Source organism: Notolabrus celidotus, chromosome 9 (genome assembly GCF_009762535.1).
Source record: "Notolabrus celidotus isolate fNotCel1 chromosome 9, fNotCel1.pri, whole genome shotgun sequence".
NCBI classification, from domain to species: Eukaryota; Metazoa; Chordata; class Actinopteri; order Labriformes; family Labridae; genus Notolabrus; species Notolabrus celidotus.
In genome coordinates this window covers 35,486,887-35,540,361 of record NC_048280.1, presented here as the reverse complement: position 1 = coordinate 35,540,361, position 53,475 = coordinate 35,486,887, and the positions used below count along the sequence as shown (strand labels likewise).

Here is a 53,475-nt window from a genome sequence, read left to right as displayed (position 1 = left end):
ATTCCGGCCTTCAGTAAGCTTTGCAAAGCGGTCAGATGGCAGAGTGATCTAACAACCGAGACAAGGTCTGCTCAACTGACCCAGAGTGAAGATACAACACGTTACTTATCCTCTTCAGAGAATAATATTAACACATCATTAAGCATCCTCAAAGAACTGTGAGACAAACAAGAGAGTTTCTTATCACCTCTTGCTTCCTGGTCACCTTCCTGACTTCTCACCTTATGGTCTGCTCCTCAGCCATGGGAACAGATAACAATATGCAAATCACAGGAGGTTTGGTATGTGTGAATGTTTCTAGCTTCTGATCAAAGCAAGAACAACATACTATCATGTCTGTATTTTTCCCACCACAATTGATAGCTAGCTAGATAGATAGATAGATAGATAGATAGATAGATAGATAGATAGATAGATAGATAGATAGATAGATAGATAGATAGATAGATAGATAGATAGATAGATAACACCATGACCCCCTCCCCCAAGGCTGTAAACTGAGTGGAAACACTGATATATGTATAGTTTTTTTCCCCCCAGAGCAGGATGATGTGTGTTTAACCAAAACTGTCTTTAGTACACATCTAAGATCTAAGATTACTCTGTAATTCATCAGTTCTCCATGAACATATAATGCAGCTTGGTAGGCAGTCAACACATCATATAACACCATGTTATTGATCCATACTTCCATCTATCTTCCTCCCAGGTCCAGGTCCGGGTCTCAGCAGGGAAGCCCAGGCACTCCTCTCCCCGGCCACTTCCACCAGCTCCTCTGGGAGGACACTGAGGCGGGAGCAAATACTGCCATCAGTTTTAGTTTGATTTGAGGTAACTACAAAGAAGCTGAATTTTTAAAGTTAGTGATAAAACATCATCATACAGCCTGTGAAATAAAATGTTGAGACAGAAACAGCAATTAGAGAATGAGACTGTGTTGTCTGTTTGAAAGTATAGATCCTAACCTCAGACTAAAGAGTAAACGGATCATCATCTGGAACACTTTGATGTCCATGAGAGAGAAACTGCATTCCATTGAGGTTATACAGGAACACATCATACAGGAGCAAGGACCGACATGTTGCTACAAGAAGACATAAACCTGCTGGCCCTGAGCCAAACCTATAGGCTATGAAAACAGCCGCACACTGTGAGTGAAGTATACCTGCATGAACTTCATCAGTATGAAAATAGGTATCATCGCAGGAAGCTGCTGTGAACTGATCCAATGATGAAGTTTGTGGCTTTCTTCACCCTCCTCACCTCTGCAGTCCACGCTGGTCTGCTGAGGAAGAGACAGACCTGCCCGCAGGTGTGTGATGCCGCACAGTGCCCTGTCGCTCCCCAGGTCTGTTTCTATGGGCAGGTGAAAGACGCGTGCGGCTGCTGCGTGGTGTGCGCAGCCGGGGAGGGAGAAGTATGCGGGTCGTGGAGCAGCGGAGGCCTCTCCTGTGGGGACGGACTGAGGTGTAACTCTGTCCCGGGGAAGCAAGGTGGGCTCCCCGGCTCTTGCGTGTGTGCCTCCTCTGGCCCGGTGTGCGGCAGCGACGGCCGGACTTACCCCAGCATCTGCCGCCTGAGAGCCGAGAACAGGAGAGCCGAGCTCGGTGAGACCGCCTCGGTCATTCTGATTCAGAGGGGTGCGTGTGATGCAGGTGAGTGCACTGACTCTTCTTTTCTACCCTTCCTTAGTTTATCATGAAAACATTAAAATAATAATAATATGAGTGTTGTGTTTAAAATAGTTCCAAACCTCAGCACCAGAGTGCTCTTAGGAATAAAAACATGGAATTAAGACTTCAAACTGTGAACATGACCCTGAAGAAAACATAATAAGACACATTAAAACTTGATGCATTATTGATTTGCTAAGTAGTCTCTCTAGGATTTTGGGTTGGTTTTTTTGTGATTGTTGCGGCCCAAAAAGACAGATTTTGCGACAGTTTTGGAAAAAATTGCATTGGAAATTGCAATTTTTTTTTAAAGCTTTTTTCCCCAATAATATCTCAGGGTCAAGTAAATATGCTAAAAATATGAAATACTGCACTGGAATATAGTGAAACAAGGTATCTGTTCAAGTCAATGTGTTAACTTCCACTGGATCCACTCCGTTGCGTTCCGGCTGTGTATCTGATCCGGCAGGTCGGAGTCCTCCGGATCAGATACACAAGACTTCTATTTCTGCCGGGTGCCGGAGCACGACGCATCAATCTCAACAGAGCAGATGGAGCGGGACAGGAAGTCAGGTTTCACCAAAACAAAATGAAAACATCCGGTTAATTTTCAGAATAAAACACTCTGTTTTCACCAGATCGTATTTCACTTAAAGGCCCTGTGAGGAGTTTTGAACTGGCTGAGAAACAGACTGAAAATGATACTGATGCCTCTTTATAACCTTCAATAGCAAGCAAGACCATCTACAACAACACTGACACCTTCTCTGTTGTAATTTTTAATGCCTGAAACCGCCTTGGGGGGTTAGGTCCCAGACCAGATAATGGACATCTTGCTTCAGAAACAGCCTTTCTTTGACTGTTTTCATGGAAAATAATCACATTGCCTGATAAAGTTGACTGTTGAACACAACAGGATGAGGCTTTTGTTGAAAACACTACTTTTGCATGTATAGGACAAGAGATAAGAGGTATCACTTTGTCCACAAGGGGGCGCCAGAATTGACACAAAACAAAAGTTCCTCACAGCAGCCTTAACTACAACAACAAACCGTCATGATGAGCGGAGCCAGGCCTGGAGTCAACAGGTCAGAGGTTTTCAGAGGACCAGAAAGACAACATGGATGAGGAGAGGAGGAGGAGAATCCTTGATTCAGTGATTGCAGAGGGAAAACCTCGGTCACATGACTCCAGCTGTCCGGAGGTCCTGCTCTGTGCTGCGTTCTGAAAACACAACCAGTGGGTGTTGACGGATGAGAGAGCATGGAGCCGGACAGATTGGAGACGGACCGGACATGTATCTGGTGGAAGTCCCGTGTCAGAGTCCTCTGTATGGTAGATGGTGTCGGGGTGCAGGTGATGCAGCCTTCTCTGCTTCCTCTTTTTGTCTTTGTCCAGCTTCAGGGTAAGCCTCGAGATGCACTGTTTTTAAGTGTTTAAAAAAGTTGCTCGTGTTGCTGCAGTGTTGTACATTTTTACATCACAAACTACACATTGCCAGAGTTTTATTTACACTGAAACATATGCCAACACGACACTCCTCTTTCCTCTTGCTCTCAGCCATGTATGAGGCTATTTCTATTTCAATTTTAATCTTCAACAATGCTAATTCTTTCACACCATTTAAATGAAAATTACATTTTCTTTTCAATTTTCAAAAAATGCCCCTCCTAAGTTATTATCATAATTCAAATTAAAAGAAAAATTTGAAAATTAAAATGTATTCACAGAAATTCTTTTTAATTTTCAGAATGAATGTGCATTTTTTTTTAAACTCAAAAATAAAATGAAAACGCAATCCCTCCTTTTTCATTTTAACTTTCATGTTCAAGCGAGCACATTTTGTAACACAATTGTAATGAAAACGGAAAAGCAGGGCAGATTTGAAAATGAAAAAGCAATGTCCTTTCAGTTTTCATTTCAATTGTGCATGCACACATACGATTGACCTTAATAATCACATTTAGCAAGATCTATAGAGATGAACATCCACATATCCCCTTTAAACACAGGTAGTGTCAGCCGTAGCTGGGCAGTCTTATGTTCCATCATGTATACATGTTTGACTTTTTGTAACCACTGGTCAACTGAGGGGGATTAGGCTTCATCCAGTTAATAGTGATTGTTTTTTTTAGCAGTCATCAACAAAATGTGCAGAATCAATCAATCTTTATTTGTATAGCGCCAAATCAAGACTCTTTAACAAACAGAGCAGGTCTAGACCACTCTATGTCAAATTATGAACAGAGACCCAACACCAAGACAGGATAAGACTCAGTCTGACCCCACCTTAATCCACCATGAGCATTGCACCTCGCAGTATTTAGCTAGTTACAGCGGAGAGAACAAACTTCCTTTAACAGGCAGAAACCTCGAGCAGAACCAGACTCATGTTAGACAGCCATCTGACTCGACTGAGTTGGGTCTGGAAAGAGGGATAGAGGAGAATAAGAGAGAGAGGGAGCGGTGATAGTGATGAGACGAGTAGTTGTAGCTGTTGCTGCCTGATCCAGCTCTAACTATAAGCTTTATCATAAAGGAAAGTTTGAAGCCTACTCTTAAAAGTAGAGAGGGTGTCTGCCTCCCGGACCCTGACTGTTAGAGGATTCCAAAGGAGAGGGGCCTGATAACTGAAGGTTCTACCACCCATACTACTTTTAAAGACTTTAGGTAGGACGAGCAGGCCTGCATGTTGGGAGCGTAGTGTTCTATAGGGGTAATAGGGCACTATGAGCTCTTTAAGATATGAAGGTGTCTGATCATTAAGAGCTTTGTAGGTCAAAAGAAGGATTTGAAATTCTAGTCTAGATTTTATGGGGAGTCAGTGTAGAGAAGCTAACACTGGAGAGATGTGCTCTCTCTTCCTGGTTCTACTCAAGCTGAAGCATTTTGGACCAGCTGAAGAGTCTTTAGAGACTTATTGGGGCAGCCTGATAGAAGGGAGTTACAGTAATCTAACCTGGAGGTAACAAATGCATGGACTAGTTTTTCTGCGTCGCTCTGAGACAGGATGGGTCTCATTTTGGAAATATTGCGCAAGTGAAAAAAGGCTGACCTTGACATTTCACAGTTTCTGCAGCATGTATTAGTAGAATGATTCTTGAACTCATTGTTGTGTTGACCTAAATGTATAAGCACATCTCTAATGAGATCTGACTCGGTCGTGATCACTGCACAGTCTAAACCAAAGCATTTAATGAGCTCATTGTCGCTTAGTGTTTGGAGAACTTTTCTGTTATTTCTCTGTCTCTCCTCCATTTTCTCCTACGCTCAAGAAAATCTTCAGCCTCTTACAAGTCCTCCTCACATCTCAGCAGTGTTTCACCTGAGGAGCTCTCTCAGGGGCTGAGGTGCTTCATGAATACCTCTTCGTTAGTCCTAACTAAATTAGCAAAATTCTTAGAAGACGTCATGATTCTCCAATGTTTTTAAGAATTTTGTCATTAAGAGCGACCCTTTGATCAGTGAAGCTTTAGGCGTTTTCGACCGGAGGGACTTTACCCCTGAACTACATGTGTTTCAACCGGTAGACCCAGGGTCTAAATTTAGTTCAGGGGTAGATAATCTCCCCCCTAAAAAGCCCCTGCTAGGGGGGTAGAACTTTTCAAAGGACCCAGGACTTTCAGGGGGCGGGGCCTGCAATGCTGAACGTGTCTGATTGGTAGATTAACCTCAGTGTTTTTATTCCTCCCTCCGTCCACAATAACATCACACACATCTGTGATTCACTTGATTTCTCTTTCTTTCATTAGTTTTGATTTGTTCTATCTTTTTTGTATGTGTGTGTACTTTTCAAAAGAAGAAGCTGTGATTCTCTTGATTTAGCAGCTTGTAACAGTAGTCTTCTCTCAGCCCACCGTGAATGCGTCTCTCCCGGTGTTCCGGTTTTAAAAGTGACCCTGTAAACTGGAGACCTTCAGCTGAACGTGTCAGTGTTTGTGGAGTTTACACAGCTGTTGAAACACAGAGGGAGTTCCTGGGAATGCAAACTAGTTTAGTTTTTATTAAGATTTCAAAATATCCTCATCAGATATTTAATGATGGTCTAAAGACGTTTATGAGGGATGCATCCGGCTGAGAGTCTCCAGTTAACAGGGTCGCTGTTTAAACCAAAACACCGGCCGATCTCTGCCACGGCTTTTTGAGTTAAAAGGATTTTAAAGCCGTGTTCAAACGTCTTTGCTACTCGCGCTTATCTCCTCTCACGTGTTGATTCAGTGAATCCATCTGTGATGAAATATAGCACCATCTAAAACAGCACCAGCTGAGTCTCTTCATGCTAACAGGCTAACTGCTGTGTTGCTCATAATGATACCTGCCTGTCCGTCTGCTTCTATGGTGTCATCTATGATGAATGGCATTCCTCTTTGTTTTACTGCCCTCTACTGGTCTGGTGGTGTAGTGCATTTACTTTTTTCTTTCTCCATACGTCACTGGCATGATTTGTACAATCTACTGATCGAAACGCAGACAACAATGGGGGCACAGGAACCTTTTAGTTCAGGGTGAACTCTTGGTCGAAATGCACCTAAGTTGGCAATTTGAAGTCCCTTCAACCAGGATCCACCCTCTGGTGGAGGCCAGTCCGAGCAGACAAGAAAAACAAGTAACACAAGGGGAAAAAAACATCATTCAAGGTTTGGTGGGACACTGTGGGAGAGTTGCTCAAAGTAAACTGTTGCTTGCATCTGCATGTTTACACCACTACCTGTGTTTGCATGCTGATGTCAGCTTCATGCTCACTGTGCCCTGTCACAGTGAGAATGGCAACACAATAAATGAAGATAATAACACTGTGAACATCGATTAACCTTTCTTCTGTGGTTCTGTGCCCTAAAAGAAATGCAACATCCAGGAAGTATGCGCTACAAGTTTAACTTCATCGCAGATGTGGTGGATAAGATCGCCCCTGCTGTGGTGCATCTGGAGCTGTTCCAGAGGTAATCAAAGACCAAACATCTGGACTCTCACCTTTACCACTTATTGTGCTCATTGTTGCACTTCTCCTCTTTGCAGGGCGGCTTTCTCCAGTGAGGAGGTGTCCGTGTCCAGTGGCTCTGGGTTCATAGTGTCGGAGGATGGCTGGATTGTCACAAATGCTCACGTTCTCACCAACAAGCAGCGCGTAAAAGTAGAGCTGAAGAGTGGTTTGCAGTATGACGCTTCTGTCAAAGACGTGGACCAGAAGACAGACATTGCTCTCATCAAAATTGAAACCGAAGTGAGGCTTTTTTCCTCTGCCTTAATCCTGTCTGGTGTTTTCTTTTGGTCGGGCAGCTTGTCAGTCCTGCACACGCTATGACTCTACCATGGTCCATTTATCATCAGACTTCCTCTTGGGTGCTTCTTGGTTATGCCATGTACATTCAAAGCCTCAGCTTTTATGTGTGCATTTGCAAGTCTTGTTTTTGTTTTTTTAAGTTATATTTTGGGGCATTTTTCGCCTCTAATGGACAGGACAGCTGAAGAGAGACAGGAAATGTGGGGAGTGGAGAGAGGGGGAGGACATGCAGTAAATGGTCAAGGCTGGAATCAAACCTGAGACCTCTGCAATGAGGGCTATAGCCTCTGTATATGGGGTGCGCACTTAGAACGCTAGACTAACGGCGCCCCGCAAGTCTTGTTTTGGATAAAACATATCACAGCTCAGACATGCTCTTTAATCAGAGGCTCTGTGTGGTAGAGGGTTCTCAGTCAGATCCCACAGTTTAAGTCCTGATCTGAATACAAGAATACTTCAGTTTCACAAGGAGTAAACCTGAGGAATCATTGCAGTTAATTACTCTATAGGTGAAGAAACCAGTCTCATAACAACCAGGGAGTGGTGACAGCTTAACCGTGCTGTACCTCTCTGTGAAACATTCCTCTAAAGGATGCCTGAAAGGCAAATTACTCATGTGGCTCCCTGCCCTGGGAAATGGAGCCATAAATAAAGGTGAGCATGTACACCCACCCCAGAGTTAAAGTCTGCATCCTTGATTTAGAGGAGACAGGACAGATCTTAAGGCTTGTAGTAGCTCATATTGAATCATATGAGAATAATAAAACACAGCATTGTTTTTATTACAATTAAAGTTCTAACAGCTGTCAGAATAAATGGTTTCCTAACTAAATAAAGTTCACTTTATTTAAAAGCCCTGGTAAAAAAAATCAACTTAAACATTCTACCTCTGATATTTCAGACCATATTTAAATACTAAAAACTATGTAAAAATATTAGAACTCAACTTTCATCCATTTCTCAAATATGTTCAATTACGTTTTTTTGACACGTTTTCGCTTTTTAAGGGGGCTGGTTTAACCTGATATTTATTACATAATAAATACCCAACCAATCAGAAATGAAACACTGAGTCACGTGCACACATGTTTAACAAAACTACTCCACTCCTGCTCAGACCGTCTCCTGACGTCTCAGCCAGCTCCCCTCAGTGTTGTCTTAGCTGTTAGCTTGTTTGCTAATCAAGTACTGCCTGTAATCTGTCTGTATAGCTGTCGCTCTACTCTTTGCACTGCTGTGCTCATGTGTCCCTGTCTGTACATCCACCGCTGAAGATTACAGATTGTTGTCATTCTTCTATTTTCATGACTGCGGTGGATTTGGGGAGACTTTGGGACGCGGTTGAGTAGAGCCGCGACCGAGTGGCTAAAGCAGTCCTGCACATACTCTGCTCATTTCCCTCAGGACCAGTTCACTAACTATCCCCAGGACCAGTTCACTAACTATCCCCAGGACCGGTTCATTAACTTTCCCCAGGACAAGTTCACTAACTATCCCCAGGACCAGTTCACTAACTATCCCCAGGACCAGTTCACTAACTATCCCCAGGACCAGTTCACTAACTAACCCCAGGACCAGTTCACTAACTTTTCCCAGGACCGGTTCACTAATTATCCCCAGGACCAGTCCACTAACTTTCCCCAGGACCGGTTCATTAACTTTCCTCAGGACCGGCCCACTAACTTTCCCCAGGACCGGTCCACTAACTTTTCCCAGGACAGGTCCACTAACTTTCCCCAGGACCGGTACACTAACTTTCCCCAGGACCAGTTCACTAACTTTCCCCCAGGACCATTTAACTAATTTTCCCCAGAACCGGGTCACTAACTTTCCCCAGGACCGGTCAACTAACTTTCCCCAGGACCGGTCCACTAACTTTCCTCAGGACCGGTCCACTAACTTTCCTCAGGACCGGCTCACTAACTTTCCTCAGGACCGGTTCACTAACTTTCCTCAGGACCGGTTCACTAACTTTCCTCAGGACCGGCTCACTAACTTTCCTCAGGACCGGTTCACTAACTTTCCTCAGGACCGGCTCACTAACTTTCCTCAGGACCGGTTCACTAACTTTCCTCAGGACCGGTTCACTAACTTTCCTCAGGACCGGCTCACTAACTTTCCTCAGGACCGGTTCACTAACTTTCCTCAGGACCGGTTCACTAACTTTCCTCAGGACTGGTTCACTAACTTTCCTCAGGACCGGTCCACTAACTTTCCTCAGGACCGGTTCACTAACTTTCCTCAGGACCGGTCCACTAACTTTCCTCAGGACCGGTTCACTAACTTTCCTCAGGACCGGTCCACTAACTTTCCTCAGGACCGGTCCACTAACTTTCCTCAGGACCGGTTCACTAACTTTCCTCAGGACCGGTTCACTAACTTTCCTCAGGACCGGTTCACTAACTTTCCTCAGGACCGGTTCACTAACTTTCCTCAGGACCGGTTCACTAACTTTCCTCAGGACCGGTTCAATAATTTTCCCCAGGACTGGTTCACTAACTTTCCACAGGACCGGTCCACTAACTTTCCCGAGGACCGGTTCACTAATTTTCCCCAGGACCAGTCCACTAACTTTCCTCAGGACCGGTTCAATAACTTTCCCAGGACCGGTTCACTAACTTTCCACAGGACCGGTCCACTAACTTTCCCGAGGACCGGTTCACTAATTTTCCCCAGGACCAGTCTTCTAACTTTCCTCAGGACCGGTTCAATAACTTTCCCCAGGACCGGTTCACTAACTTTCCCCAGGACCGGTCTACTAACTTTCCACAGGACCGGTCCACTAACTTTCCCGAGGACCGGTTCACTAACTTTCCACAGGACCGGTCCACTAACTTTCCTCAGGACCGGTTCACTAACTTTCCACAGGACCGGTCCACTAACTTTCCCCAGGACCGGTTCACTAACTTTCCACAGGACCGGTCCACTAACTTTCCCGAGGACCGGTTCACTAACTTTCCACAGGACCGGTCCACTAACTTTCCTCAGGACCGGTTCACTAACTTTCCACAGGACCGGTCCACTAACTTTCCTCAGGACCGGTCCACTAACTTTCCACAGGACCGGTCCACTAACTTTCCCCAGGACCGGTTCAATAATTTTCCCCAGGACCGGTTCACTAACTTTCCCCAGGACCGGTTCACTAACTTTCCCCAGGACCGGTCCACTAACTTTCCACAGAACCAGTTCACTAACTTTCCACAGGACCGGACCACTAACTTTCCCGAGGACCGGTCCACTAACTTTCCCCAGGACCGGTCCACTAACTTTCCTCAGGACCGGTTCACTAACTTTCCACAGGACCGGTCCACTAACTTTCCTCAGGACCGGTCCACTAACTTTCCACAGGACCGGTCCACTAACTTTCCCCAGGACCGGTCCACTTACTTTCCCCAGGACCGGTTCACTAACTTTCCCCAGGACCGGTTCACTAACTTTCCCCAGGACCGGTCCACTAACTTTCCACAGAACCAGTTCACTAACTTTCCACAGGACCGGACCACTAACTTTCCCGAGGACCGGTCCACTAACTTTCCCCAGGACCGGTCCACTAACTTTCCTCAGGACCGGTTCACTAACGCCCACACAGTCCTGAGAAATGTTCTGACCTGTAAAAGAAGATGTTTTTGAACCGAGTTTTTTCAGAGATGTTTATTTTCACTTTGATTTTTGTTGAAGCTTGATTACACATTACATTTTGATATTCTATGTGAATTTTAAATATTCCATTTATGTTTCCAGAGGCTTTTGGGAACTCTCCAGCTTCACAGTCAGACTGTCAGATATCAGACCTTTCAAAAAGCAGTGATTCAATGCTTTCATTCCAGAGGTACTTTGGTTAGGTGTGCTGGTTGCAGCTAATGTAACCTGGGGCCTCCAGAGGTGACGAGTGGGCTAGATAATATCACATGTGAAGGGACTTTGATGTGCAAATGTGCGCGTCATCGCTGGAGTTACTCTGTGAAGCTTTGGATTCATGTTTTTTCTATGAACTGTTCAGCTTGTAGATATTTTCCTTTCACTTCCCTTTCTCTCCCTGGCTCTCTTTGGTAACTTGGTGATATTGACTGATAAGTACAAGTGTTCCTTTTACGTTCAGTAACGCATCTGTTCTGTATCTTAATCTGATTGTCTCTTTGTGACCTGATGCAGAGTCCCCTCCCTGTGCTTCGCCTGGGTCAGTCCTCAGACCTGCGCCCAGGTGAGTTTGTGGTGGCGGTGGGAAGTCCCTTCTCCCTGCAGAACACTGTCACCACCGGCATCATCAGCACCGCCCAACGCAACGGCCTGGAGCTGGGCTTTAAGGACTCAGATATGGACTACATCCAAACTGATGCCATCATTAACGTCAGTGAGGTTCAAACCAATACCTAGAATCAATGCAACCTATATCTGACAGTTTGTTGCTCTTGAACATGCTTTTGCTGCTTTGTTGATTCACAGTATGGAAACTCTGGTGGACCGCTTGTCAACTTGGTAAGAGAATTTAGAAAGCTTTAATACTGCTTTATGCACTATCATGCTTTCTGTTGTGTTGTGATCTCTCTTGTTTTATTTTGTAAAGTGAATACTGAGGTCAGAGTTTTATATTTAAAACTAGTGTATCCGGTCTACCCTCTCAGGTAGACGTTGAACACTCCTTCACAGTATTATGGAGGCCTTTGCATCGTAAATAATATCATAGAGATGGTACATTAACTCATCAAGGTCTCTGCTGCCATCTTCCTCCCCCTGAAAATTCAGTTCTTTCCCAAGCAGCAACCTCCGGTCTAAAATATGAGTCCAATGTTGAAGTGTTAAAAACTGCAGTTCATCGAGTGTCCACTTGAGGCTGGCTCTGGAAGTACAGGAAACCACATACACACCCATTCAAAAAGACGATCTTTACAGCAGAAATAAACATGTTTACAGCCTGGTTCAAAAAACGAGTGAAGTCCATAGACTGTCTAAAATATGGACATAGTCCCCGTGACGTCACCAATCTGTTTCTGAAGCACTGTTTTGAGGCCAATCGGCGGCGGCAGCCATATTGCTGCTGTCGAGCGAGTGTGACATGAAGGGGTGGGCTTTGAGCCTCCTAGCCAACAGCTACACCCAGAGGAAAATTTAAGTGAAGGCTTTCACTTCTAAGTCTCTGGGGACAAAATTGAGATTCTCACTTCAGCCTCATTCAAGTTTCAAATAGTTCTCATTGGTTTCTCATTAGTGTCTCCTAAAATTCACGAGGAGAAATAGTTGAGACCATGACATGAGTCTTATTTGAGTCTTAAATGAGAGATCTCATTAATGGCAAATTTTCTTCTCTTTTTAAAAAAATATATCTTTGGCCTTTGGACAGCTGAAGAGAGACAGGAAATGTGGGGAGTAGTGAGCGGGGGAAGACATGCAGGAAATGGTCGACCAGCCGGGAATCGGACCGGCGACCCCTGCGACGAGGACTGTAGCATCTGTATGTGGGGCACTCAGACCGCTAGGCCACCAGTGCCCAAAAGAATCCACCCCTTTAATTGTAATAGTCTGGCTAAATCTGGTCAGCCCTTTTGTGGCCCATATTTTAAATAAATGGTCTGTCATACCTGGTATCAAATCTCTATCTTTTGCAATTTCTCTCAAATACACTAAATCTAAAGGAAGGACCATACTGTGAAGTCAAAGAAGAGATCATTTGACATCTAAATAGCTGATCTTGCAAGTGGTTCAAATGTTTGAATGAGAATTGTAAGTTTGTGGACAATTACATTGAAATCTTAATTTTGCAGGGCACTATAAATGACCATGAAAAGATGAGCTCAGGCTCTTTCTTTGCTCCATCTGAGCTCAACTTGAGACACAAAAACTGAGTCTGACAAAAACAAATGGATGAGGTTAGATTGAGACAGTTGAGAGAGCTCCCTGATTTCTCCACCTGAGCTCAAAAGGAGTCACAACACTTGAGGAATACCTGAGAACCATTTCAGATTCTGACCAGATCTCCTTTTGAACTGAAAGGGAGACTAAGCTGAGACTTTTTACAACTTTTGTCTGGAGGCAAGAATGAGAAACAGGAGACATAAGCTATAGTCTCATTTTGCTTTCAAACAGATCTCATTGTTGTCTAGGAGACATAAATGAAACACTTTTGAGATCTCCTCTCTAAATGTATTTTCCTATGGGCAGTGTTCCCGCCTGTCAATCAAGTCAGCTGTGCCTCTCATTGGAAGACTCTTAATCTCAATATCTTTGAAATTGCCGCATTAGAAAAATTCACCCCCGTACAGTGTGTGCTGATAGAGAAATGAGCTATCCAGACTCCACTCGTCTTTTGAACCAGGCTGTAAACATGTTTATTTCTGCTGTAAAGATCGTCTTCTTTGAATTGGTGTGTATGTGGTTTCTGGTACTTCCAGAGCCAGCCTCAAGCAGATCCTCAATGAACTGCAGTTTTTAGCACTTCCTCATTGGACTCATATTTTTAGACCGGAGGTTGCCGCTTGGTGTAGTCTGGATAGCTCATTTCTCGATCGGCACACACTTTTCCATTACAAGAGGCACAGCTGACTTGATTGACAGGCGGGACTTCTGTAGCTATTGGCTAGGAGGCTCAAAGACCGCCTCTTTACGTCACACCTGCTCGACAGACAGAATGTTGAGTTCAACATTTCCAATATGGCTGTTGCCGCCCACCTGCCTCAAAACAGCGCTTCAGGAACAGATGGGTGACGTCTTGGATACTACGTCCATTATTTATACAGTCTATGTTCTTTCCTAAGGAGGGCTGTTGTTGAGTCAGAAGTGTAAAAGTCTACTCAGCCTGAGCTGATGTTTTTATAGGAAGAACACTTTATAGGCGTGATGTTTTGTGTAATGGAGGTTAAATAAGAGGTGTAAAAGAACTGACACTGTTTTGTTTCTTAAAGTATAAACCATGAATTAAATTGAACACGTCTCTCGTACCCTCTTTGTTGACAGGATGGAGATGTTATAGGAATAAATACTCTGAAAGTGGCAGCAGGGATTTCATTTGCCATCCCTGCAGACCGAATACGACAGTTCCTGGCTGAATCCTACAACAGACAAGTCAGCGGTGAGGAGGACCTGTTGTTGGTGTTACCCGGGGAGTCCACAGGATGCGTGTGCACCACGTTACGGCTGTGACACGGCTTTGCTCCATTCGAGGGCTTGCGACCTGGTCCACAGAACGCGTGTTGGGAGTGTAGCGCAGCTCAGAGCAGGCAGGATCAGCGTGGTCCAACATAGAGAGAGAACCACATACAAACAACAGGTTACAGAGCCTGTCTGTGGTTGAATCATTTGAATAGTATTGCATTACTTTTGTGCTTTAATCATCACTGAGTCTGCTGCATGACTATAAAGTTTAGTTCTTGCAGGTTTAGATGACTTTAATATGAATAATTCTACTCTATTTTGTTGTCCTGTTAGCTTCTGACTCAGTGATCATCTTAAAGTCCTGTTACCTTCTGACACAGTGATCATCTTAAAGTCCTGTTACCTTCTGACACAGTGATCATCTTAAAGTCCTGTTACCTTCTGACACAGTGAACATCTTAAAGTCCTGTTACCTTCTGACACAGTGATCATCTTAAAGTCCTTCTGACACAGTGATCATCTTAAAGTCCTGTTACCTTCTGACACAGTGATCATCTTAAAGTCCAGTTACCTTCTGACACAGTGATCATCTTAAAGTCCAGTTACCTTCTGACACAGTGATCATCTTAAAGTCCAGTTACCTTCTGACACAGTGATCATCTTAAAGTCCTGTTACCTTCTGACTCAGTGATCATCTTAAAGTCCAGTTACCTTCTGACACAGTGATCATCTTAAAGTCCTGTTACCTTCTGACACAGTGATCATCTTAAAGTCCTGTTACCTTCTGACACAGTGATCATCTTAAAGTCCTGTTACCTTCTGACACAGTGATCATCTTAAAGTCCTGTTACCTTCTGACACAGTGATCATCTTAATGTCCTGTTACCTTCTGACACAGTGATCATCTTAAAGTCCTGTTACCTTCTGACACAGTGATCATCTTAAAGTCCTGTTACCTTCTGACACAGTGATCATCTTAAAGTCCTGTTACCTTCTGACACAGTGATCACCTTAAAGTCCTGTTACCTTCTGACACAGTGACACAGTGATCACCTTAAAGTCCTGTTACCTTCTGACACAGTGATCATCTTAAAGTCCTGTTACCTTCTGACACAGTGATCATCTTAAAGTCCTGTTACCTTCTGACACAGTGATCATCTTAAAGTCCTGTTACCTTCTGACACAGTGATCACCTTAAAGTCCTGTTACCTTCTGACACAGTGACACAGTGATCACCTTAAAGTCCTGTTACCTTCTGACACAGTGATCATCTTAAAGTCCTGTTACCTTCTGACACAGTGATCATCTTAAAGTCCTGTTACCTTCTGACACAGTGATCATCTTAAAGTCCTGTTACCTTCTGACACAGTGATCATCTTAAAGTCCTGTTACCTTCTGACACAGTGATCATCTTAAAGTCCTGTTACCTTCTGACACAGTGATCACCTTAAAGTCCAGTTACCTTCTGACACAGTGATCATTTTAAAGTCCTGTTACCTTCTGACACAGTGATCATCTTAAAGTCCTGTTGTAGTCGACCTGAATCACTGATGTAGCTGTTTGTATCTTACATCCATAATCGATGAGTATTTCGGATCTATACAATCTTTAAACAGTCGGGAGTCTGTATATGGTGTTTTATTTTGAAATCGGCGGATGTAGCATGTGATCCTCATGCCTGACTTCCTGTACAGGTTGTTCTTTTCTGTGCAGATTGACGGGTGCTAGGTGCAGGCTCCGTCAAAAATAGACTTGAAGCGTCTCTCTGGCGGTGCAGGGGCACGTTCCAAAGACAGAGCTGAGATGCGCCGCAGTGCAGTGTAACGCTATGCATCCTGTGGACCCGAGGCTTTAGAGATGTGGGGAAAATCTCCATGAACATGATTTCATTCATTGAAATGTCTTTTTTCCTTTCATCTGCTCTTAGGAAATACTGCTCAAAAAAAGAAATACATAGGTGTCAGGATGCTGCAGCTTTCAACATCGTAAGTCAAACATATTCCAATCAATCAATCTTTATTTATAAAGTGCCAAATTCCAACAAACTTTATCCTCAGACTCTTTCCAAACAGAGCAGGTCTAGACCGTCCTCTATGTTCTATTATTAACAAAGATCCAACATGAAGACAGGATCAGATCCAGTCCCATCTTACAGACAGGACTCAGTCTGACCTCATCTTAATCCACCATGAGCAGATCACTTTGCAGCATTTAGCAAGATACAGTGGCAAGGACAAACTTCCTTTAACAGGCAGAAACCTCCAGCAGGACCAGACTCATGTTAGACACACATCTGCTGAGACCTACCGTGTTGGAGAGAGAGATAGAGGGAGATGAAGAGAGAGAGAGAGATGATAGTGGTGATTCATGTATTCATGGGTTTCAATTACGTGACTTTTTTGATCATGACAACATGGGCTGATGTGCTGAAAGATCGGGCATTCACTTGTTTCTGAAACCTTATAGGTGTAACTTCACAAGACGCTCCAGGATCTTTATTTTAGTGCAGTAAGCTGCTCTTCTGATCTTCACCTTCAAAGTAACATTCAGGCTAAACGTAGACTCAAATGATTAAACATTCAACTTTCTTACTCAGAAGTTTACACATTTATTGTCTTAATTTTACAACTTAAATCTGGAAATCCCTTTTTGCTCCTATTAGGTGGCACTAATACCCCGTCATACATAGCAAAGCAGGTGGCACGTATTGGCGTTCAATTCCAGGTCGGTTTAAAAGTTGGCGCCGTGAAAGCTATGTGACGTCACATGAAACCCATGAATTGTCACTTTAAACAAAAGTCCAGTAAATACTTGATCAGGGTCATCTCAGCTGTTATAGAATGTTTCTAAGTTCCTCTTCTCCTTCTCTGTCCCCTCTTCACCAGTTTGATCAGAGATCTTAAGGAGCGTGACGCTGATTTTCCAGATGTGAGCTCAGGGGTTTACGTTTATGAGGTCATACCTGGAACAGCTGCATCCAGGTAAGAGTCCAGCTACAGCTTACACCTCAGTGTGCAGGCTCATTTCTAATGGGCCGATCCAAAACGACATTACAGGTTGTCGACTTCAACTGATCCTTAAAGCCTCCAGAAACGTAAATGGAATATTTAAAATTCACATAGAATTTCAAAATGTCATGTGTAATCAAGCTTCAACAAAATACTTCAGAATCAGGACTTCTATCATTTATTAGTTTTATAACTCCGTAGTCTCCGGGGCATCAGGACCATGGGACGCCCGGAGCAGAGAAGGCTGAAGTGTAGTATGTGCACGCAGAGGAGCTCGGCTCCGGGTTTCAGACGGAGCTGTTTGGAGAAAGTTAGTGAACCGGTCCTGGGGAAAGTTAGAGAACCGGTCCTGGGGAAAGTTAGTGAGCCGGTCCTGGGGAAAGTTAGTGGACCGGTCCTGGGGAAAGTTAGTGAACCGGTCCTTGGGAAAGTTAGTGAGCCGGTCCTTGGGAAAGTTAGTGAGCCGGTCCTTGGGAAAGTTAGTGGACCGGTCCTGGGGAAAGTTAGTGAACCGGTCCTGGAGAAAGTTAATGGACCAGCCCTGGGGAAAGTTGGTGAACCAGTCCTGGGAAAAGACAGTGAACTGGTCCTGGGGAAAGTTAGTGAACCGGTCCTGGGGAAAGTTAGTGAACCGGTCCTGGGGAAAGTTAGTGAACCGGTCCTGGGGAAAGTTAGTGGACCGGTCCTGGGGAAAGTTAGTGACCGGTCCTGGGGAAAGTTAGTGGACCGGTCCTGGGGAAAGTTAGTGAACCAGTCCTGGGGAAAGACAGAGTACTGGTCCTGGGATAAGTTAGTGAACCGGTCTTGGGGAAAGTTAGTGACTGGTCCTGGGGAAAGTTAGTGAACCGGTCCTGGGGAAAGTTAGTGAACCGGTCTTGGGGAAAGTTAGTGACTGGTCCTGGGGAAAGTTAGTGAACCGGTCCTGGGGAAAGTTAGTGAACCGGTCTTGGGGAAAGTTAGTGACTGGTCCTGGGGAAAGTTAGTGAACCGGTCCTGGGGAAAGTTAGTGAACCGGTCTTGGGGAAAGTTAGTGACTGGTCCTGGGGAAAGTTAGTGAACCGGTCCTGGGGAAAGTTAGTGAACCGGTCTTGGGGAAAGTTAGTGACTGGTCCTGGGGAAAGTTAGTGAACCAGTCCTGGGGAAAGTTAGTGAACCAGTCCTGGGGAAAGACAGTGAACTGGTCCTGGGATAAGTTAGTGAACCGGTCTTGGGGAAAGTTAGTGACTGGTCCTGGGGAAAGTTAGTGAACCGGTCCTGGGGAAAGACAGTGTACTGGTCCTGGGATAAGTTAGTGGACCGGTCCTGGGGAAAGTTAGTGGACCGGTCCTGGGGAAAGTTAGTGGACCGGTCCTGTGGAAAGTTAGTGAACCAGTCCTGGGGAAAGACAGTGAACCGGATCTGGGGAAAGTTAGTGAACCGGTCCTGGGATAAGTTAGTGAACCGGTCCTGGGGAAATGAGTGGAGCCCATGTGGGACTGCTTTAGCCACTCGGCCGCGGCTCTACTCAACCGTGTACCAAAGTTTCCCCAAATCCACCGCAGTTAGAAAATAGAAGAATGACAACAAGCTGTCATGTTCAGCGGTGGATGTGCAGACAGGGACACACGAGCACAGCGGTGCAAAGAGCAGAGAGACAGCTATACAGACTGATTACAGGCACTACGGGATTAGCAAACAAGCTAACAGCTAAAACAACACTGAGGGGAGTAGTTTTGTTGAACATGTGTGCATGTGACTCAGTGTTTCATTTCTGATTGGTTTGAGTTTTGATATTTTTACATAGTTTTTAGTGTTTATATATGGTCTGAAATATCATAGTTAGAACATTTTTGTTGATCTGGGTTACCAGGGCCTTTAAAATACAAATGAGTTTTTCTCGAAGGTGGTCACTGTTATTAAAATAGTCAGTGTACGTTTTATATTTTACAACGCAGACATAAAAAAACATTCTGCTTTCTTTGAAACATTGAGGGAAGTTTGGAAACTGCCTGATGTCTGGTGTTGTGTTTCTGCAGTGCTGGCATGCTGGATCATGACATCATCATCGCCATCAATGGGCAGATCATCCACACCACGCAGGATGTGAGCGAAGCCATCCACAGCAGATCCGCGCTCTCAGTGCTGGTGAGACGAAAGAACGAGGATGTGGTGCTGACTGTCTTTCCTGAGGAGACCTCGGACTGACAGACCTTACTGCTCCGAACTGTTTGTAGTGATGCCCTGAGGGACTTGGTCTCCTCTGTGGGTACAAGACTGAGACCCTTTACACCCTTTACACACAAAAATGACCGTCACCAGAAACTGTCTCTGTAATCTTAAATATTAAGATGGTAGCACCACATTTTGTCCGGTCCTCTCTTTCTTTACAAACATATTCAACCATAACAAAAGAAGAAACTAACAGAGGAGAGGATACATATTTCTACTCATGAAGCAACAAGACACATCACGTTCTAGATGACTGAGGCCACAAGCACTAGTAAAAACATACCACAGTGTTCACAAACTGCAGTAACTTGACACAACATGCCAACTTCATTTAAATATCCATACACTCATGTTTTTAATGCAGTGGATGAAATTATTGTGTGTGGAATAAATGGGCAAACACAAAGAAGTGAAGTGAAAGCTGTCACAGAGTAACTCCTGTTAAACTTGGGGGGCGGTTTGGTCCTGTGGTCTAACATGTGCTTCATATACAGAGGCACCTGATCTCTCTCCCAGTGTCCCACTCTATCCACAGTCCTGTCCTCTATCTGCATTCAGGCACTACAACCCAAACATAACACTTCATGTGGATCCCCAATCTCTGAAAAACAACTGTCTTTACATGTATGACCCAAGAACAAACATGCTTATCTTTCATATAAAATCATACACTTATACACATCTAACAGTAAGACACTCTCACTGTGTACATGCACTTTTTATTTTCACCTTATTTGTGAGTTTGGAGTTGTTATTGGCCAGTGTGAACATATTGCTCCTGAGTGTGTGTGATGGTTGACACACAGAGCTGTGTCTTTGTCATGTTATTCATATTTGTCTCTGGTGTTGGTGAGTTCCTCTGTACATAATGAAACGGGTAAATAAAAAACCAAAGGCGAGAAATCACAAGATAAACTTTAGCCCGTCTGTCAATCAAGGAGCAAGGCTTCCTTACACAGTCCGACCCCGCGCTGTCCCATCCGTCAACACCCACCGGCTGTGTTTTCAGAAAGCAACACGCAGCAGGACCGCCAAACAGCTGGAGTGATCAGAGATTAAAGTCAGAATTCAGAGATTAAAGTTATAATTCAGATATTAAAGTCATAATTCAGAGATTAAACTCATAATTCAAAGATTAAAGTCATAATTCAAAGATTAAAGTCATAATTCAGAGATTAAAGTTATAATTCAGAGATTAAAGTTATAATTCAGAGATTAAAGTCATAATTCAGATATTAAATTCATAATTCGGATATTGAAGTCATAATCCCGAGATTAAAGTCATAAAGTCATAATTCAGAGATTAAAGTCATAATTCATAGATTAAAGTCATAATTCTGAGATTAAAGACACGATTCTAAGATTAAAGTCATAATCCTGAGATCAAAGTCAGAATCCTGAGATTAATGTCATAATTCAGAGATTAAAGTCATAACTCTGAGAAAAAAATGCCAAAATCCTGAGATTAAAGCCATAATCCTGATATTAAATTCATAATTCAAAGATTAATGTCATAATTCAGAGATTAAAGTCATAATTCAGAGATTAAATTCATAATTCGGAGATTAAATTCATAATTCAGAGATTGAAGTCATAATCCCGAGATTAAAGTCATAAAGTCATAATTCAGAGATTAAAGTCATAACTCAAAGATTAAGACATAATTCAGAGATTAAAGTCATTACTCTGAGAAAAAAATGCCAAAATCCTGAGATTAAAGTCATAATTCAGAGATTAAAGTCATAATTCAGAGATTAAATTCATAATCCAGAGATTAAATTCATAATTCAGAGATTAAAGTCATAATCCTGAGATCAAAGTCAGAATCCTGAGATTAAAGTCATATCTCTGAGAAAAAAATGCCAAAATCCTGAGATTAAATTCATAATCCAGAGATTAAATTCATAATTCAAAGATTAATGTCATAATTCAGAGATTAAAGTCAGAATTCAGAGATTAAATTCATAATTCGTAGATAAAATTCATAATTCAGAGATTGAAGTCATAATCTCGAGATTAAAGTCATAAAGTCATAATTTAGAGATTAAAGTCATAACTCTGAGAAAAAAAATGCCAAAATCCTGAGATTAAAGTAATAATTCAGAAATTCAATTCATAATCCAGAGATTAAAGTCATAATTCAAAGATTAATGTCATAATCCAGAGATTAAAGTCATAATTCAAAGATTAATGTCATAATCCAGAGATTAAAGTCATAATTCAAAGATTAATGTCATAATTAAGAGATTAAAGTCATAATTCAGAGATTAAATTCATAATTCAGAGATTAAAGTCATAATCCTGAGATCAAAGTCATAATCCTGAGATTAAAGTCATAATTCAGAGATTAAAGTCATAATTCAGAGATTAAATTCATAATCCAGAGATTAAATTCATAATTCAGAGATTAAAGTCAGAATCCTGAGATCAAAGTCAGAATCCTGAGATTAAAGTCATAATTCAAAGATTAATGTCATAATTAAGAGATTAAAGTCATAATTCAGAGATTAAATTCATATTTCAAAGATTAATGTCATAATTCAGACATTTAAATCATAATTCAGAGATTAAATTCATAATTCAGAGATTAAATTGATAATTCAGAGATTAAATTGATAATTCAGAGATTGAAGTCATAATCCTGAGAAAATATAATATAAATCCAAATCGATATCAACCCTACAAACAGTGCAGCATTTGCAGCAGTCAGGACTCTGGGTAGCCAAGGTGTTACAAAATAAGAGGATGAATATTATTGTCTTCAGGATTCTACAGATTTTGGAAACTTGTCCTTCTTTCAGCACGGCACAGATCCATTTTAAGCCCAGGAGCAACAAACTGTGTCGGTCAGAAGATTCCCCTTTATATTTACCTTTCTAGTCCTTTGATACTTTAAATGTCTACATGTAATCCATCTTTAAGCCACTTTCTACCCAGAGACCGACTACCCCTTGGACTGCACTCATAAAGCTGTGGGTCTGAGAGACAGCAAACAAACTTCATCAGATGCTTTTATTAAAGTCATCACAGCTGTACATGGTGAAAAAAGAACATAAGACACTTTGGACTGCTCCTCAAGTTCACTAAAGGGGGAGCGGGTTTTAAGACAAAAGGAGAGATCTACAATGGCTCTGTTTTCATCATCAGCTCATCTCTTCAACAGGGGACACAGTTTGTGAGGGGGGGCCACCAGAACCAGAAACAGGATCAGGACATGGACTGGAAATAAATAGTGAAGGAGACTGAACCATAAATAAAAACATGGACACTTTTCTAGCTTCCTTTAGGAAGATCAATATTATTTACATTATATTACAAGACCAGGACACATCAGTATGCATGTATATTCAGCTGGGTTTAGATTTGAGTGTGAAATGGAGAAACAGTCTGATAAAAGGGGAAAAAACAAACAGACGTGAGAGACGGGATATGATATCTGGAACGTGCTGTTTGAACGGCAGGATCTTAACACTTCACATTCAACTTTGTATGATCTCAAAAGGCTTTCTGCATCCTGGGGTAAAGAAACCTGCTCCATCCGTGAGAGAGCACGTACACCTTCAGCCCGGTGAAATGGGGGGTGAAGACTTGCTGCTCCCTCTGAACGTTTGGTGACTTGTGTGAATACTGTCCGTCTTGACTTTTCTGCTTGAGGCTGTGTCGTATATCAGCCAGAGCAGGAACACATGAAAGCAGCAGAGAGGCAGAGCAGGGCTGTTTGGGAGTCTGAATGAGGTCAGCTGTCAGGAGTGGGTGTGGGATGCTGCCCTCAGGAAACTGTAGAGTATCTTCAAGATCATTTCTGGGATTCTTGGTGCAATATTCTGGATTTGAGAAGACGTGGCTGAATGAACGAAATGTTAAATAACAACTGGAACTGTTGCTCCAGAAAACATGGAGAACAATGCCCGACACCTACATCGCTGAGCCCACAGTACACATGTACATCAGTCAGGCTCCAGTATTTACTCAGATATTTATTTAGATAATTAACTCACCAGCTCAAGAGCTCATTCTTAAGACCTGGATTTGTACAAATGAAGTACTGAATGAAACACACATCAAGTTTTATGGTGATTGAAACTGGATCCTAAAAGCTCTAAGATTACTGAAAACTGGGCTTAACGTTGGAACCAACCAGGGTCATGAGGACCGGGGTGTCAGGCTTATATCAGTCAGAGACTTGTGTAGACCGAGCCCGGCCTAAAAGGCACCACAAACCTCTTTCTGTTGGCACTTCTCAAACGGTCTAACTGGATGATGAAGTTACTTTAGATGACACCACGGCGAGGTATGATGTCATGACCATCCTCCTGGGGAAATCAGTAAACAGCTAGCGTTGTAATGCACGGTCATAGGACCAGGACCAGACCACATCCCTCATGTCCCTCCACGTCTAACTAATGCTTCCACAGTCGGTCAGTAGTAGGTGCACCAGTTGCTGTAATCGCTGGGCATCAGGCCGCCGGTGATGAGCAGGATCAGGTCAACAAACCACCAGATTCCCAGACCGCCTAAGGTCAGTAGCTTCCCAACGGCGGTGCCAGTGTGGCCCAGGCAGAACCGATCCACCCCGAAGCAGCCGAGGAAGAAGGAGTACAGCAGCGTGGTGATGAAGTAGTGTCCTGTGTATCTGTGTATCAAACCAACAGCAGGTCATCAGTTTCTGTCAGCTGGACTTTAGTGAACACAAAGATGAAGCATGTGATGAGATACATTAAAAAAAAAACAAGTTCATTCAAAGAGGTCACGGTGAAGAGTCTGGAATCTATTTCTTACTCTCTTAACTAAGTGAAGGAAGATATTAAACTGGTTCAGGATATTCTGATCTGTGTGCAGGCTCTGTAGTGATGAAGTTCATTTGCCGATGAAGGCAGAGAAGTCAAGAGAACGTGAAAGACACCAGAAACTAAAGGTCAGGGGAATGTGAATACTGCTCTCTAGTGGTTTTGTCCGGTTACTGCAGGTTTTAATCTTCAGGAAAGGATCAGCTACGGCATATGTGTCAAACTCAAGGCCCGCGAGATGATATCAAATTATTTATAGAGCTGGCCCGACGGTATTTTGCACGCACCACTAAAACTACAAGTCCCACAATGCACTGCATGTCAATCGAGGGCCCGCACGCGAGAGACGTTACCCGACTCCGCTCATCATCAGCCTTATGAAGCGAGTCACCTGCAGTCAACTTTCAGATATCCCTCTCCCCCCAAAACAACTAAACGAAAGGTGGACTTTGAAAACAGGGGGGTTCAAGATAGGTGGGAGGCAGAGTATATGCATGTGCGCAACAGAGGAACTTTTAGGATTAAGATCAATGCATGGCATAACTACGGGGAAAGATCTCTTTGAAGAGGTATCCAGATGTGTAAATGAAATGAGGCTGCCTTTGGATAAACCTGTGGGACTGACGACGGATGGAGCGCCCGTGAAGTGCAGGCAAAAGAGTGGATTAGTGGGCAGGATCCGGGAGAAGATGTGGGAGGAAAACAGCGCAGGTGAGCAGACAGTTTATCACTGCATCATACATCAGGAATCACTGTGTGGCAAAGCCTTGAAAAATGGACCATGTGATGAGCACCATAACACGAGCAGTTAACTTCATAAGAGCCATATGTTTAAATCAGCACCAGTTCAAGTCTTTTCTGGAGGAGTTGGGTTCAGAATATGGTGACTTGCCCCATCACACAGAGGTGCGATGGCTAAGCCAAGGAAAAGTGCTGTAAAGGTGTTTCGAGTTGCGTGAGGAGATCTGTGTGAAGTGGCGTTTCTGTGTGACATCACGAGCCATCTCAACGCGCTCCACCTGCAGCTTCAGGGGCGGGGCCGTGTGATCACAGACATGTTCGCTGCAGTGAGGGCTTTATAAAACCAAGCTGCGCCTTTAGGAGACGCAGATGCTGCAAGAAAACTTGAGCCATTTTCCGTGCTGCCGAACTACCTGTGCGAACAACTGTTCTCTTTGATGAAGTTAAACAAAACATCTCACAGGAGTCGTCTTACTGATGAACACCTTCACAGCTCAGAGCCTGACCCCAAACATTGATGAACTTGCATCCAAGATGAGATGCTGAGTATCTGGCTTAGACTAGTGTGCATCACAGAGCAGCAGACTGAGCTTTAATATGTTGCCTTTTTTGCACTTGTTCTCACTACCACAGGGTATTTTGGGTTTTTCTTTGCAGATTTTTTTTTGCTAAAATATTTTCATAAGAAACTAGTAAAGCTCATTCATTAGATAAGCTACGGATTGAGAAATAAGAAATTAATACAACACATTTTTCATTTATTTAATGTTTAGAGGCAATAACTTAAGCTTTGCTAGTTCAATGTTCAATAAGTACAATAAGTTAATTTCAATAAGTTTTGCAATAAACATTAAACCAGTCCGGCCCTTGACTTGCACCAATTTTTTCATTTTGGCCCTCTGTGTATTTGAGTTTGACACCCCTGAGCTACGGGGTATTTTAAGTGTCTTTGACCACTATCTGTAAATCTGGAAACATAGACAGCCTCACACTGGATTCAATCCCAGCTGCTAGGCTCTCAGTTTAAACCTCATAGTTGGAGTTGGAGACAGTAACCTGACCAGTCAAGAGCCGTTTGTGTTGTGATTGCAAGCCCAAAAACAAAGGCTGCCTGTGAGGAGATAAGCATAGACAACTTCATCAAAGAAGAGCAAAGGCCTTTCATGCACACACGTTCTTTACAACACCAGCAAGAACCGTGCACCAACAGAACAACGGCTGTCTATCCAGCCTGCATTATGTGGTTCACGCCTCGGCTGCTGCTCATCTCTGCTGCTACGTCATGTGTTTAGTTGCTCTGATTGGCCTGTAATGAATGTGACAGACAACATTCCTCCAATCACACTCCAGTTTTTCTGGAACATTCGTGTCTCTTACTTGATGCACGGTACGTTTCCTCTGAGGAACTCTCGGGGTCCGGCACACTCTATGTCATCCAGAGCGGTGCAGATGACGGGTGTGTGGTTCACCTCTTTCTGAGTCTGGCCGCCCCACTGAACATAAAAGTAGAACAGTTAATGTCTCAGTGATGAACTTCATGGATATCATTCTGAATACATCAATAAAAACGTACCCCAACACAACCATGGCCCATCTCCAAGTACGCACTGTTGTTCCCTGCATGGTCCACTGGGTCTTGGCAGAAGATGAACTCCTCAGGTCTTCATTACAAAGAACAAAAAGCAGAGTGAGCACTCGTTAAGTAGAGAAACACAATCAAATGTCCTTCAAATGGTTGACAAATTTAAACAGGACAGGACATTTCCCCACCTTTAGATACAAAGCCAACAGACTGGTGGGAGTTCCTAGTATGCTATGTTTACAGAGCAGCAACATCAGAGCCGTCTGGGCTTTTCTGCAGCTGGACTGATTATGATCCGGTTGCACTCCCAGCTGACACCTGACCGAATACACATGTTTATTTTTCTACATAAGAACGAGTAGACAGAAAACTGGACACTGTGAGTCTGAAGTACGTCTCTGTTAGTATTATGAGCCTTCACTTTATGAGATTATGTCTGAAGAGAATATTTTAATGAGCCTGATCGTTGATAATCAGTGTTAAACATGTTGTACACCAATATTCAATACCGTCATTATATGCATTTTGTTGCTGCAGAAAATTAAATTTGGGTGGAAAAAACGTATTTGGCATTGTTTTTGACATAAAAATAATATATATATATATTTATTTTTTTGATTGATTAATCAATAATTGATCGTTAACACTTCAAAAAATCCACCAAGGAAAATACTTAAGCTGTACATCCCTACTACAGACATAAGACGACTTTTTCACTGGTATCAGTTTAATTTTAAATTCTTTCATTTGAACTATCCTGATTGTTTGAAATATTATTTAATACCTCTCACTTCATGTTATTCATTAAGAAGTCCAGATCATTTTCTTTTGATGGAACCATTTGCAACCAAGGAAGTTGGTAAAAAAAAGCTTTTATGTTCCTTCCTACTGGAATAATTTACCTTTAAATATTTGTTCTATATCTTCTTTTCCCTTATTTAAAAAATATTTTTTTTCCCACCTCAAAACAAACTGTTCATGTTTTCAGTAAAGCCCTCACTGTTCCTCTACCTCCTTTACTTATTTATTCATTTATCTTTTATGACGATCATTATTATTATTTTGTGTGTGTTTGATCAATGCTCCTTTAGTTTATTGAATTTTATTCTATTTTTCTCTTGTCAATTGTAGCTTATTTATGGTTGTACCAACCCCTGTTGTTGTTGTTGTTGTTGTTGTTGTCGGCATCAAGTCAGTTGATTGTCTAACTGTTTGTGGGGGTTTTTTTGTTGTTGTTTTTGTTTGTTTATTGCCTTTTTTTTGAAGGATTCATGTTTTGTTGTATATTTTGTATTGTGCTGTTTCTATTTGTCATTGTCTGTCTGGGACCCCTTCTAAAACGAGATAGCAAATCTCAAGGGTTGTTTATCCCAATAATTACATTTCTTAAAGCTCTACGTTTTTATAAAGTTTTGGAGCTAAATGTGGAGAATTGCAGCTTTTATTTTCAGTGTGCACAACTTTACAAATGGCACCCCAGAGGCTGCTATAGTACGGGACCATCAGTGTTAATCTCATTCATACACATTCACACACTGCTGAACAGGGGGAGCAGTTTGGGGTTCAGTGTCTTGCTCAAGGACACTTTGGCATGTGACTGCAGGAGCTGGGATCAAACCATCAACCTTCAGATTGAGCCACAGCCATCTAAAGGCCTAGGATCACAGGGATCCAACATTGATTCTGGCCTTGTCCCTTGCTCATAGAGATGTCTTCAGATTCTCTGGATCTTTAAATAACATGTAAACGATGAAATCTCCAGAGTCTTTGTAGTTCTGTGCTCAGAAACATTCTTCTATTGTTGCTTTATTTTTCAGTGCAGTTTTCCCCAACATGTGGCATCTTCACATGTGATCAGTGAACCTTATTGATCGTAGACTTTCCTAACATGTCAGGTCTGTTGTTGTCACTGTACACTTGTTAGCATCGAGTTCAAAATGATCCTTTTTAGAGACGGAGTTCCAATTTCAAGCATTTTTCAGAAGTGACCGCTTTATCTGAGGATTAGTACATGATCTAAATCTGAATGAAGTGGAGATTATTATCTACAGTGACTCTGAGAACCCTCAGATGTCAGCTTCAAACAGCAGCTGACATGATTAGCATGAGATAGCATGCTAACAGCATGCTAACAGGCCTGTGATACTTACAGGTAGCTGCAGAGGACGACAGGTGATGGAGGTCTGTACTCGTAGCTCTCTGTGTTATTCACACTGTCAGCAGGTAACTCGTACTTCACGGTCTCTGCTGGCTGCTCGCTGAACGGGGCTGCTGTCGCTCCCTGACCGGAGGACGTGGAGGGAGTCTCCATCGTCGTTGAGTTTTGAGAGTGAATCCCATCCAGACTTTGTAACAGAATGACCGTCAGGAGGAGCAGGAACTGTCCGCACAGCAGGATGTAACTCACTGAAATCATTGTCACCCTCAGAGTACTGCGTTTATCTTAAAGAATCACCAGACATGGTTCACAACCACAACAGCTCTCTACCAGGGGAAGGTTTGTTTAGGTCGCCTCTTGATGGCGTCATCAGTAAGCGCTTCTTCTTCTCCTTCTTCTTCTTCGAATGGAATCCCGGCAGGCTGTACCTATGGGCTGTACACTGGAAGGTGTAATACTGCCCTCCACAGGCTGGGTTTATTATCTGTGTTATATTTTGGCATCAAGACCATAGACCAGGGGTGTCCAAACTTTTTTCAAAGAGGGCCACATTTGATGTTGTCAGAATATCTCAGGGCCAGTGGCTCCTGCTGAGACCTTGGAATCCTAAAAGTTATATATGAAATATTTAATAACAATTATTTTAAAGGTGACATATCATGCAAAATTGACTTTTTAATGGTTCTCTACCTGAAATATGTTTCCCTGGCATGTCTACAAACCCCCCGAGAATGAAAAAAATCCATTCTGCCCCTGTTCTGATTTCTCCACCTTTCTGTAAATGTGTGCTGAAACGAGCCGTTTCAGACTTCCGTGTTTTTGTTACGTAACAACAATATCCGGTCTGTAACGGAGTCAGAGCTCGGAGCTTGTTCAGCCCATAGACTGTATAAAATAATACTGAACCCCCCCTCCGTTTTTCATTACCTGCACAAATGTGTGCTAACAAGGAGCTTAGGAGGGAGGCATGCTAGTTGTAGGCTGTCTTAATAAACACAAAGGTCGGTTTTACTCCCCACGTCTGCAGATTTGAAGATCTAGTGGATGATTTTTATTTATCATGGATAAGTGCTAGAGCTAGTTAGCATAGCCACATAGCTACATGTTCGTAGCTGTAGCTGTAGCTGTGTACCAAGACACACGTCGACATACTGCAAATAAAACAACAAGAAACACTAAATCTGTGACCAATCCTTCAGAAAGGTCCTGCTGCCTCTCTGGCAGAGGTCGGTTTTACTCCCCACGTCTGCAGATTTGAAGATCTAGTGGATGATTTTTATTTATCATGGATAAGTGCTAGCGCTAGTTAGCATAGCCACATAGCTACATGTTCGTAGCTGTGTACCAAGACACACGTCAACATACTGATAAATAAAACAACAAGAAACACTAAATCTGTGACCAATCGTTCAGAAAGGTCCTGCTGCATGCGCCTCTCCGTCAGGATCAGATTCAGAGGGTTGAAGTAACGCGATCTCTGAGCAGCCGTGTATATTCAGCCAACATGTAAACATTAGATCAACGTGCTGGAGAGCCGAGGCACATCCACTTCCTGAGGGGGCGTGGTCAGAGAGAAAACAGAGTGTTCTGATGAGGAATGAAGAAGAGGACTTTTCAGGCATGCCAAAATCTGATTTCAATGTGTTTTTTTGAGCATAAACTTTAAAGACATGTTTTGGGGACCTCTTAGACCAATATATATTGATGAAAAAAGCGTGATATGTCCCCTTTAAATGTTTTCTCAATCAAACAGTAACTAGAAAGTACCATGTAAAGATTAGCAAACGTTATCTTCTTCTGGGGGAAAATGTTTTCATTAGGGTCAGGCAATATGGGAAAAAATATTGTATCGTTATTTTTCTATGGCAGGATCATGATCTGGACTTCATCACACTTCTTTTTCATGTTGTTTTTAAGACTTTTCTGACCAGCAGACAACGTTTTTTAGAAGAAAATAATTATTGTCCTGAGTTCTGAACATTTTTATTCACCTAATTTTGCCTTTCTGCACAATTTCATAATTTTGAGCTTGTCTTGTGTCCTCTTGTGTCTTCTGAACTTTTAGTGTTCATTAAGAACATTTTCAAATCATGATAAAAAACATTATTTTGAAAACCTTTCAACTTAAAGAGTTCTTGTGTTTCTTCTTTATTGCCGTCTTGCAGAATCCCCAGAGGTTTGGCTTTAGAGAGGTAGTCCATATGAAGCTTTTTGAGACGTTTCTGGATTGACTTTGGTTTGTGCACTTGGGGCCATAAATAAATGGACCTTGGGCCGCATTTAGCCCCCGGGCCGTACTTTGGACATGCCTGCCATAGACTGTGGCTGTTTCCGAAACCGCCTACTATCCTGGCAGTACGTACTGATTTGTCCAAAATTCTGTATGTAGTAAGTGAACAAGAGTAAAATCTGCAGTAACCCAAAACTCCCCGGATGTCTACTGATTCGTGAAAATATCTCAGTATGCATCGGACCAGTCTGCCTCACGTACCGTTTCCCATAATGCACAGCGCTTGTTCTGCTTTTTCTGTTTTCTTATTTTTTGACGGGGGGGTCCGTTTTTGGGTGCTGTGAAAGTTATCAAATTACATATAAACCACTTCCTAACTTTTTAAATCATAAATGGATGATAAATAAGCATTTTATTTGTATTTGTTTACTTCCGCTTTCCGAAACCGGAAATCCAGCGACGTCTGGCTCAGCATGCTGCATGACAGATCGAACAGAACAGTCATACTACATACTAAATTCAAACGCAGTATGTAGTAGGCAATACCTACTGCCTACTACATTAGTAGGTAGAATGTAGCAGGCCGTTTCGGAAACAGCCAGTATAAAATATGGACGTAGTATCCGTGACGTCACCCATCTGTTCCTAAGAGCTGTTTTGAAGCCAATCGGCGGCAGCCATATTGGAAATGTAGAACTCAACCAGGCAGAGTGTGACGTAGTGTGAGCCTCCTAGCTAACGCATAGACTGTAAATAAAAATGGATAGCGTTGCTCCGCCTCTTCCTGTTGTACGGTTCTGAAGCCAAAAAATCCCGCTCCTGGGCGCCGCCATTGTGCAGCCAGAGTCTGTGCTGTAGACACTGTAATAAGCTCCGCCCTACATCGTAGCGTCACAAGACGCTGTGTGTCCTTTAAAGTTTCTCTCTACAGCGGCTGTGAATCAAAGGAAACAGGAAGTAAAACCCTGTTTTTTAAACTCTAATAACTAACGAAAAAGAAACTTTTCAGAAAAAAGAGGACTTGGACACAAAACAGTCAAATACTAACTACATATCACCACAGCATACGGATAAGAGAAACAATCGTATGACTTGTATTTATTTTTAAAAGTTTGACTGCTCCCCCATTCAAATGAATGGGGGAGACAGATTTTTTGACCTATACTGCAGCCAGCCACCAGGGGGCAGTCACACTGCTGAAAGCCTCACCACCAGGGCCGTGTCCGGCACGCTTGAGCTAACCGGGAGACACATCAATCATGTCCTTATTTGGGCAAAACTGGTAATCTTAATATCTTCTGAACCGTCACGTTAGAAATAAATTCACCCCCGTACAGTGTGTGCTGATAGAGAGATTAGCTTCATAGAGCCAAGCCGTTTTTTGAACTAGACTGTAAACATGTTTATTAATGCTGCAAAGATCGTCTTTTTCCCATTCATGTCTATGTGGTTTCTGGTGTTTCTGCAGCCATGCAGCCTCAAGAGGATTCTCCATGAATTGCAGTTTATAACACTTCCACATGGGCTTCATCGTTTGAGACTGGAGGTTGCTGCTTGATCAAGACCTGTTCATTTAAAAAAAACGTATAATCGCTCAACCCATTCATGGAAATCTATTTATTCTTTATCCGTGTTACCAATTACTTTAAATAAGTTGTTTTTGCAGATGATATAAATTAGCTTTGCTCTGGTAAAAATCTAAAATAACTTTTGTGTGGTGTTGATGTGAACTTGGTTTGATGTGAATAAATTGTCTCTTGATATCAAGAAAAATAAATTCATTGTATTTGGAAATCAAAAGGAAATTAATGTGGATATTAAGTAAAAAAAATATGTAATGTTAATATTGAAAGAGTTTTTCAGACAAAATTTCTTGGCGTTGTGATCAAGCGGCAACCTCCGGTCTCAAACGATGGAGCCCATGCGGAAGTGTTATAAACTGCAATACATTGGGAATCCTCTTGAGGCTGACTGCAGAAACACCGGAAACCACATAGACATGAATGGGAAAAAGACGATCTTTGCAGCATTAATAAACATGTTTACAGCCTGGTTCAAAAAACAGCTTGGCCCTACGAAGCTAATCTCTCTATCAGCACACACTGTACGGGGTGTGAATTTTTTTCTAACATGACGGTTCAGAAGATATTAAGATTACAAGTTTTTGCCCAAATAAGGACATGACTGACGTGACTCCTGGTCGGGAACACATAGCTGTTGGCTAGGAGGCTCACACTACGTCACACTCTGCCTAGTTGAGTTCGCATTTCCAATATGGCTGTCGCCGTCGATTGGCTTCAAAACAGCTCTCAGGAACAGATGGGTGACGTCACGGATACTACGTCCATATTTTATACGGTCTATGGTTGTGATTGATCATAAATTAATATGGAAACAACGTATTGAATATATCAAGGGAAAAATGTCAAAGTCAAAAGCCATGCTGTATAAATCTAGACACATATTAAATGATAAAGCCTTTCATATTATATATTGCTCACTGATTGTTCCTTACATGTCTTACTGTGTAGAGGTGTGAGGCTCAACCTATAAAACAATTATAAATTCAATAATGGTTCTGAAAAAACGAGCCATACTGGTTATCAACAGGCTGATTACTCACACTCGCACTGACTCACTATTTCTAAACTCTCATGGTCTGAAATTCAAATTATTTTACAAAATAATGTAAATAATGCTCAAAGCAAAATCCAACTCACCTCCACACACTGTACAAAAGTTATTTTCAATTTGGGAGAGTCAATATGATTTTAGAGGTGTTAGTAAGTTTACTGTAAATAATAGCTGTCTTAAGCATCTTGGTGGGTCAAAAAGTCTAATCTCCAACCTGTACAGTGCATTTCAGACTATGGCCCTCAGAGTTTCTGACACCCTTAAGGCAAGCTGGGAGGCAGAACTTGGGGAACAATTATCAGAGGACACCTGGAATGAAAGCTTGAAATATGTGCACGAGTGTTCCATTAATGCGCAACGTTGTTTGATTCAATTTAAAATTTGCACAGACTGGGTATTCAACTTGAAATTAAGAACTGTCTGGGTTTAGAACTGCCATTTGAACCCTCCTGCTTCCTACTGGGAGTATTACCAGAGGATGAGGAGTACAGTGGCCATGCAGCTTTGCTGAGGGTCCTGCTTTTAGTTGCAAAGAAAATCATCACAATCTCCTGGTTAAGGCCACAGGCCCCCCACAGTCACACATTGGAAGAACAAGTTGAAGGACATTTTTTATATGGAGAGTATAACTGCAAGATTACAGTGAAAAACTGATCTTTTCCAGATAAGGTGGGCACCTGTTGCTTCATTTCTTTTTGGCTAATTCTCTGATGGGCTGATCTGGGGTATACGGAATTATTATTATTTTCTCTGAAGTTTACTGTGAGGATTTATTTTTGTTATTATTGTTGTTGTTGTTATTATGTTGTTGTTATTATTATTATTGTCCTAATTAGTATGTATACAATTATTTATATTGTTGTTATTATTACTATTATTACTATTTTTTAATTTTGTGTTAATTATTACAATATTAATATTATTATTATTTGTATGTTTGTATTCACTTATTTTTAATTGTGTACTATCTATTTATTCATATCTTTACTTCCTGACTATGGACTAGGTGTTTTCAAAAATCTTGTTTATATCTGTTTTGTCTCTGAGTCTGATGGCTGCATTGTTGTTTTGTGATGTTGGCTGAGTCTAATAAAAATGTTAAAAAATAATAATAATAATTGCACAGACTGCACTATTCAAAGTCTAAATTGCACCGAATATTCCCAGAAATCTCACCACACTGTGATAAATGCAATTCAACAGAATCAAATTTAACACACAGTTATGTCCTGTGTCCCAGCTTGCAGAATTTCTGGATTGGAATCTTTAATTTTCTTTCACAAGTTCTGGGGGTGGAGATTAAACCTGATCCCATATTGATCATCTTCGGGGTGTCGGAGGGGCTCAGGAACCTCCAAGTCTCTGAGCGCTGTTTTTTATCTTATGGGCTGCTTACTGCTAAGAAACTGATCCTCCTATTTTGGAAGAAGAAAGAAGCACCTACCCTCAAAGTATGGTTAACAGAGATTACAGACACACTTCACTTAGAGAGAATTAGATTTGTTCTTAATAACAGTCTTGAGAAGTTTGAGAAAATTTGGCGCCCACTGATCTCCTTTTTGCAGAATTGAAATGATCAACTTTGTGTACACTGTCAGGTAGCACTCCTTAGGAGGGTTGAGGGAGGGAGGAGGGTGGGATAGTTATAGTAATAGTTATAGTTCTACTGTCTACTCTATGAGGAAGACAGCTTTGCCTGATAATAAGGAATGAATAATCCAAATTAGTGATGATGTAATGTCTGTAAGACCAGGCTTTTGATTTACACTGTTACATGAAAATTGAATGTCGATGTGGATGCTTTGTGGAGATCCTGTTTTTCTTTAATCAACATATTGAAACAGAAAAAACTAAATAAGGTATTAAAGTATTAAAAGAAGAAGAGTGTTTCTGTTGTTGGGGTTACATTATGGAGTGATGCCAGTAAAAACTTAAAGGTGACATATCATGCAAAATCGACTTTTTAATGGTTCTCTACCTGAAATATGTGTCCCTGGCATGTCTACAAACCCCCCGAGAATGAAAATAATCCATTCTGCCCCTGTTCTGATTTCTCCACCTTTCTGTAAATGTGTGCTGAAACCAGCCGTTTCAGTTTTCAGTGTTTTTGTTACGTCACAACAATATCCAGTCTGTAACTGAAGTCAGAGCTCGGAGCTTGTTCAGCCCATAGACTGTATAAAATACAACTCAACCCCTCCTCTGTTTCTCTGTTTTTCATTACGTGCACAAATGTGTGCTAACAAGGAGCTTAGGAGGGAGGCATGCTAGTTGTAGGCTGTCTTAATAAACACAGAGGTCGGTTTTACTCCCCACGTCTGCAGATTTGAAGATCTAGTGGATGATTTCATGGAAAAGTGCTAGCGCTAGTTAGCATAGCCACATAGCTACATGTTCGTAGCTGTGTACCAAGACACACGTCGACATACTGACAAATAAAACAACAAGAAACACTAAATCTGTGACCAATCTTTCAGAAGGGTCCTGCTACAGGCGCCTCTCCATCAGGATCAGATTCTGGATCAAAGTCTGTGAGCAGCCGTGTATATTCAGCCAACATGTAAACATTAGATCAACGTGCTGGAGAGCTGAGGCCACATCCACTTCCTGAGGGGCGTGGTCAGAGGGAAAACAGACCGTTCTGAACAGCACTGAAGAAGAGGGTTTTTCAGGCATGCCAAAATCTGATTTCAAAGTGTTTTTTTTGAGCATAAACTTTAAAGACATGTTTTGGGGACCTCTTAGACCAATATATATTGATGAAAAAAGCGTGATATGTTACCTTTAAAGGTGACATATCATGCAAAATGGACTTTTTAATGGTTCTCTACCTGAAATATGTTTCCCTGGCATGTCTACAAACCCCCCGAGAATGAAAAGAATCCATTCTGCCCCTGTTCTGATTTCTCCACCTTTCTGTAAATGTGTGTGAAACCAGCCGTTTCAGTTTTCAGTGTTTTTGTTACGTCACAACAATATCCGGTCTGTAACTGAAGTCAGAGCTCGGAGCTTGTTCAGCCCATAGACTGTATAAAATACAACTCAACCCCTCCTCTGTTTTTTCATTCCCTGCACACATGTGTGCTAACAAGGAGCTTAGGAGGGAGGCATGCTAGTTGTAGGCTGTCTTAATAAACACAAAGGTCGGTTTTACTCCCCACGTCTGCAGATTTGAAGATCTTGTGGATGATTTCATGGAAAAGTGCTAGCGCTAGTTAGCATAGCCACATAGCAACATGTTCGTAGCTGTGTACCAAGACACACGTCGACATACTGACAAATAAAACAACAAGAAACACAAAATCTGTGACCGATGGTTCAGAAAGGTCCTGCTACAGGCGCCTCTCCATCAGGATCAGATTCTGGATCAAAGTCTGTGAGCAGCCGTGTATATTCAGCCAACATGTAAACATTAGATCAACGTGCTGGAGAGCTGAGGCCACATCCACTTCCTGAGGGGGTGTGGTCAGAGGGAAAACAGACTGTTCTTAACAGGACTGAAGAAGAGGGTTTTTCAGGCATGCCAAAATCTGATTTCAAAGTGTTTTTTTGAGCATAAACTTTAAAGACATGTTTTGGGGACCTCTTAGACCAATATATATTGATGAAAAAAGCGTGATATGTTACCTTTAAAGGTGACATATCATGCAAAATGGACTTTTTAATGGTTCTCTACCTGAAATATGTTTCCCTGGCATGTCTACAAACCCCCCGAGAATGAAAAGAATCCATTCTGCCCCTGTTTTGATTTCTCCACCTTTCTGTAAATGTGTGTGAAACCAGCCGTTTCAGTTTTCAGTGTTTTTGTTACGTCACAACAATATCCGGTCTGTAACTGAAGTCAGAACTCGGAGCTTGTTCAGCCCATAGACTGTATAAAATACAACTCAACCCCTCCTCTGTTTTTCATTACCTGCACAAATGTGTGCTAACAAGGAGCTTAGGAGGGAGGCATGCTAGTTGTAGGCTGTCTTAGTAAACACAGAGGTCGGTTTTACTCCCCACGTCTGCAGATTTGAAGATCTAGTGGATGATTTCATGGAAAAGTGCTAGCGCTAGTTAGCATAGCCACATAGCAACATGTTCGTAGCTGTGTACCAAGACACACGTCAACATACTGACAAATAAAACAACAAGAAACACTAAATCTGTGATTAATCGTTCAGAAGGGTCCTGCTACAGGCGCCTCTCCATCAGGATCAGATTCTGGATCAAAGTCTGTGAGCAGCCGTGTATATTCAGCCAACATGTAAACATTAGATCAACGTGCTGGAGAGCTGAAGCCACATCCACTTCCTGAGGGGGCATGGTCAGAGAGAAAACAGCCTGTTCTGAACAGTACTGAAGAAGAGGGTTTTTAAGACATGCCAAAATCTGATTTCAAAGTGTTTTTTTGAGCATAAACTTTAAAGACATGTTTTGGGGACCTCTTAGACCAATATATATTGATGAAAAAAGCGTGATATGTCACCTTTAAAGCTGGGGTTGGTAGTCACAGAAAACTAGCATGAATTTGAATGTTGCATTTCTTCGGGACTCCGTCTAATTGTAACAGCTGCCTCGTTTCAGCTGATTAATATTAGGAGGAGAAACAGAACAGTCAGAGGCGGTTGGATGGCAGCACTTGGAGGTGAATAGATTGCCATAAATCTCCACAATCATTTTTCTTCATATCTCACCTCACCAGGGTGGGCAATGGCAGCATGACATTTCATAATCCGGCCTACTACAGTAACTGACTTAAACCCTTTGGCTCTTGGGGGAGCATAGGTCATTTATGAACTTCTTCCAGCTGGTTCGGCGTTGAGCGATCTTCTCTGCTTCCTTCCAAGATGTTCCTTTCTCCTTGAGTTCTGCCTCGACAGACCTTTTCCAGCTGTTTTTGGGTCTTCCCGGCTTTCTTTTCCCCTGGGGGTTCCAGGTCAAGGCTTGCCTGGTTGTGTTGGAGGATGGTTTTCTCAAGGTGTGCCCGATCCAGCCCCATTTCCTGCATCTTATTTGTGTTTCTATTTGTTCTTGTTGTGTGGTTTGCCAGAGCTCTTCGTTTGTGATGGTGTTAGGCCAGTAGATTCCTAGGATGTGTCGTAGGCATCTGTTTATGAATGTTTGCAGTTTGCTTGCTGTTGCTTTTGTGGTTCTCCATGTTTCCGCCCCATACAGTAGAACTGACTTGACGTTGGAGTTGAAGATGCAGAGTTTAATTCTACTACAGTAACCCCAAAGACAATTATCCTGTTGTGACAAGAGACAAGCGTTGTCATCTTGAGATAATGAGTGGGCTCACTACACATTATCCTGCTTATCACCAGGCTACTAAAGACATAAACAAGCGGACACAAATACAGATTTAAAGAGGATTTTATTCATTTAAAAAGGATACATGTTTACAGCTTGAAAAAACAGCCCCAGCGTTGATAGCTCGTCTATGGAAACAGATCTTGGTCAGCCTACTTTCGGCATGAATAAACATTAAACTGAACATTTTAAAACATCAGCCTGCTTATGTAATATATACATCAAACTGAGCTTTTCCATTGAAGGTATGGTTAGACGAGGCGCTGCTAATGGACACCAATGTTTTTTGTCTGTGTGCCACAAACTGCAGGTGAAATGCTCCGGACTCCTTCACACATATTGATTTGAATATGACCCATGTGATCAGGTTATCCTTTGTGTCGCTTTTACAGCTATTACAGAGTTTTGACCCATCACAGCTGAGTGATTCAAAGAAAGACAGGTACTGAGTTGTTTTTACGTCTCAATCGTTGCACTGCTGGCCTGAAGGTTTGATCATTGTATCATTCTGTCTGCGGGTCAATCTTCTTGAACAATGAGCACCCTGGTGCAGGTCATCAATCATCAGGAGCTCAGAAGCTTTAAAAAGCTCATTAATATAACGTAACGTAACAAAAGAGGTTCAAATGTAATGATAACTGCTTAATCCACACAAAACTTACCGAATCAAATAAATAACCCGAAGGATGTATATTGAATTGAATTTGTATTATGCTAATGAGCTATGAAACAGATTTGTCAGAGGCAGCTGCACATTAGCTCCAGGAGATTTTAGTCCAGTGGCCTGTTGCACCAGCTCTGCATAACTTGAGTCCTAAGTTAAGCCTGGTTTATACTTCTGCGTCATGAGCACCACACACTTGTGCGTCCATGTGTCCGTGTCTCGCAGCAATTCACCGCCGAAATGCTTGAGGGCAGTGTGGTCCCTATGATAGCCGTCGCCTGTCTCTGTTTCCTTTTCCACAGAGATTCAGAGCGTGTTATGTTAATCTACAGCTGATACATGTTGCTGTTTATCATACAGACATGATTACATGAAGAATAGAGAGGAGGAGATGAAATACACAGCCGATCTGATCTGCTGGATAGCCCATGATACCCGGTTCACTCCAAACAGGCTGGGCGCAAGTTTTAAATCATGGCAGGGAAAAGGTCTGAATATTTATTTGGACCTATTTGGAAACTCTTCCCTTAAAAGTTTTCAAGACTTAAAAGAGCAGTATGGCCTGGCCAATAAAGATCTTTTTAGATTTTTACAGTTGAGAAACTATACTGACAAATTCATCAGCAAGGAAAGTTTGGAAAACTCTAGGTCTGGATCCAGTATATTAAGAATTTTCATTTCAGCTTACAAATCGCAGCCAAGTTTCAAAACTATCTCTAAGCTATACAAAGGCCTCCAGGAGTTAAGAGGAGCGAGTACATCCTACATAAAGGAGAAATGGGAACGTGAGGGTAACTTTGCAATCTCGATGGAGGAGTGGGAGGATTTAAATGCCAAGCAATGGAAATCAACTAACTCCCTGTCATGGAGAGAATACAATTGGAATAACTTGTTTAGGTTTTTTATAACACCTGTACAAAAACATTCAGAGGGGCAGACGGCATGTTGGAGAGGCTGTGGGACTCAGAGAGCAAACCACTTTCATGTGTTTTGGGATTGTTCAGAGATTGAAAATTACTGGAAGTCAATCAGAGATAGCATGGAACAAGTTTTAAAAACGAAGATTGATTTATGTTTTCAAGTCTTGTATCTGGGTAAGATACTACCTCAACTTCTCGGCTTTTCCAGAGTGTACATGTTTAGAGTAATGCTTGTGGCCAGCAAAAAAGCCATAATAGAAAAGTGGTTATGTCAGGATTCACCTGCATTAGTAGATTGGTTTAATGTGATGCATGACATTTTTGTAATGGAAAAACTAACGTTTACTCTGAGGCTCAAAAGTGATGTTTTTGATAAATGCTGGAAAGGATGGATTGAGTTCATTAACCCACATAGAATGGACTTCAGGTAAATCTACAGCTGCACTGTAACTCCCTTAGTTCACTGCTACACATGGACTGTTGTGTTTTCTTTGTTTGTTGTAATTTTGTCTGTCCTCTCTGTTTTTGTTTTTCTTGTGGAAAAAAAAGTGATAATTTGAGAATGCGCTGTATAAATCTATCTTGAACTTAAATAAAAAGAAAATTGAAAAAAAAAAAAAAACACGGCCGATGTATCCCTTCCGGGATCCCGGAAGTGCTGTAAATGCAGGAAATACAAGCCACAGAGTGGACCAATCACAGGGTTTGTGGTGCGCGTTGATTCTACGAGTAGTTACATTTTGGAGGAGGTGCACGTCAGCTACGTGTGTAGGCCTCTGCGTAGGTACAGGAGCTACGCAGACCTCCGGCGAAGGCTATGTGGTCGATACGACGCAGAAGTAAAAATCAGCCTTTAGGGTGTAAAGTCCTTACATAGAAACGAGTTCAGCCTGAGAGTGTAAACTCCATCCTTATTCAGACATTCTTTCAAACGGTCTGAAGAAAGCAGCCACTCCAACATCCCTTTTGCGATCTGAAGTTAAAGGTGACATATCACGCTTTTTTCATCAATATATATTGGTCTAAGAGGTCCCCAAATCATGTCTTTAAAGTTTATGCTCAAAAAAACACACAGATTTTGGTCTGCCTGAAAAACCCTCTTCTTCAGCCCTCCTCAGAACAGGCTGTTTTCTCTCTGACCACGCCCCCTCAGGAAGTGGATGTGCCTCGGCTCTCCAGCACGTTGATCTAATGTTTACATGTTGGCTGAATATACACGGCTGCTCACAGACCCCCGTTACTTCAACCCTCTGAATCTGATCCAGAATCTGATCCTGACGGAGAGGCGCCTGCAGCAGGACCTTTCTGAACCATTGGTCACAGATTTAGTGTTTCTTGTTGTTTTATTTGTCAGTATGTAGACGTGTGTCTTGGTACACAGCTACAAACATGTTGCTATGTGGCTATGCTAACTAGCGCTAGCACTTTTCCATGAAATCATCCACTAGATCTTCAAATCTCCAGACGTGGGGAGTAAAACTGACCTCTACCAGAAAGGCAGCAGGACCTTTTCTGAAGGATTGGTCACAGATTCTGTGTTTCTTGTTGTTTTATTTGTCAGTATGTCGACGTGTGTCTTGGTACACAGCTACAGCTACAACATGTAGCTATGTAGCTATGCTAACTAGCGCTAGCACTTTTCCATGACAAATAAAAATCCACTAGATCTTCAAATCTGCAGACGTGGGGAGTAAAACCGACCTTTGTGTTTATTAAGACAGCCTACAACTAGCATGCCTCCCTCCTAAGCTCCTTGTTAGCACACATGTTTGCAGGTAATGAAAAACAGAGGAGGGGTTGAGTTGTATTTTATACAGTCTATGGGCTGAACAAGCTCCGAGCTCTGACTTCAGTTACAGACCGGATATTGTTGTTACGTAACAAAAACACTGAAGTCTGAAACGGCTGGTTTCACACACATTTACAGAAAGGTGGAGAAATCAAAACAGGGGCAGAATGGATTTTTTTCATTCTCGGGGGGTTTGTAGACATGCCAGGGAAACATATTTCAGGTAGAGAACCATTAAAAAGACGATTTTGCATGATATGTCACCTTTAAGGCTTCATTCCGATCATGTACATTCATTAATGACATCAGTACAATTATGTGAGTGATGGTTACGTTAACGTTGGTGGGCTATAAGAAATGATCATTTAAAAAAAAGACGCCTAAAAGCCTAAATGGGGACAGTTTCAACTCTAGGTTGAACTCATTTTGAGAAAGTCCGACACAAGTACCGATGAAAGTGATCGCTACAGACATTTTTCAGTGCAGCTTTGTTTTCAGAAAGGCACTTTGTTTTGCCACACAAGTGTTCTTCCTAACGGGGCCAGGCTGACTAGCATCTTGTGTAGGTAACTAAAGCAACCACACTAAAAAAAGATGAAGGTTTTATTTACACAATTCACTTCTTTCAGAAATCACACATCTTAGTGTTTTCTGTTTCTGGCTTCAATGATAAGATATTGTCTGAGGCATTGTTTAGCGCCCTCATTATTTACCAAGCTTGGTATCATTTTAGCTTAATCACAATTCCTAACTTTGTTTCGTGGATTTAAATAAAAAGCTCTTTGCACCAGAGTGATTCAGTCCTCAGTCATGTACGCAATGCGTTGCAGATAAATAAGACTTTTCATTAACTTTGTGTCATTCTCTCTGAAGAACAGCCTTCACAGTCTGTAGGTGAGACAGCAGACTACATGCAGCACTTTAAGGCAGCAGTCATAAGCCACTATTTCACTCTTTCTTACTGCAGTCTGCGTCAGCTTGGTTCACTGTATTCTTTTGGTCTGCTTTGGGTAAAATCAGCAAATCAGGGGAGAAATATTTCAATCCAACACCAGCCACCGAAGGAACAGAAGATATCACAGGAGAGGTGAAGCAATCCCTGCTGTGGACACCTGAGCAGGCTCTGAATTCCAGGCCGGTCTGCACAGGTGGGGCGAGGTACGGTGATGATGCTGCAGCAAAGCTCGAGTAGGGATACAACAGGAAGCCTTCAAACTGTGAAAATCTCATCAGGTCCTGTTAGCAAAGAAAAAGACACGAGTAGTGATCAGCTGTGGACTGACAGCTCAGATGTGAACACTCATCTCTCTGTTGTTGTCTGGAGGTATCTGCAGTGACTGATTCATAAACATTTAAACATTTCTCATAGTACTCTAAAACAAGTTAGTACTACTAATATTTATACACATCATAATAATATAACATATGTATACATTTAAAATGTAGACAGTATAAATAATGGATGTAGTATCCGTGACATCACCCATCTGTTCCTGAAGTTTTAAAGGTGACATATCACGTTTTTTTCATCAATATATATTGGTCTAAGAGGTCCCCAAAACATGTCTTTAAAGTTTATGCTCAAAAAAACACTTTGAAATCAGATTTTGGTCTGCCTGAAAAACCCTCTTCTTCACTCCTCCTAACAGAACACTCTGTTTTCTCTCTGACCACGCCCCCTCAGGAAGTGGATGTGCCTCGGCTGTCCAGCACGTTGATCTAATGTTTACATGTTGGCTGAATATACACGGCTGCTCAGAGATCACGTTACTTCAACCCTCTGAATCTGATCCAGAATCTGATCCTGAAGGAGAGGCGCCTGCAGCAGGACCTTTCTGAACCATTGGCTACAGATTTAGTGTTTCTTGTTGTTTTATTTATCAGTATGTCGACGTGTGTCTTGGTACACAGCTACAGCTATGAAGATGTAGCTATGTGGCTATGCTAATTAGCACTAGCACTTATCCATGACAAACAAAAATCATCCACTAGATCTTCAAATCTGCAGACGTGGGGAGTAAAACCGACCTCTGCCAGAAAGGCAGCAGGACCTTTCTGAAGGATTGGTCACAGATTTAGTGTTTCTTGTTGTTTTATTTGTCAGTATGTCGACGTGTGTCTTGGTACACAGCTACAGCTACGACATGTAGCTATGTAGCTATGCTAACTAGCGCTAGCACTTATCCATGGTAAATAAAAATCGTCCACTAGATCTTCAAATCTGCAGACGTGGGGAGTAAAACCGACCTTTGTGTTTATTAAGACAGCCTACAACTAGCATGCCTCCCTCCTAAGCTCCTTGTTAGCACACATTTGTGCAGGTAATGAAAAACAGAGGAGGGGTTGAGTTGTATTTTATACAGTCTATGGGCTGAACAAGCTCTGAGCTCTGACTTCGTTACAGACCGGATATTGTTGTGACGTAACAAAAACACTGAAAACTGAAACGGCTCGTTTCACACACATTTACAGAAAGGTGGAGAAATCAGAACAGGGGCAGAATGGATTATTTTCATTCTCAGGGGGTTTGTAGACATGCCAGGGAAACATATTTCAGGTAGAGAACCATTAAAAAGTCCATTTTGCATGATATGTCACCTTTAAAGCAGATCGTCAGCGGGAGCCATATTGGAAATGCTGAACTCAACCTAACTTCATCCAAGCTAGTGTGAGGTAAAGAGGCGGGCCTTTAGCCTTTTTGGGAACAGCTACAGTGTTCCCGCCTGTCAATCAAGTCAGTCATGTTCTTATTTAGGCAAAACTTGTAAGTTTAATATCTTCAAAAATAACAAGTTATAATAAAATCACACCGTTCAGTGTGTGCTGATAGAGAAATGAGCACATTAGACAAACTGTTTTTTGTACCAGGCTGTAAACATGTTCATTCCTGCTGTAAAGATCGTCTTCTTTGAATGGGTGTTAATGTGGTTTCGGGTGTTTCTCCAGCCAGCCTCTAGTGGACGTTTGATGAACTGCAGCTTTAACACTTCCATATGGGCTTCATATTTTAAGACCGGAGGTTTCTGCTTGATTTTTATATAGAAAACTACACATTTCACATTAGATTCTATTTCACATTTATATTTTATATTTTAGATATCTTTAACAGAGCATTTGAAAGTCTTTGTACATTCTTGAAACGTTCTGTTAGTACCCCCATGTCTTGTTTTTATGAGTCTAAATGTTCCTATGTGCAGGGTTTGATGGAGTGTCTTTACTTTGATTGTAGCTGCTTTGATTATTTCCTGCAAGGTATTAATAAAGTATTTAAGACTGTTGACAAGCTCAGGTGTACATAAAGGTATGGACTGAGGCTGAGAAGGTTGCTCTTTGGGGGAAGAAGATCAACAGCTGGAGATATTGAGACTTTTAAATGTAAACTAAAAAGGTATTTATTCAGTCAGGCTTTAATGTAGGGTTTAACAATTGAACTACTTACTTTTTACTATTATAATGATTTTAATGTTGTTTTATTATTTTATTAATTTGAACTTTTTATATTATATTTAGAAAATGAATAAGCATTTCTGTTAATGCAATTTAATTTTCGAATTTGATTTTTTATTTTACTTTTGGTACATATTTGCTTCCATATTTTAGCACTGAATGAGTTCTACAAAGTGTTTCCCTGAACTGTTGGTCGTCTGCGTACCTGGACCACACGATGGTGTGGAAGGCTGAAGGGAAACCCCAGAGACCCAGGACTCCTTACAGGTGCTGTCAGGCTCAGTCCACACAACAGTGCTTTGTCAATGGCAGCACAGCTGTTCCAGGAGTTCACCTGAGCAGAGTGGAGAAGGCTCTTGGGGGAACTCTGATCCTGCAGGTGTCTGTGTGATTCCAGTGGATAAACACAGCTTTGGGATAAACCGCTGGATAATTTGAGGTATTGATCCTGTACGGAGTCTTGTGGCTCCCCTGCATCAGTTAGTGTAGGGGGGTCCGTTTCTGTCTCTGTGTTGAAGTGACTTTGCGCCGCTCTTCCTGCGTGTGAAACCTTCGACGTGGGTCTTGTTTCCTGGTGGGTTTGGAGCACCTGTTGTTCAGGACTGTCTTTGTCAACAACACTTTCATGAGAATCTAGAAAACATGGAGAAGCTTGTTTTTGAACTCCATTTGAAAGACTTGCAGAATGTTAAAGCCAGAATGAGTATTATACAAGATGAAGCAGCATCTGTGAGGTTCTGTACCTGAGGATTTGGAGTCGTAACAGTGTGAAGGTGAGTCCAGTACAGGTTTGGAAACCCCGTCAGTCATCAGCATCTCTTCTGACTTTATCGGTGAATGTTGTAGTTTCCTGGTGAAGCAGAAGAAGGGCAACAATTGGCTTTTGATAATTAAAGTTAAACATAGACAAAAACAAAATAGTTTAACTCTTCTAGTGAGCTGAACTGTTCATGTACACATGTACTGATGTACTGGTATTAAAGCACCTCCTGCATTTCATATATTTCCCTTCTGTAGACTTGGCACAGAAGAGAACACTGAGACAACACTGAGACAACACTGAGACAACACTGAGACAACACCGAGACAACACTGAGACAACACTGAAAAACACTGAGATAACACTGAGACAACACTGAGACAACACTGAGACAACACTGAGACAACACTGAGACAACACTGAGACCACACTGAGACAACACTGAGGCAACACTGAGACAACACTGAGACAACACTGAGACAACACTGAGACAACACTGAGACAACACTGAGACAACACTGAGACAACAGACAACACTGAGACCTCCAAGTCATAATAAAATGAACTAAAAACATGAATGAAGAAGACAAATGATCGTGTGACCTTACAGAGTCACAAACTCGATGCATGGAGGCAAATCCTGATGGAGCTGTTTGATACTGAATAAGGGGAGGTCGTAAGTATATGGGAGGATTCATTTATAATTAAAAAAACAAAAATCATATTACATTAAATTACTATCATGTAAAGATACATTTTCACAGTGCAACATGTATCTGACAGCGGTGTCTTGATTAGAGTTTCAATATTAAAATTATAGGTTATAAATTCAGTTTGTAGCAAGAAGTAAAAATAACAAGAAGTAAAGATAATACACAACAACAACAACAACAACAAGAACACTGAAACTATCACCATTATGGTTATGATGCTGGTTATTATTACAATGATAAGTGTTATTATTATTGTTGTTGTTATAATTATTTAGTCTATTAGTCTACTAGCACTATAATAATAACAAAATCAAAAAATATAATAATAATAATAAAAATTGTAGTATTATTGATATCACTATAATACTATTAACAATAATAATACAAATAGCCATAATAATTATTATTATCAGTGATATCAATAATAATAATTATAATAATGATAATTATTATACTAACAATAATTCTCATTATTATGATCATTATTATTATCACTGATATAATAATAATATTATAGGTAGTCATAATAATAATTTGTTATGATAATTATTATTAGTCATACCATCACTATAACAATAACAAAAACAACAATTATAATAATAAGAACAATAACAATCCAAATAGTTATAATAATTACTATTACAGTGATATCAATAATAATATTAATAATAATAACAAATATTATTATTACTATAATTATTATTATTGTTATGGTTGTATTAAAAGCCTTGGGTATATCCTGACGGAGCTCAATAATGATTTTAAGACAGCTAAGACACGAGAAGTAAAACAATTTCTTTTTTTTGTCCATCCTGCAACAAAACACATGAATCAAGTGAAAGAATAACTTGCCTCTTTTCTCTCCTTCCATTGCCCGTGTCTCTGAATCCCTTCGCGAAAGGATTGTTGTCTATTTTCAGCTGCGTGATCTGAATAATGACAAACAGAGAGAGAGAGAGAGAGAGAGAGATCAGTCTTTCATTTCTCTGCCAATGACATGTTTGATAATGTTTCCTGTTTCAATGATATCATATTGACTCCTGAAAAGCTGTTTAAAGAGAAAAAGGAAGACAATGTCTCACCATATCATTTTGATAAGCTGTTACAGCGATGAACTCAGTCTCAGAGAAGACGTATGTCCTGAAGGTGCTGTAGGGCAGTTTCAGGATGTCATTTGCCTTCACTACATGAAACCTTGGCTGGTATTTGTGCATCGAGTTGAGAATTGTCTGCAAAAAAATAATGTATTATGAGTTTAATAAAAAGTTCCCTGTTCGCAATGGAAGGCTCTAACAATGTGACGTGATTTAATTAACATTACTTACAAACCCATGCTTGTCAGATATGTTGTTGGTCAGTTTCAGTTTGTGAAAGTTGACCACTTTGGACATCCACTGCTCGCCCGTGGCCGGGCTGTCCGGGTGGATGTACATGCGCTTGGGCATCTCAGGATCCGCCTTCCCTGCCACCATCCAGCGGGAGTTATGAAACTTGTATCTGCAGTCATCAGCTGCCACGATGTCCATCAGAAGAATATATTTGGCTTTCCTGTCCATCGCTGTGCACCTGGCTCTGAGCGGCGGGAACATGCGCCTGTAGGGAGAAGAGAATTCATCAAGCAGCCTGAACACAGTTTAACTTTCCGCCCTGCGTAATTACGAGACATTCACTGTATACCTCCCAGATTTAGTTATGACCATTTCCGTCCCACAGCTATGGAACTGTCTCCAAAGGTCGCTGTCTTCCAGATAAACTTTGGGCTCATCTTCTGACATTTCATCTCCCTCCAAAGTTTTGTCAGGCCTGCGCAGAGCCGGAGTCTGCCCTGGTGGCGACTTGTGACTCATCGGGTCTGCTATCACACTGAGATCCGAGGATCCCCGTGAGGACAAGAACAGCGAGGGTCCTGTGTAAATGTCCGAGTGAAGGGTCGCATCTCCTGCTCTTGATGGAAAGGCGTGTGGTACCCTGCCGGGGACGCACGGCTCGGAGAAGCTGCGCATGACTTTTGAAGGAAAAATGAACTTTTACGCACGACTTTGTCCGGGTCACACTTTAACGTCGAGATTAAGACATCACTTTTTACAGTTTTTAAATCAAAACGCGCATTTAATGGAGACACTTTGATACCTTTCTTTCTGTTTTCATTGATGTCTTGTCTCGGAGAAGTTCTGCTCACTTCCCAGTGTGCTCTGATAACCCCCTCTCCGCTGTCCAGACTCATTTGCTCATTGACACTTTGGACACAGTATGACCACATAGGTGGGCGGGGTAACCCTGGTATCGGTCTTCTGTGCAGGAAAGTGCTGAGTTTCCTCACTCACTGAGGACGCTGCATGAGGCAATTTGAGGTTTAAGTCCAGCTTTATCAATTTTAAAAGGACACATTAATCCATTAAAGCACTCACATATGGGGCGCCGTTTGTGAAGTTGTGCACACTGAAAATAAAACCAACATTTCTCCAGATTTAGCTCCAAAACGTCATAAAAATGAAGAGTGAATTTTAAAAAGTCAATTATTTTAATCATATCAAGATGAATATTTGTGATCTTCTTCACATTTAATTTTGTTATGAAAAATATATCAAGTTAAAATCACTGTTAAATCCAAATGCTAAATAAAAATTCCAAATGTTAAATCTAAATCTAAATGTTAAATAAAAATATAAATGTTAAATATAAATAAAAATGCCAAATATAAATCTAAATTTTAAATCTAAATGCTAAATATATATCTTTTTATATTAAATATAAATATAAATGTTAAATCTAAATCTAAATATTTAATATGAATCTACATTTTTAATATTAATAATAATGCTAAATATAAATCTACATTTTTAATCTGAATCTAAATGTTAAATCTAAATCTAAATGTTAAATATAAATAAAAACGCTAAATATAAATCTACATTTTAAATCTAAATGCTAAATATAAATCAAATGTTAAATATAAATAGAAATGTTAAATATAAATCTAAATATTTTATATGAATCTACATTTTTAATATTAATAATAATTCTAAATATAAATCTACATTTTTAATCTAAATCTAAATGTTAAATATAAATAAAAATGCTAAATATAAATCTACATTTTAAATCTAAGTACTAAATATAAATCAAAACTTTAAGTCTAAATATAAATGTTAAATATAAATATAAATGTTTAATATAAATCTAACTGGTAAATATAAATACAAATTCTAATTATAAATCTAAATGTTGAATAGAAATCTAATTGTTAAATAGAAATCTAAATATTAAATAGAAATCTAAGGACAAGCTAAGTTGCTATTGCTAAGTCTGTATAGCTTTATGAAGCTTTTATTTTAGTATTTTTGCTAGGCGGCAGTGTGAATTTACATATCAGTTAAATATTTAGGATCACTGCGCAACATTTAACATTTATATTTAACATTTATATTTAACATTTAGATTTAACGTTGAACATTGAGATTTAAATTTAACATTTAGATTTAACATTTAACATTTATATTTAACATTTTGATTTATATTTAACATTTAGATTTATATTCAGCATTTTGATTTAGATACAACATTTAGATTTATATTTAGCATTTATATTTAGCATTTCGATTTAACAGTATTATTATCTTAAATATATTTGCGGTGAGAAAAATAAATGTTAGAAAAGGTTACAAATATTGCTCTAAATGTGATCAAACTTAACTTAAAATGTTGTGATATTTTCACAGATGTTTTGTGTTGAAATGTTGATGTTATTTTTGGTATGCACATCTTTACAGACGACGCCTCATACTCACAGGCAGAAAAAAAACAACATTGTTAACCTGGTTCTCAATTTGTGTGTAAATAAATGTAATTACTGCCCCAGTTAGGAGACCGAATAAACACTTTGATCAGGATAATACTTGCACCATCATGACATAAGAATGATGTTGATCTTGTTAAACCCAGACAGTATTTAGCTCAGTGGCATGAAAAGAAAGGTTAGAGGTTTTTCTTCTTCAGTGTTTGTTCGTTTGAATTTGTTAACCCAACATTCAAGCACTAAGGCTGTGTGTCCCCCACCTCATTCCAGTGCCCTGTGGTTTTATTGGTTCCACTGATGTGGTCTCCTCTCTCATGTAAGTGCATGCAGACAGCCTGCAGGGATCCAGCTCTGTGGAGGAGCAGCCTCTGCCAGCGATTGTCCGTGCTGGATTAGGTTGTGGGTTTGGTTACAGGCTTTTTATTGCCTGGACCCCGACAGTGTAGGAAGGTCCTAGGAAAACTTTGTGTGAGTGAGTGAGGGTGGCAGGCTCAGGACAAATATGCTCATCACAGAGAGTCATATGATAAATGTCAGATTAAATCATAATCCATTCTCACTGCAGATCATGAGAGAGGCAAGCGGGTAAAACCATGATGCTGTCCTTTGTCTGTGCTGACTGACACAATAACAGAACTCTCTATACAACAATGCATGAACTGCTGTGAGACCAGAGAGCATTATCATGACATGTTGGAGCTACCATAAAGACCTGAAGATGATTCTACAACCTTACTGAAAAGTCTTCTTTGAATTGGTGTGTATGTGGTTTCTGGTGTTCCTGCAGCCAACCTCTAGTGGACGCTCGATGAACTACAGTTTATAACACTTCCACATGGGCTTCATATTTTGAGACCGGAGGTTGCCGCTTGGGAAAAACATATGTATCTAGAGTGATTATTTCAACTGCCCTCCTTTGATATGGATTATAGCTCCTTGTTTACTGAGATGCTTTGTTGTTGTTTTAAAAAAGAACATCCATGATGTAAACTTCAGAAACATGGCAGTTGTTGCTGTGCAGCTTGGTGTCAATATTGACTTATTTATAACTTGATACGTCTTCCCGTTGAGAGAATTGTGACGAGTGGCAGCAGCTTTTCTTAAAGCAACACTCTAAGGGGTTTTATTTCAGGGAGGACTCTGCTGTGAAATCGGGGAGTATACCACCCTGGACCTTTTGTTCCTGCTTCCCCTCTCATCCGTTGCCTAAGTAAGCACACATCTTACCAAGAGGTCATTTATGATATGCAGTGGGTGGCAGAGCTGTTGATGACCCAATCTTTTTCTGGCAGAGAAGAAGGGGAAAACCCTGCCTGTCTGTCAGCCAGCTTCAAAGAGCCAGTCAGTAATCTGAAACAGGCCTGAGAATGATGGCAAACAAGACGCCTTGCTGTTATTTGTGGGTTTGGCCCACAAGCTGCGTGTGAAACCTGTCGCTGTGGATAAACCCGAAGATCTCCGTTGGGTCACTGCCCAGGAACACATTCTCCATGGCAGAACCTCCTCTGGAGTGAGGGGATATAGACCACAAGGCGGGAGCAGGAATCAGTCCCTGCATGAGGGCTCCATCTACAAAGCCCTTAAGTCCTAAAACTGACTTCTGATGGATGCTTTGAAAATGCTGCAGCCATGGCACTTATTAGGCTTTTTTCGACCAGAGGAACTTTACCCCGGAACTACGTGCGTTTCGACCTGTGGACCCAGGGTCTAAATTTAGTTCATAGGTAGTTAATCTCCCCTCTAAAAAGCCCCTGCTTGGGGGATAGTACTTTCAAAGGTCCCTGGACTTTCAGGGGGCAGAACCTATAATGCTGAACATGTCTGATTGGTAGATTAACCGCAGTGTTTTTATTCCTCCCTCCGTCCACAATGACATCACACACATCTGTGATTCACTTGATTTCTCTTTCTTTCATTAGTTTTGATTTGTTCTATCTTTTTTGTATGTGTGTGTACTTTTCAAAAGAAGAAGCTGTGATTCTCTTGATTTAGCAGCTTGTAACAGTAGTCTTCTCTCAGCCCACCGTGAATGCGTCTCTCCCGGTGTTCCGGTTTTAAAAGTGACCCTGTAAACTGGAGACCTTCAGCTGAACGTGTCAGTGTTTGTGGAGTTTACACAGCTGTTGAAACACAGAGGGAGTTTTAAGATTCAATATCCTCATCAGATATTTAATGATGGTCTAAAGACGTTTATGAGGGATGCATCCGGCTGAAAGTCTCCAGTTAACAGGGTCGCTGTTTAAACCAAAACACCGGCCGATCTCTGCCACGGCTTTTTGAGATCAAAAGGATTTTAAAGCCGTGTTGAAACGTCTTTGCTACTCGCGCTTATCTCCTCTCACGTGTTGATTCAGTGAATCCATCTGTGATGAAATATAACACCATCTAAAACAGCGCCAGCTGAGTCTCTTCATGCTAACAGGCTAACTGTTGTGTTGCTCATAATGATACCTGCCTGTCCGTCTGCTTCTATGGTGTCATCTGTGATGAATGGCATTCCTCTTTGTTTTACTGCCCTCTACTGGTCTGGTGGTGTAGTGCATTTACTTTTTTTTCCTCCATACGTCACTGGCCTGATTTGCACAATCTACCCGGGACTTCAGCCCGCTGTCGAAACGCAGACAACAATGGGGGCACAGGAACCTTTTAGTTCAGGGGAAAGTAGTTCTGGGGGCTAAAAGACCCTGGAACTCTTGGTTCGAA

The 53,475-nt window shown here is 41.4% G+C and overlaps 3 protein-coding genes across 3 annotated transcripts; 1 reads left to right on the top strand and 2 right to left on the bottom strand.

The window, feature by feature from the left end:
• Positions 1–1,160: 1,160 nt before the first annotated feature.
• htra4 (HtrA serine peptidase 4) lies at positions 1,161–20,157 on the top strand. Its single transcript, XM_034692223.1, has 9 exons — positions 1,161–1,655; positions 6,514–6,613; positions 6,690–6,894; positions 11,107–11,301; positions 11,398–11,430; positions 13,903–14,017; positions 15,968–16,025; positions 16,926–17,021; positions 19,064–20,157. The coding sequence occupies exons 1-9, from the start codon at positions 1,229–1,231 to the stop codon at positions 19,230–19,232; spliced, it is 1,398 nt and encodes a 465-aa protein (XP_034548114.1). The 5' UTR covers positions 1,161–1,228; the 3' UTR covers positions 19,233–20,157.
• A 2,097-nt stretch (positions 20,158–22,254) lies between these two features.
• On the bottom strand, positions 22,255–28,927 carry tm2d2 (TM2 domain containing 2). Its single transcript, XM_034692157.1, has 4 exons — positions 28,517–28,927; positions 26,358–26,445; positions 26,162–26,277; positions 22,255–23,889 (listed from the first exon to the last, which is right to left on the bottom strand). The coding sequence occupies exons 1-4, from the start codon at positions 28,780–28,782 to the stop codon at positions 23,676–23,678; spliced, it is 684 nt and encodes a 227-aa protein (XP_034548048.1). The 5' UTR covers positions 28,783–28,927; the 3' UTR covers positions 22,255–23,675.
• Positions 28,928–42,645: 13,718 nt separating this feature from the next.
• On the bottom strand, positions 42,646–49,285 carry LOC117819136 (T-box transcription factor TBX3-like). The gene is made up of 7 exons (XM_034692376.1): positions 48,654–49,285; positions 48,302–48,569; positions 48,059–48,205; positions 47,829–47,905; positions 46,247–46,353; positions 45,709–46,136; positions 42,646–43,292 (listed from the first exon to the last, which is right to left on the bottom strand). Exons 1-7 carry the CDS (start codon positions 48,977–48,979, stop codon positions 43,005–43,007), a joined length of 1,641 nt encoding a protein of 546 aa, XP_034548267.1. The 5' UTR covers positions 48,980–49,285; the 3' UTR covers positions 42,646–43,004.
• Between the last annotated feature and the right edge of the window lie 4,190 nt (positions 49,286–53,475).

What these genes read in the sequence shown, in the direction of transcription:
- tm2d2 (XM_034692157.1), bottom strand. Translation starts at nt 28,782, where the DNA reads ATGATTTCAGTGAGTTACATCCTGCTGTGCGGACAGTTCCTGCTCCTC. An exon ending in GTCGTCCTCTGCAGCTACCT is followed by an intron (nt 26,446 to 28,516) that starts GTAAGTATCACA and finishes TTTGTAATGAAG; the next exon opens with ACCTGAGGAGTTCATCTTCT. An exon ending in TGGGCCATGGTTGTGTTGGG is followed by an intron (nt 26,278 to 26,357) that starts GTACGTTTTTAT and finishes TTTTATGTTCAG; the next exon opens with TGGGGCGGCCAGACTCAGAA.
- htra4 (XM_034692223.1), top strand. Translation starts at nt 1,229, where the DNA reads ATGATGAAGTTTGTGGCTTTCTTCACCCTCCTCACCTCTGCAGTCCAC. An exon ending in CATCTGGAGCTGTTCCAGAG is followed by an intron (nt 6,614 to 6,689) that starts GTAATCAAAGAC and finishes TCCTCTTTGCAG; the next exon opens with GGCGGCTTTCTCCAGTGAGG. An exon ending in AAACTGATGCCATCATTAAC is followed by an intron (nt 11,302 to 11,397) that starts GTCAGTGAGGTT and finishes GTTGATTCACAG; the next exon opens with TATGGAAACTCTGGTGGACC.
- LOC117819136 (XM_034692376.1), bottom strand. Translation starts at nt 48,979, where the DNA reads ATGCGCAGCTTCTCCGAGCCGTGCGTCCCCGGCAGGGTACCACACGCC. An exon ending in AATGGAAGGAGAGAAAAGAG is followed by an intron (nt 46,354 to 47,828) that starts GCAAGTTATTCT and finishes CTGCTTCACCAG; the next exon opens with GAAACTACAACATTCACCGA. An exon ending in TTACGACTCCAAATCCTCAG is followed by an intron (nt 46,137 to 46,246) that starts GTACAGAACCTC and finishes CATGTTTTCTAG; the next exon opens with ATTCTCATGAAAGTGTTGTT.